This window comes from Sorex fumeus, unplaced genomic scaffold, assembly GCF_029834395.1.
Source record: "Sorex fumeus unplaced genomic scaffold, SorFum_2.1 ptg000086l, whole genome shotgun sequence".
NCBI lineage: Eukaryota > Metazoa > Chordata > Mammalia > Eulipotyphla > Soricidae > Sorex > Sorex fumeus.
Genome location: NW_026606143.1, coordinates 32,632,794 through 32,704,882, shown reverse-complemented (window position 1 = coordinate 32,704,882; position 72,089 = coordinate 32,632,794). Strand labels below are relative to the sequence as shown.

General features: G+C 41.4%; 1 protein-coding gene across 1 annotated transcript; it reads left to right on the top strand.

Moving 5' to 3' along the window:
- Positions 1 to 26,100: 26,100 nt before the first annotated feature.
- LOC130039285 (protein FAM13C-like) lies at positions 26,101 to 27,651 on the top strand. Its single transcript, XM_056131131.1, has one exon. It carries the CDS (start codon positions 26,101 to 26,103, stop codon positions 27,649 to 27,651), a length of 1,551 nt encoding a protein of 516 aa, XP_055987106.1.
- Positions 27,652 to 72,089: the final 44,438 nt, after the last annotated feature.

Sequence of the window (72,089 nt, the reverse complement as noted above, 5' to 3'; positions counted from 1 at the left end):
TGGAAGACCTCTCAGAGGGGCCAGCATGCCAGTTTGAAGTTGGCAAGATCAAAAAATTCAAATATACAATTTTTGCCCACTTAAGAGCTAAATTATTTATACGACAAAGTATCTGACAGTTTGAGATTAAAATTCTACTTCTAGTCCTGATACAGTTTCAATCAGCAAATGTGGTTTAAATCTGTCTCTAGGCGGGCTTCCCAATGTTTAACTGCCCAGATTTAGACTCACCTACTCACCCTACATCCTGGGACTAGGACAGACCTTGTCCAATGCTTCTGGAGCATCAAAAGAGGATGGTAGATCCCCATGGACAGCTTGCACCACAGAAAGAGAGATTTACACCTCATATCTATGGTATAAGTAATGTGAGATAAATGTATATGTGTGCATAAGAGAATTTTAATCTATGGAGGTGGTTAGTTAGCAGTTAAAACATTGAAACAGGAATCCACATTCCAGAGAGCTTTAAGCGTTACAGATATTGTCTTCTAAGTTTATACCCAGTGAGTTTGTTAATAATTATGAGAAAAAACATTTTCGTTGACAAAATCATATATATGTACATATATATAAATGACAGCCTAGAAAGATTATACTGACCGAAATGCCTTGCACATATGAGACCTAAGACTATTCCAAGTGTTCCAAGTGGAACTGTCTGATATCTTTTTTTATTTTTAATTCCCTTGCCCGTCTCTTTGTTTCTGTTTTTATGACCAGGGGTCACCCAAAGCGTGTTTATGGTGCTCATATGACTCATGTGGGGATCACACATCAGGTCATGGTGTTTGTGCATTCAATTGTAGTGCTTACTGGGGTTTGCAGTTCTTTAGTAGTGTGGCTTGTGCATGTTTTCACTGGAAAGGGGCCAGAGGTCCTCACACTCTTAGCTGAGTCACACAGTTCCTGATTATAGTGCTCAAGGTGGATCACTGGTGCTCACCAGAAATCACACTTCATGATCAGGGTGCTTGTCGTATCCTTGGGGAGTCAAACCCCTTTGTGGGGCTTATTCATACTTCACGGTGGTGCAGCTGGAAATTATTTGCAGTGCTGGGAACCATAGCAGAGCTTCCAGGATTACATTTAGTGCCTGTGGTCATGAACTTGCAAGTTCATCTGAGCTGCTTAGCTAGTCCACCAGGTCCCTGTTTGATAACTTTGAAAAAGTGCACCGAGTCCAAAGCATCGTTGGTACTGTGCCTGCCATGTCATGTAGAACTCAGTTGAGGATTCCACTGTAGGATTTCTCCTTCCACCAGCAGAATCTTGTTTTGAACCCGTCTGAGATTGAACCTTTCTTCTGAGGTGACTGTTGAATTGCATAAGAGAACGAGATTTCCACAAGTTCACAAGAGTGTAATGCATGACTTTTTTGTGCTTATTTGTTGATAAACGTATATTTCAGTTATTTCCTTTAAGCCTTGCTTTTATTGTAACAGACAAACCAAATTGTGGGGTTGGGGAAGTATATTTCACCCTTCTACTTTATTAGAGGTTACCAAAATGAGCCAATAGAATCATCAGTAAATAATGGCCAGATTGGTTTGGGTGTATTCAGGGGTAGAGATAGCAGGAGTGTTACACTATAGTTGTTCCTTCACATAGAAACAAGCCAGTGTTTCAAACAACAGGAATAGATTTATGAAACTGCCATTTTAGAGTATTCAAGACATAACAAATTATTCAATATACCTGGCATATAAAGGTCAACAGATGGATACTATGGGATTTTTTTTTCATATTAGAAAAAAATCACTTTATTGGCCCTGTGGATCATGAAGTGTGAGAGGAGAGGGAAGGCAGGAAGGTTGGGATGCCGAAGTAAGTAAATTTAAAGAATTTATAATGACATGGCCTAAACTAAAGGAGTAAAAGTGAGAAGTGAGATGGCAAAGGAGGAAAGAAAACAAATGATATTTAGAAAGGAAAACGGGCAAGATCTAGTATTTTGGTGGAAGAGTATAGAATATATATAGTGGATTGGAGTGTCGTGGTTTGTTTCTATTACAAAATTTTACAGACTTATAAACAACTCAGAAATATTTTTCTCACAGTTTGACAGACTGGAAGTCCAAGCAAGGCTCTGTCAGATCGGTATCTGATGAGGACTGTTTCCTGGTTCATAGACAGATATTTCACCATGTCCTCACAAAGTGAAGAAATAAGAAAGCTCTTTTGAATATTTTGTATAAGGGTACTAATCCCTTTTGTTAGGGCTTTACCTTCATAATCTCATCAACTCACAAAGTCTCCACCTCCAAATATCCTTTATTTCATTGTATACATTTGGAGGGGAACCGTCTGCTATAGGGATGGAGCTGAGTGTCCATTTTTTGTTTTGTTTCAATTTTTTATTGAATCATTGTGAGATAAACCCTTATAAAGCTCTTCATGATCGGGTTTCAGTCATATAATGTTCCAGGATCCATCCATCCATCCCTCCACCAATGTACATTTCCCAGCACCAGTGTTCCCAGTTTCCCTTCCATCACCCCCCCCATCCCATCCCCCTGCCTCTATGGCAGATGCTTTCTCTCTATCTCTCTTTCTTTCTCTTCTTTTGGACATTGTGTTTTGCAATACAGATACTAAAAGTTTATCAGGTAAATCCCTTTATTTACTTACTTTACTTACTTATCACACTGTACAAGAACCTTCAGTTCTTGTACAGAGTGATCATTTCCAGCTATTATTGTTATACTTATTGTCATACCTTCTCTATCTTTTAAAGTATACAAGTAGGTACAATTCATAGAAAGGCATTCAATATACAGATATTTATTGAGCTACTAGTTTATAACTAAAAATATATAGTAGAAGCCATATTGTGTTTTAGATGACTGCTACAAATACAAACTTCCAAGGGTAAAATCCTGCATACTATGTAGATGGAACCCAAGAACCAGAAGTTCCTGAATATGTTAGGTAGATATTAACCTCCACTTAGGGAGTGTCTGGTATTGGTCTTTTGTAATAAATGCCTGCTGAATAAATCTAGAGGAAATATCATACATTTGTGTGCTAGCTTTCCACTGCCGTGTAGCAAATTACCCCAAAAACTAGCATCTAAAGACAACATACAGTTCTTCTCTTACTTTATGTGAGTGAAGGAAGAATCAGGAAAACTTGGCTGGGTGGTTCAGACTCAACTGTTAGCTGAGATTACCAGTGTCTGAGACTTGACAAGCCCAGAGGTGTTCCTTGAATACTCATGAGTCTTTTGCTCTGACCATCCTCATCATGTGGGCCTCACTATAGGGCTTCTCACAGGCTGCAAGTGAATTTGCCCAAGAGATGATAATGGAAGGAATGATGACAAGATTATGATGGGGGTGGGGGTGGGAGATGCCATACTTTCTTTCATAATCAAGCTTCAGGTCACTATCTCTGCTTGCTTTACTCAGTTCTTTCAAAACAGGTCACTACTAATTTCAGCTACCACTCTAGGAAAGACAATACAGGGGAATCACTGGGGACCATCCTGGAGGGTACCACTCTGAATTGTTAACTGACTTCAAACAGGAGCCTCCAAGTAAATGCTCAGAAGGGTTCTTAACTGTAAAAGCGGTTATAAATTATTCATCAATCTTTCTCTCATAGTTTTGCAAACTTAGTAACACCTCTGTGCTCTTCAGATGCACAGGGCCCTCTGGCAGGTAAATGACAGTAATAAGCAGCTGTTCTATACCGCAAGAACTCCAGTTTAAGTTTAGGTGAATTGCTTTGAGGCAGTTTTTCTTCACTTTGAAGCATAAAATTGTTCCTCTATTAGAATGCAAGTAAAATTTGTTTCTCCAGTTCATACCTTTACTGACTCACCAAAGCTGGGTATCAGGTTGAGCATATCCCCCCCAAAAAACATGAATTTTCCTTGTCCACTTTTTAAAAGACCCTTGTTCTAAGACAGCCTGTGTGCCGTAAAGCAAGCAGAGAGAAACTGCCATTAAAATTTTCAAGTGAAAGTGACCAGTGTTTTCCAAGCCAAAATATGTGGGTTTGCTTCAGGGAGGGAAAAATGCATGCACACGTGTGCATACACGCACACATTTCTAAAACACACACTTTGTCATTAAAAATAATAAAGAAAAACTAAATGCCTTGCCTACTAATGCTTTGCCTAATCCCAGGCAGTGATTTTGGCAAAAGTGATCTTAGGTGAGAATTTCCAATTGGGAAGTCTATATGGTCAGTTGATGAGTTCAAGCTATGGGCTCTTTGTCTATTTTTAGTCTATTATTTCTGCAGCTTTAGCCAGTGCCTGTGCAGCTTCATTCCATGGGCTGGCTTTCATCATGCCAATTCCAGATAAAACCTCAGAATAATAATTAAATGCCCATGGGGTGCACATATGGAAAAAGGGAAAATAACGTGTCTCCTCTTACAAAGAGGGTATTTGAGTAAAATGATCCCAATAGAGATGAATCAGACAATGAATTGTGTCCATTTGTTATCATACAAAGAAAGACAGCTCAAAAGAAATTTTCCCAATTATGCTGTGGGTGTGAACATTTTCGCATAGCTGAAAATTTCCCCAAAACAGTTTTGCATGGTTGCTGCCAAGCCTGGTCCAGATGTTTTACATCAGTCTTCAGAGATGGCATCTTTGCTGGCACACGCTCTGTGTTTGCTCTAGCTGAATTTTCCCAAACTCGATCTCCAAGACCAAATGCATCTTAGTCCTTGAGTCCTGTACCACCTTGGAAGGCTCTGCATTGCTGAGGACATTAGCTATAAAAAATGCTTTTAAATTGTGTTTGTGTAATAATTAGATTAAGTTTGTCTATTGAAGTCTGTCTCTAGTTGGCATTTTAGATTTCAAGTAACAAACTCACACTTGGTTTTTCTGCTCAGATGTTTGGCCACATAGGCTCCAGGGTCTATTAAGCTTTTACTTCAAGGCTAGATTGGTGGCTAGGACCACGTTCATCAACACCAACGGATCTTTGTGAAAAGGTGCTTTATATGAGGCATTCCTTCCTTTGTTCCTTTGTTCCTTTGTTCCTTCCTTCCTTCCTTCCTTCCTTCCTTCCTTCCTTCTTTCCTTCCTTCCTTCCTTCCTTCCTTCCTTCACCACACTCAGTGGTACTCATAGCTTATTCTTGGGTCTGTGCTCAGTGATCACTGATTGTGGGACTCTGGGGACCATATGTGGTGCTGAGGATTGAACCTGGGTCAGCCACATGCAAGGCAAGTGTCCTACCTGCTATACTATCGCTCTGCCCCTACTTTCTCCTTTTCTTTACCAACTCTTTTCTCTCAAATGTTTAGCCATTTATGATGTTGTATACTGTTTGAGACACACTAGTCCAGTGTATCTCAAAGCTTAACATGCATACAAATCTCAAAATTCTGATTCAAGCAGGTCTGAGACGAGGCCAGAGATTCTGCATTTCTAATGTGTATCTCAATTATGCTGATGGTTTTAATTTCAGATCTACTGTGAGTCTCAAGGACTAAGAACTCACAAAAGAATACTAAAAGGCAAAAAATTTCTTTGCTTTAGTAGAAAACAACTATTCCTCTTAGGTGACCTGCCTCAGGGATGAGTAAAAACAGTTTTTCACTTCAGTTTTTCACTCTCCCTCTTTCTCTTTGTCGCAGAGCAAAGAAACTCTTGAATTTCCCTCTGGCTTAATTGGTTTGGTCAAGAAAATAATGTTTGTGCCACTTGAAATCAGTGTGCACATTTCTTGTTTCTCATGATTGTAGTAAGTAATGGAAATTGGATGGACATTTTTAGCCATTGTCTTTTCTCTTTAGAATGTCAGCACATTAGCTGTGGTTTATTTGCTTTGTTGGAAATGACCTCCAAGGCTGCTCAGGAAACACTCTACAGGCTACTTTAAGATAATTAATCATATTGAATTAGTGATTGGTTTTTAAAAGCCTTTCTAATGCCAGTACATTCTCAAGGACTTTCGGTGTCATTTTATCTCTCTCATCTCACTCGCTCTTAATTGGCCCATGTCCTACAGACTCCAGAATGCTTCCCAAACTCATTGACTAATACTAATAGTTAGAAGTAGTATGATAGACTAACACTATTTCTTTTTCCTTATATGTCTTTTGGTGTGGGAATGCATCCAGCAGTGCTCCTGGAAGTTTCTGAGGGATGTTGCAGTGTTGAGATCCATATGGGACTTGAATTCAGGGCTCCAGCATGCAGACATGTACTACAGCCCGCTGAGATATCTCCTCAGCCTGAAAGCCTCTTTTCTTTAGGGATAATCCACCAAGCTCAAAGAAGTAACTTGGCTTCAAGAAATGGGTTGGGGCATCATTTGTTATGAGGACCAGCGGACTAAAGAATTTTAGTTACCCAATTTGCCACCCACTTGAAAGTTTCAGATAATTCTGGAGCACTGACCACACTCGATTTGACATGTACTACTGAATTGCACAGAAATGTCCCTTTAAGTTCTTTCTTGCCACTTCAAAAGCGTGGTGTCAGCAGGGAGGGAAAACTAAGTGATTCCCACTGAGTATCTCTCTTAGATTAGATTTATTTGCCAAGCTCTTGTAAAACAAATGCACTGGAGGGAAATAATGCAATTTCACAATTTTTAAGATACATTAATGTCTTAGCAGGTCTACAACATTTAGGTTGTTACTCTAATAAGGGAGATCTGTAGGAAAATGTCCTTATTTCCTGGTTGACTATTTCCTCTTACTTTCATGACACAAAAAGTAGGAAATACCCTTCTACTAGATAGAGAAACATCAGGCATCACATGAACTGAGTTTAGACAATGTGTCTGTATTATGATTTGACTCTAGTGATAAAAATGCTTTGGATAGTTGAATGCACTGCATCAAAAAAACCCACATATGAAAGTAGATGGAAGCAAGCCACATGAATATACTAAAATTCGGGATTTTGCTGTTGTTGTTGTTTAGATTTTGTTTGGGGCTACAATCAGCAGTGCTTCAGGGCTTACTCCTGGCTCTGCACTCAGGGGTCATACCTGGAAGTGCTTGGGGGTGCCGGGGATTAAACCCATTTACAAGACAAATGCCCTGCCTGCTGGACTGTATCTTCAGCACCATCCATTCTGGGATTTTATTTTTAGTTTCTGATTTTCAAAGGCCCTATGTGGTGCAGGTAAACCAGTATTCAAACATGTATTTGATCTGCTGCCCTGAACTAGGTGCTGTGAGAACTTCAAAGATGTTGTCAAATTTTCTACTTTTGAAGGTTTGACAATCTCCACTGGAGACAGAAAGTGTGTACAATTCACTGTTGCATGGCCAGAAGTCTTAAGTACAGAATCAGAGAGCCATAAGAGTTTTTGAAAGGCCATCATAATAAGTGTTAACTCAGGTGTCCCTATTTTAGAAGTCAGGTTTATATCTTAAAAAGCTCAGGAACTCTGGTTTGTTCCCTCAAAGACCAAAATGTGTGTGTGTGTGTGTGTGTGTGTGTGTGTGTGTGTGTGTGTGTGTGTAGTGCAGTACTGGAGATCAAGACCAGGGTCCTACACATGCAAGGCATACACTCTACCAGAGAGCCATACCTTGGCCCCAGTCCAGTCTAAAGCTATTTTTCTTTTCCCACCAATTCAACCGATATCGATCAAGATCATATTATGCATGCAAAAAATTGTGACATATTTATTCTGGCCACAATCATACCACAAGACCAGAATCCTTCAGACCTTTACTAAAATGAGTAAGTTAGAGTAAAATTGTTTCACCCTTCAAATAAGCAAACTGTCATGTGGGCCCATTTTTTGGTGGGGGTGGGGAGGACTTTGCTTTATGGACCACATTTGGAGGTGCTCAGGGTTGACTCCTGGCTCTACGCTCAGGGATCACTCCTGGGGGGGCTTGACATATGATCCATATGGGGTGCTGAGTGATCAAAAAGCAAGGAAAGCACCTATCAGCTGTGCTATTGCTCTGGCCAATTTTAAGATGTATGCTTTATTTTAGAAACAGGCATCTAGACATCTGTGGAGAAATCCCACATTTTCTTATCAATGTGTACCCAAAGATAAAATAGTTTCTTTACCTTTTATAGTAAAAGTAGAAAGCTCGCTGCCTGTTTGAGAGTTCCAGTGTTGTTCCACTGATATTCATTTTTATATTTTTTTAGTATTTTTTAGTATTTATTATTTAGTATTATCAAAGAAAATAGAATCAGGTCGCAATCAGACTCTCTTTCAGGAGCACTGTAGCAACATCCTAATTTGCTGGATTCTGTAGGTAAAATCACAGCAGCTGAACAGAGAAGCCAGTTTATGTTTAACTGTAGTACACTCAACCTTTGACATGTGGCCTGTTTGGAAACCAAGGAATGTTCACTTACACCCAAGATCTCCTAAACATCCTGACCTCTCAGAAAAAATGTTGGGGCTATCTTGAGGCAAATAATTCGGAAAATTCAAAATAGAAGTTGTTGGTGAACATCTCCAAACCCTTGACATTTCAGCCCCATTGGTCAGGGGAGATTATGCTTTTTTCCCAAGGAAACCATCTTTCCCTTGAAATTGCTTTGGAGGTAACATTTTTTCCTTGCCATTCAAAAAATATCTTTACTTGCCATAAAAGAAAGTGGGAAAAATACAGCAACTTTGAAGCCAAGCACATAAAAGCCTTAAATGCACTGTATACAGGCCCCATTTGGGAGGGGGTTCAAATCCAGCCATCCTCAGGTATGGCTCTGCACTCAGGAATTACTCCTGGTGGTGCTCAGGAAACCATATGGGATGCCGGGGATCGAACCTAGGTCGGCCATGTGCAAGGGAAACGCCCTACCCATTGTACTATCTTTCTGGCTCTAGCCCCCATTTTTCTGCTGTAGTTCATCCTGAAAATACGTGATGCTGAAAATGACTTTTGCGTTTCTTTTCTAGACGGCTCCCACCTGATCACTGGTGACCAAAATCTATTAGATGGACTTGAATTTGCTGGTTGGATTAAAGCTAGATAAAGGAAGAGATCTTTTTTACTATTTCCCCAGAAATGTCCTTAATCTGGGAAACAGATGCTCCCTCCTTTCAGCTTGGTGATCAGTAATTACAGTATGACGAGTCAGATTCTTCCATCCGATTCAAATTCATTTTCCACACAGTTGGAAGTGGGAAGCTGTTAAAGGAAAGGCTTTGAATCTTAAATTTTATGGGGCCTGAGAGGTACTTTGCACACGGCTAACCTTGGGTTTGATTCTCGCTACCACCTATGGTCTCCCAAGCCCATAAGGAATGATTTCTGAGTGCAGAGCCAGAAGTAAGTCTGAACACAGCCAAGTGTGTTCCCAAAACAAAAGCAATAAACAAATTATAAGCAAGAGGTGAAAGAAGATTGGAAAGGGAGGAAGGAGTCCATCAACTGTTTTCTTTATTTCTCTCAGCTCTCAAAAATCATCCTTCCATGTAATTCATTCACTAAAGCACTTCATGCTTTTCATTATCTCATGTACAGAGATTTAAAAATAATAGAAAATCCACTTACGAAGTGGAAAATGAAAGACAACTCTGACTTAAGTGGTTACACTACTGTCATCGTATCACTGTTGTTCATGTACCTAAAACACCAAGAAAGGGCAGTTTATCATCTATCCATTAGGGGCAAATGTACTAAATTTAAAACAGAGATAAAACAGAGCTTCCCCATTCTTCACAATGACTGTGTCTCTTGATTGGCTTTTCGTTCTTTTTTTCCTTCCCGACATTATTGTTGTCATGACCAAAGTCACCTCACACTTGGTTGTGCATGCATGTGCTTTGGTCACAGTCCCCCAGAGAGCCATACACTTGCTTTCCGTGGCACCGGGAATCACAAAAGGCAGTGTCACCGACATCTTATGTTGAACTAGGGGTTGAACTCATGTAATCATTCCTGTGAGGCAGGCATTCTACTGCTGAGCAATGTCCAGGCTCTGAAATTGCTTTTCTTTAATCTGACAATATGTATGTAAGTTTGTAGACTTTGGGTATTTGAGTAAATGGAGGAAAATAGATATTTTGTTATCAAACTAAAATTTTTTTGAGCTGGAGTCATAGTACAGCGGGTAGGGTGCTTGCCTTGTATGCAGCCAAGCTGGATTTCATCCCCAGAATTTCACATTGTCCCCTGAGCACAGCCAGGAGTAATTCTTGAGTGCACAGCCAGGAGTAACCCTTAAGCACCACCAGGTATGGCCCCAAACAAATAAATAAATAAATAGACCTTTGTTTGTTTGTTTGGGGACCTTATCAGGCTTACTCAGGGCTTATACTCTTGGCTTTGTGCTCACGGCTCACGCCTGGCAGGGCTCAGGGGCCATATGCTGTGCTGGGGTGAACCCGGGGTTTGACGCATTCAGAGCAAATGCCTCTCCCTCCCTATTATGTCTCTGGTCTTAAAATAGAATTCTTAATGAGGAATACTGTTGCTATTGCTCAAACTGTGTTTGGGAAAAAAGGCACTGAAATTTCATTACAGTAGCAGCCTAGCTGAAAATTGAAACAACTTAATTACAAGTTTAATAATAGTAAAAATCATGGGATAAATGCTTTAGCTATGTTTCTCAGTGAATGATCTGGTACCTCACCTTCTTTGTGGCTGGAGAGATAAAGCACTTGCCTTGCACGTAGCTAATCCCAGCTCGATCCACAGCACCACATAATCGTGCCCTGAGCATTGCCAGACATGATCCCTGAGCATAGAGCCAGGAGTAAGCCCTGAACACTGCCAGGAGTGACCCCCAAAGAAAAACCAAACAAATGAAAACCCTGTTCTTTTCTACAACAGACACCTTCACCAAAAATGTGTAGGATCTCTTTCTGTATTTAATTTTATACAAAAGTTTTAGTATGCAAAAAAGTGGAGATTCTTAGATCCTACACCCAGAGAGTGCAAGTCATTAAGTCGGGGAGTTGCCTGGGAATCTGCATTTAACCAACACCACCAGTTGTTTGTGATGTGGATGCTCCAGGGAGCATTCCCAAAAAGGGCCATTTGATAGCTTGTCTGGAGATGATGAGCATGCCACCTGGCCACTGTTGCCACCCTCTGAGGGACTACCTGTTTACTCAGTTGTGAAATCCAAATGAAATAAGGGGCTCTGATCCTACCAGCATTATAAATCGGAGAAGTGCTTATGCCACTCTGAGTCAGTGCTCATAAATGACATCTACACATTAAAAAGGTGTTGAAAGGGTAAAGATGAGGGGTGGTATTTAGACCAAGATCTGGATATTTTGACAATTCAGTATATAGTCTGTGTAGCTATTGCTTGTGTTTGTATTTCTAAATCAACTGAGATATGTGGATGCAGGCAAGATTTGACAAACTTTTAGAGCATTCTAAACAGCCTCAGAGTAGTTTGTCTCTTATCACAAATACCAGAAGCTGCTGCACCAGACATTGGATTTTACCCCCTGTATGAGTGCTAGACCATGTCTTGAAAGGAAGAACAGACACTAATGAGTCATAACACAGAGCCTATGGTATCTCCTATTTCCTTCCTCCCTCTTTACCCGTACACACACTGTGGAAGGGAAGGAAAGTAGAGTGAAATATTTTATTTGCTCACAGTTCCTTCCTCTATTCCTCACACCCTGTCCCAGTTCACATATGTCCATGTTCAAATACAAGGATTATCCCCTGACTTTTTTTTCTTTCCTAGAGTTTACACCCATTAACAGGTGGCAACAGTAGATCAACAATATTAAAACAATAATCACCTCCCTCTTTTATGAAGCCTTTATCATTCATTCGGTGCACTTTCATTAATAGAAAAAGTGTCCAATTATTAATTGGGGTAGTAACTTATTTGTATTTAGTTCTGCTCTAGATGTAAACATAGGCTAAGCTTGGAAATTATTGAACTTTAGAAACACAGAAAGTCTTAAAATATACTAGAATATTATAAAGTTGTAGGTACGAGAAAAAGTGTATCAGATGGAAAACAGTTGAGCCACTGTTTGGCCCATTTCTTTACTGAAGCAGAAACACTGCACAGAAACGATCTAGCAACCTCCCTGAGACACCGTGGCGCAGATATGCCTTTATAGAGCATAGTCAATGTCATCACTGTCAACTCTCAGAAGGCAGGATCTTCAGTCTTCCCAGTTCTGGCTGCACATTAGAAGATTGGGGGACTTAAGAAAAAAGAAACATCTCCATTACTAAACAAACTTCATTACATTTTTCTGTTCATGTGTTCTACCACCAGTCCATATTCTCTGGGGTATCTGTGTTTTAAAGCTTCCCCAGGAGATTCTGATAGGTAGCCAGTTATGCTAGAAACTGGGACACAGAAAGTGTAAAATATTAAAAGCCATTTTTTAAAAAAAATTCAAAAACCCAAACTCCTAAGCAGAAAAGATACTAGTGGTGACCAGAAGTAAGGGATAGTGGGAGGGTATGTTATGTGTGTGAAATAATTGAAGAAGATGGTCTGATGGGTTAAAAGATGGGTTAAAAATGCCCTGGGGCTCTGGTATATGGCCAAATCTGTGAAAGATAATAAGAGAATAGGGCTAAAATGTTCTCATTACACACACAAAATCTCATTGTGGTAATAATTTCACAATATAAACAGACATCAATCATTAATATGAAGCTGTATGTCTATGTTTCTCAATTTTTTAAGTGTGCAAACAAAAGAAAATAAAACCAGTTAAGATCAATGGTCCACCTGCACCTGGGAATTTGGAGTGAGGTTCAGCTTTGTTTGTCTTTGACCTTACTCTCCATTGACTCTCCTTTCATTGTTTCTTTTCTATCATTTCTCTTTTCTCCATTGACTATCTACTGAACCCTTATCCGTTTACTGAAATCTGTACCTATGTCAAGTGCAAAAGTAGTGTTTCTCAAGGCTATACTTGTAAGGAATTTACTAACACTCAGGTCCCACTGTAATCTGCAATAGCAAGAGTTGCCATTGTCTTCACCAGCAACAGAATTAAATTTAAAAGGCGAAGATTTATTTACATTGATGGGCCATGGTTCACACTCTCCTGTAAAGACTTGAAGCCCATACATTCTAGTTTAATTTGTGTGTTCACATTCCTAAGACATCAACCCTTAGCTTGATTTGCATACCCAGGGAAGGAGATTGCATATGCTAATTTGCTCCTGTATTTGAGACCTCTTATGGCACTTCTCTGATTGCCTCCCCAGGTTATCTGGAACTCTTTCTATTTCTTTTATGCTCAATTTCCTTACTGCACTGGTGGGAATCAATTTCAATATACTTGAAAAAGCTATCATCTAACTTGTTCATGGAGTACTTTCTGTGCACCAGGCACTATTCATAGCATCCTGTATGCATTAATTCATTTAATCTTTCACCCGTAAGAAGTAGGTGATTTTGATTCCCGTTTTACAGATGAAAAGATTAAGGCACAGAAAAGTTATTTATGGTTCCCACGGTCACACATTTGTTAACTGGTGGAAGTACCAATTGTTACAACTACAAAATTGTTTGGCAGTATCTGCTAAAACTGATTGTGGGCTTACCCCACCATTGAGCCAATGGTGGAGTATATAGTAATAAAAAGGTATACTTATGTTGATGAAAAGACATGAACTGGAATGTTTATACAACACTACTCTTAGTAACACTTAGCTGGAAGCTACCCAAATTTCCATCAACAGGAAAATAAATACAATTGTGCAATAATGAGCACAAACCATCCATAGTATGCAAAGCAATAAGGATTGATCTCACAACCATAATGCCAAATGAAGGACAAAGGAGCACATGCTGTATGATGGTGTTTATGTAGAGGTTAAAGGTGGGCCCAAAGCATCAGCTGCTAAGGGTTAGGCTCTTGGTTACCCTTAAGGTTAGGAGTTACTATCTGGAGAAGTATTTGGGAGAAGAGGCTCCGCGGTACAGATAAAGTTCTCTTTTTTTCTGATGCTGGGACTCAAACTCAGCATGCAAGGCACATGCTGTGGCACAGAGTCACGCACCTGGCTCCCCCAGTTCTCTTTCTTGGTCTTGATACTAACTGCAAACATACGTTTAAGTTCTGAAGAGTTCGTGAGCTGTATGCTTGGTTTAGTTACACTTTTCTGTTTACTCTAGGTCAATAAGAACTTTGATCCATGATTCAATGCTATAAAACACTCGTTCAAGTTAGGAAATGTCAGTAAATATTTTTGGGTAAACTATGCAGAGTTCAGAAAACATCGTTCAGGAAATCAGAGAGTTAGTTCCTGATATTTCTTCTTCCCTGCTTTTCCACTTATTGGGGCTGCCATCCGGCTGACTGAGTTCATGATAGCAGAAAGAAATTAGGGAATCAGTCAAGCAGGAGGGGAAAGACTGGTGTGCCCATCTTTGTCTCCAGAAGGAAGTCAGAGATGACTGTCTGATTCATGAGATCTGTCTCAGGGGGCAGTTGATAGGAAGCATCAGAACACAGTGTCCTTGGTTTGCTGGTCTCTGTGATCCTGAAGCACTCGCTTACAGACATGTGGAGAGTAGGTGAGTGCAGGCAGTGCAGCTTGTTTTGCAAAAACCTTCAAGAATGAGGAAGTTGAGATTCGGGATGAGAAGCAATTGCCCATGACATTCTGCTGGAGAGCAGTGCCTCCTAAGACAAGAAGAAATGGGATGGAGTGGAGAGAGACTTAACCTTAACCTAAGAGCTCTCCCTCCTTCTACTCACCTATAGGATCAACTAATGAGCCTCTCTTGTATTTATTTTTTGAGAAGTGAAGTTCAGCCTACAATGCCCCTTTCATTCCATCTCTTAACTTTGAGAAAGACATCTCTAACTGATATACAAGCACTGCTTTGGTTTGCTTAAGAAGCATATCCCTGAAAACCTTCCATCCATCATTCCTGATGCCTTCCACCAGATTCTTTCGAGTAAGTTCCATAGAGAAGAACTTCTGAATTTGGATCATTTAAACAATCACAATATTAATTTCTGTGTAGGGCAAGACTAAGGATTGATTTCACATCCAAAGGACTGGTTAGCCAGTTGATAATTTGTTGCTATGAAGTCAGTACCTCTAGTATCTTTCCTGACCTCTGCACATGACACAGTTATTTACACTTAAATATGAGATGACTTTGACAAACACTTAGAGTTCTACTGATTATTCTCAGAAGGGAAATCACATTTAGAGAAACCAGGTTGATTTAATTACTGAATTTACTCATCAATCATTTGGTGGATTTGCTTCCAGCAGTTTCCAGTTGTATTGGAACCTCAAGCTCTTTCCAAAATCAGATTTCTTTCTCTATCATCTTTCCTGTCCATCTTTCTCTCTGTGTTTTAGGCTCACCAACATCCACCCAAAGTCTTTCTTTTCTGCAAGGACTTAGTGAGACTGAAATTGAGGCATTTAATGACTTCAGTGGAGGCAGTAATTGCAAAGATTTCTCCATGGTTTGGTCTGGACATTCATATTTGTAAAAGGACTCTGACTTCCTTTAGGGCTACTGTCTGGGACATTGTTCAGTACCTTGGCCTAATGGTTTGAGTTGCTCTCAGTTTGGTTATGAAAATAGTCACCAACTTCCAAAACCTTTTGAGTGTCCTTAGGTCAGCAGGGTTGTGACTTCTGGATGCTGTGACCACCTCAGACTAGACTTACTGAGGAATTCAGAGGGACATGAGGGGTTCTCATGAAGCAAATATCCCAGTTCAGCTGCAAACCAGGAATGAGTGTCAGCAGAATTATCTAACAGACTAAAGATGCCTGCAGTCTTAGGCCCATTTGAGTTGAATGTAGGTGTTTTTCGTTTGAGGGCAACAGATGGAAGGAAAGACTCCTGGATGGGGGGCAGTCCATGTGTGGGGGTCTGCCTTGTGCCTAATTGGATGATGGTTAAGTCCCTACAAAGATGGGGGTGGTTCTATGGCCGAAGGTGCTTCATTCATCAGAATTCACTCATAAATCATTTCATGAATTTGCCAATCCTGCGGTAACTTGCCAGGCTCTCTGAGAGGGGTGGAGGAATCGAACTCGGGTCGGCCAAGTACAAGGCAAATGCCCTACCCGCTGTGCTTTCGTTCCAGCCCAACTAGGGCATAATCTTTTTCAAATTGAAATAACCTTAGTTTAAAAGAGTGAATATGTTTTAGGGGTGGAGTTTCAACCCTCTTCAAGGTGTCTGTAACCACTCTACTGTATTCCATTGAGCCCCCTGTACCACTTCTCCCCCCATCACCTCCCGCTCTGCTCACTTCACTTCTATAGTTTAAATGCAAGGGTTTATTTCCCCTGGCTTTGTTCCCTCATGTTGTTTCTCTGTATCCCACCTATGAGTGAGATCATCTGTTATTTTTTTGCCCTTATGATTTATTCCTCTTAGCATGACCCCCTGATAGACAGAGGGGTGGATACAGAAGGTGATAAGGAGTTGTTTCTCTTTCAGGAATCAGATTCTCTGTAAACATGGTGCAAAGCACTGAACCCATAGTTAACCTTCCCAGATCAGGATTTGCTTTGATGTAAACAACCTGCATGGCCCTTGAACATTGACTTTTGAACCCAGCATTAGAGCTAACATTGTGCCATTACTATATTTCCCCTCTATCTTGACAGTAGCTCCATGTTTGTCTAAATATTAGCTTTGTCCCGAAGACAAAGCAGCTATGGTTTGGGAAAGTTAGGGTTACATGCATAATGATGAGGGCATTGCCTCCACAATTTTCAGTGCAATATAAGTAATGCTTGTAGGCAATGACAGGCTGTGTCATTGATGAAAGACACCCCTGATAGAAGAGTATTTCAGAAAAACAGCAACCATGGTCATTTTGCAGAATAATCTGAAAATTCTTCATTTCAGTACCATATTCATATCACAAAAATTCCAAGAAAATAATATCGTTAGACTCAAATGACGTTTACAAAGCAGGAAATATGTTTGTTCTTTAGTAACAATACTCAGATATGCTCTGTGCACTGTGATGTTGTGCTGTATAAATGAGGTAAATTCTCTTTCTGTCAAGTTCATTGTTGTTTTCTTTTTTTTTTTTTTTTTTTGGTTCATAGGCTATACCTGTATTACTTAAAACTTTCTCTTGGCTCTGTGTTCAGAGATCACTCCTGATCATGCTTGGGTGCTTCCAGGGATTAAACTGGGGTCAGCTTCAGCGAGGCAAACACCTTAACTTCTGTATACTATATCTCCAACCCAAGTTCATTATCCTTGAAAGCTTGGACAATTAACTGTCACATGCATGGAAAAGAGTCCACCAGTAGATAAACAACGTTGAGTTTATAATTTTCAACAATTTATTCTACTTGGAACTTGAGAAATACTTTTTAAATGATGCCTTTGATGATGACAGAACGTGGTGGTTGAGATCCATGCTAGGGGCACTGCCCCAGGCTGGGTAGGGTGGGAGGACCATCCACACATATGAACACAGAAGTAGATAGAAGGAAAGTCAACAGTCTTGAGGGTCCCAGCTTAGAACAGAGATCAGCGGATGTGTTGGTGACTTTGAGGTGTCAAACTTTCTTTCTTTCTATTTTAAGTGCTGGAGTTGAACCTACAGCCTCACCATGCCACATTCTACTTCTTAGGCACATTCCTCAGTCACCAGGTTGTCAGAAATGTTCTATTACTCAATGAAGTCAAAACCCAAAGCTCAGGGAGTAGACACTCTGATGAAGGTGTGGAGTTAGAACATTCTATGAATGAAACCCAACTATGAACAATTCTGTAAATCATGGTTCCTCAGGTAAAAACATTCCTTTAAAGAAACACCTTTACTATCATTGGTGCACTACAGGTTTGAAAAAAAAATCAACACAAAGATCCCCATTTCAAGGGTATCTGAAAAGGATTAATTGGAATCTAGAAAATTCTGCTTGAAGTCTTTCATTCATTGGATGACTTCTTCCCTTCTTGGCAGGTTAAGTTTGGGGCCCAAATTTAGAATTAGGGTGTGCTGACTTCCAGAGTTCCTCTGTAAAAGACACAGCTCCTGTTGAAATATTGTATAACTGAAACCCATCATGAACAACTTTGTAATTGTGTATCTCATGGTGATTCAATTAAAAAAACAACACACAAATTAATATTTTTAAAAAAAGATTGATTCAAAAGAAAAAAAAGACACAATTCTTATCTTCTAGTAGTTTATTTTTCTATTAAGGAAGAAGCTGGAAAAGGGGCTGGAGTGATAGCACAGCAGGTAGGGCGTTTGCCTTGCACATGGCCGATCCAGGTTCGATTCCCAGCATCCCATATGGTCCCTTGAGCACCGCCAGGGATAATTCCTGAGTGCAGAGCCAGGAGTGACCCCTGTGCATTGCCGGGTGTGACCCAAAAACAAACAAAAAAGCTGGAAAAAAGCACTTTGTCGAAATTCCAGAGCAGACAAATTGTATAAAGAAAGTTGAGGTGTGTTGGACTCCATTATTTTCAGCTTTGGCTACCAGCAAAGGAGCCAGGCACTGAGAAAACCTGGTTAGTGTTACCAGGTTAAGTTTGAGAACTTTGAGGGCGGGAGACTACAGCATCATGGCTTTTGTGGGTATCTGTTTAGTGATCTGCAGATGGCCTTGTGCTCAGAGCACAAGGCTGTGACCTTTCACTGTTGTGGCAGTGAGATTCTTGGCAATATTATCTCTCAATTTGTGTTACCCAAAGGAAGTCCTATGAGACAGCAGGTTTGAGTGAGGGAATGGAGTCTGGCCCACTTGGAGTCTATCTTCCTGCCCCCTGTCCAATGGGTTCTGGACCACCCTCTCTCCATCTTCTGGAGCTCCAGCCCTGCCTGGCCTCCCCTCTCTGTCCTATGGCTACTGCCATTATCTACCCTGGCAGTGTCCAGGCAGTGTTGGAGGGAAGAGGTGCAGGACTTTGGGTTGGATGGGATAGGAGAATGGTAAGATGGGAGAGACCTGTGTTCTGCTTGGCACAGATGCAAGGAATGTGCAGGTGGAGTATGGGACTGGACACGGGCCCCAGAGTCTCAGTGATATGTGGCAGGAGATCCTGCCACCCAGGCTAACAGCCAGCACCATGGCAGGTTCGACAGGCAATTTGGAAAGTAGGAGCTTATAGCCTACCCCAATCCAGATATGAAAGTGTAGTTCGCTGAGGGTAAGCCATCCACATCAGATTGGGACAGTCGACCAAGGGAAGGGGGGTTGACTTCCTGGCTGAGGTCAGAGCACTGAGCGTGGGCATAGTGATAGGAAGGGCGGAAGGGACCCTGGCAGACGGTGTGCACATGCATCCTATCACAGAATGGGGTTCCTACTTGTCTGCATAGGATTTGGGTAATATTAAATAGGAATTTAAAATCCCGTAAGAAAGTGAGAGTGCAGCAAAGATTTCATATTTTCATACCTTTAATAGTATTCTTTGCCTGCTTCTGGAACCAGAGATCCCACATTTTTATTTTTCACTAGGCTCAGTAAATTCCATGGCTTCTCTTACTGCTCTTTGAAACAGTTACAAGGAAAGGAAAGGGAGCCATGTTCACCATCCAGCCACAGGTGGGTCTTTGAGTGAAATGGCACCCTCATCTGAATGGCTGCTACACACATAAGTGGGACCCGCCAGTCTACCATTCTTAGAGGCTTTTCTCTGTGTTCCATTGCCTGTGGTCCACATGTTGATGCCTGCTGGTAGAACTGAGAGCTAGAATTTGGAGTCATGCGTGCTGCTGGTCTTGATCCAAAAGCTTGCTATTCTAAATCCCATCATTTTGTGGTGGAACCAGAGGGCTCTCTTCAGGTTCCTCTTCTTATCTTTCTGCATGCACTTCTGTTGGATCCTTTTAAGAGAGCTCGAGCACCCTGTGAGCATTCTGACACAGACAAAACTTTCTCATTTTAAGAGCTTTTGTCCCAAGGGTGAATGACGCCCTAGGCTCCACTCCATAGCCAAGTTTGGAGTAGTCTTCAGTGGAAGCTGAAAGAGGAAACACATTTATTACACAATAGACCCTTTAAAAAAATTTTGGGTCACACCCAGCAGTGCTTAGGGCTTTCTCCTGGCTTTGTACTCAGGGGTCACTCCTGGGGAAGTTGGGGGTGGGGGTGCAGGTGGGGGTGAAGGGGTGGGAGTGTGGGGTGCTTGGAGGACCATATATGATGCCAGAGATTAAAGTAGGATCATCATCTTGCAAAGCAAGTGCCCTACCCACTGTAGTATTTCACCAGCTCTATAGTAGACATTTATTAGATATTCTCCCCATCCAGTATTAAAATGAAAGTTTACTAATTAATCAATTCAAGTTTACTAATTAATTCAAGTTTACTAATTAAAGTTTACTAATTAATTTATCAATTCAAACCCAAACACGCATTTCAGTGGAGAACTCTGAGTAGAACCTGATGATGTCAGGCAATGGAAGAAAAATAAAAAGCTTTTCTCCTTTGAATAACTGGCAGCATTTTTCATTCCAATTTTCATAAACAAAGCAAAGCAAAACAAAAAAGTCCAAATGAATTTCAGGTTCAGGATTCATGAGTAGCTCAGGAAAGAAATGTTGGGTTATCTCAGCTGTGCTGAACATTTTCTTCGGTTACTCCCATCAATGACTGAGCTCATCAACTTTGGAAGGCACCCTAGTATGCGTCATTAAACTGCTTGAAACTATTGATGTCAGAACATAGAATTCTTTCCCCTTACATTTTCATTGCTCATTAATAGATTGAAAGCCCACCCGAAGAGGGTCAGAATCTATGGACCATGAAGAACGTGGTGCTGGACTGTTGCCTGGTTGCACCACGCACTGCCCAATATGGCCAATGCTTGGCCACCAGTATGCATTATCAGGAGACGACCAGAAACCCACCAATAATGCATCTGGAGTGGTTGCTAAGTTTAGAGGCATCCATTAGTGGACGCTTGTTTTGAGTTAAATGGAAGTTTGTTATTTGGAAATTTTGTTTTAAATTATTAATTTGTGTTGAAAGAAGAAATGCTTGGGGTTTTAAGTCAGGTCAGCTTTGGTTCACAAAGTCTTTCTGCTTATTTTAAGATGAGGAATGGGATCTTGTCAGGAAGAGAATTGACTAACTCACGGGTTACTTTACTTTGTAAAGTAGTACACGGTGACCCATTTTAAGCGGCTTTGGTTTAGTTAAGTCTACAGCCTAGTCAATATTTTAACTCTCTCTTTTTAGACTTTGTCCATAATTCTGGGAAATGAGCATCAACCCCCATTTCCAGCAGCATCTGACTGTTTACAACCCTTGCTTGGTATCTTACTTATATTTTTTAATTTTCCTTTAAAATTGTCTCACCTGGGGCTGGAGAGATAGCACAGCAGGTAGGGCATTTGCTTTGCACGCAGCCAACATGGCCGACACAGGTTCAATTCCCAGCACCCCATATGGTCCCCTGAGCACCGCCAGGAGCAATTCCTGAGTGCATGAGCCAGGAGTAACCCCTGAGCATCGCCGGATGTGACCCAAAAAGCAAAAATAAATAAATAAAATAAAATAAAATTGTCTCACCATTCCTTCCCTTTTTGTTATTATGGTGATGGGAGACTGCACATACTAGATTGCAGTACTCACTGGAGATCTCACACCTTAGTTATGATGTTCAACCATGTATGGTTATGGTGCACTGTAATTGTATGTTTTGTTATGGTGACAGGATCCCAAATAGCAAAGATGCTGGGATCACACTCAGCATGTGGGGTAGTGCCCGGGATTGAACTCATAGCCTCAGTTCTGCAAGCGGGTGCTGAGTCACTGACCAATCCCTCAGGCCCAGTACCTTAATGCTAACAGTGATAACTTTTATTTCTTTAATGCTCACTATGACCCAAGAACAATATTAAATCTTTTCAATATGCTGTCTTATCATTACCACCATCTTATGAGCTAAATATCATTATCCCCATTGGATAAATCAGCAAACAACCAGTTGTTTTATGTATTTATTTGTTTGTTCAGTACCCATACTCTTTGAATATTAACTTTTTGTTCACCCCTTCTTTAAGACCAAGCATAGGAGCTACCACGAAGACGGTGATCAATGAATGTTTGCTGAATAAACAGGTAGATATTTAATCAGTTAGAAAGTACATGGTCTTGTCTCTGTTCAAGGAAATGTTGTAAGGATATTATACATACTAAATTAATTTACCTTTTAAGCTTGCTATTTATCTGAGTTGACTCTGTTTCTTGGGGACAGATTGGAGCTGGTCTCCAACAAAATGTCTGACCATAAAGGCAGGTTTATTACATGAAGTTTTAATTGTTGAAACCACACTGCTGAAGGAAATTCCTTTTATAAGAAGCAACTTGAGGGACCATGGATCCTAATTAGGGTAGACAACAGTTGCCTTATTTGTCACTTCCTATGTTTAAACAGACATTATTATGGCCAAATTAAATTACTTTTATTCTCTCACATGAAAATTTCTATTACTGTTGAGATTTATGTTCTTTTCTTTCCTTTTTTTTTCTTTTTGGGTCACACCCACCGATGCACAGGGGTTACTCCTGGCACTGCACTCAGGGATAACTCCTGGCGGTATTCAGGGGACCATATGGGATGCTGGGAATTGAACCCGGGTCGGCCACGTGCAAGGCAAATGCCCTACCCCTGTACTATCACTCCAGCCCCCTCTTTTCTTCCCTTGAACTTTATTTTGTCAATATCCTTTGCTTTGGGCCAGAGCTACTTAGAAAAATGTAAAATAGAGAACATTTTTGAAATGAAGTTGAATAACGAGTTGTAAATACTGTGGACCATTGGGCTTCAAAAGATGCTGTTTTCTCCAATTTTCTCTCCATGATTACTCTAGCAACTTCTTGGCCTGATCGATCTGGAAAATTCTTATTCTTAGAGAAATTTCTCTCCTGGCAAGATACATTCTGCTTCATCACATATCAGGTATGTTCAAAATGTGTCAAAAAATGTAACACTTGAGGTGAGTTGCTTAGTGAAAAATCAATTTACTTCTCTCACAATGTGTTTTGTTAGGATATTCAAACACAGTATTTTATTGAGTTGAAGTTAGATGTCCATTTCCCACTTCCAAAGTATGATCTCAGAGAAAATCTAAGGACATTGTTAGTTTGTGATCTCTACTTTGAGACATTGCAAGGAACTTGAAAGTTTGAATTCAAGGACTATGTTATTGGAAGATTACTTCAAACCTGTTTCTCTTTCTCTAATAAGAAATTTTCAAAATTATATTAATATATCATTGTCGAAAGAGCCTTTAAATTCAGCTAAGACCAAGCATCTTAAAAGACAGGATTATAAGAGGAAAAACATATGGCACACATTCCGGCCATCTATTGCTGTGTAACAAATTTCCCTCAAATTTAGGGGATTACCCAAACGATTTTATTTTCCTCACCATTTTGTGGGACAAGATTTCAGGTATACTGAGGTGAGCTGATTCTCCGTAGGGTCTCTCACATGATTATTGTCACATATTTATTATTCCTGTAGTCAACAGAACTTCAGCTGGGCTGTCTATTCATCATAGTTCACTTGCAATATTCTGACTTTGGCTTCACATTTGAGTGGTGCTACTCACTGTTGCTGCACCTGACCTCTCTCTGTGATCTAGGCTTCTCACAGCATAGTGACTAAAGTGAAGGAATTGGGGAGGAAGTTTTATAAAAAGAATTAGGTGGGAGCCAGAGCAATAGAGTCACTCCCACCATATTCTATTGCTTCTAAGGATGGCCAGCCAAGATTCTAGACAGCAGAATGGGAGAATTATATCCTATTCATTTATGGGACAACGATTAAAGAATTTGTGATCATCTTTTATATGTGTGTAGGGTGGGGTGGGGGAGGTGGAACACACCTGGTAGAAGTCAGTGAACTATGTGTTGCCGGGATAAAACTGGATGCTCCTGCCCTTTGAGCCACCTCTCCAACATCTATGGTCACTTTTCAAAAGTTCCACAACAAGGATAGCAATTAAATATCTCCAATTTTATTGCCCGAGTAGCTAGTAGAGGGGTTTAGGTACTTGTGTTGCATGTAGCTGACTCCAGTTTGATCCCCAGAACTGCATGCGGTCTCTTGAGCACCACGATGAGTGGTTCCTGATCACAGAGCCAGGAGTAAACCCTGATCACAGCCAGATGTGACCCCAAAACAAAACAAAAAGGACTTACAAATGTTAAAGGCAGCATATTGTGAGAACTGGTCTATAGAACTGAGCTTTCTAGGGACCGAATAGATTGTGCAATGAGGAGGGCACTTGCCAAGCACACAGCTGACCCCAGTTAGATCCCTCAGACCCTATTTGGTCCCCCCAAGCCTGTTAGGAGTGAACCCTAGCACAGAATCAGGAGTAATTCCTGAGCATGAGTGTGTCCAAAAACAAAACCCATAAAGAACTGAGATTTCCAAGAGTGGGCAATGAGTTTGAGGGAGTAGGAGTGGTGGAGGGAAGTGTACATTGGTGAGGTGTACTGTGTGTATGAAACCTTGTCATTAGCAATATTAAAAATCATGGCGCTATGCATGCTGAAAGTAGACTATAGACCGAACATGATTGCCACTCAATGCCTCTTTTGCAAACCACTGCACCACAAAGGAGAGAGAACAAATGGGAATGCCCTGCCACAGAGGCGGGGTGGGATGGGGGGGATGGGGGTTGGTAGGGATACTGGGATCATGGTGGTGTATAATGGGCACTGGTGGAGGGATGGGTACTCAATCATTGAATAACTGAAACCCAAGCACAAAAATTTATGTCTACAACTGTACCTCATGGAGTTTCACTAATAAAAATTTTTTTTAAAAACACGGTGCCTCAAATAAAATATAAGCAAAAATAATTGTTTTATGATCTACTATAAAAAAGATTTATAAATGAATAAATGAACGGGAGAGTGAATGATACATACTGAATCATGCCTGAAAGACATGTGTTCCACGGGACAGATAGACTGCTCCATAGCTGGAAGCCTGCCTCATGAGTAAAGGGGAGAAGGCAGCTGGAATAGAGAAGGGATCACTAAGAAAAAGATGGCTGGAGGAACTGGTCGGGAGGGAGATGTGTGCAGAAAGTAGATAAAGGACCAAACATGATAACCTCTCAGGGTCTGTATTGCAAACCATAATGCCCCAAAGTAGAAAGAGATTATGGGGAATCATGTCTGCCATAGAGGCAGGGGGAGGGTGAGAAAGGGGGGTATACCGGGGATATTGGTGGTAGGGAATGTGCACTGGTGAAGGGATGGGTGTTTGATCATTGTGTGATTGTAACCTAAACATGAAAGCTTGTAACTATCTCATGATGATTCAATATTTTTTTTAAAAAAGATAATGTGCTCCAAATTCCCTACTTCTATATTAGTAATAAATTTATTTTTACTCTTTACTATTATTTTCAGAATTTATTCTGGAATATTCTCCAGTCGAAAATTAAGGCATAATTTTTCCACAAGGAAAGGCCTTCTTATGTTTCTTCCCATTGGATAAAAGTAAGACGAATTGTTTGTGAGACAAAACTGGCATCTACCCAACTGGCAAGTATCCACCTCCCCAAATATCTTCTCCACCTATTTCCATGCCTGAAATCACTCAAGAAAAATGTTTGGGTTTTTTTCTACTGGGTGATAAGGAATTTTGATCAATATAAATCATCCATGATTTCTTCAGAATAGGATTTGCACATGATCAAAGGGTGCAGTTAGGAAAATGGTTCTGGCAGTGGTAAGTTGGATATGTTGGGTGGCGCTGGGGTTGGGTGGTGGGGCACTGGGTAGAAACAGGGTCGCAAGGAACATCCAAATGCAATTCAGGTGAAAGTTGCAGGCAGCTCTGAAGGAGTAAGTGTGAGGAAGCGGTAGAATAGCAAATTAATGGCAAGAAGAGTGTCTTGTTCAGTATATGAGTTATATGCATGAACACTTTGGGACAAAGATTTTGCGAATTATTTGGCCAAAAAAAGTAAGTTAGCCCTTACTGTGGCTGATGGAATCTCTTTAATACTTTCTAGTAAACTGCTAAACAAAACAAAACAAAACATCTGTTGTCCTCATTCTAGGAATTCCCAAAGAACAGAATCTAAGACAAGCTGCGTAACTACCATCTAATCCCAAATTGATATTCCTATATCGCTTACTTCAACAGAGTCTGAATTTCAAGTTCACCAGAAACAGCATCCTTCGTTCCTGTCTTCTCCACTACCAACACTGCTAGTGGACTGGTCTTTCTCAGAACTTTAGGAAAAAATGTCTGAAACAATCCCTCCTGAGCAGCTGCAGCTCTGTGAGCAGGCAGAGGACACCATGCTGAGTTCCAACGTGGGCAACACCGGGTCCCACGTGACCGGGTCCATCCTTAAACCCGAGGCTGAAAGGAGCCCTGGAGAAAGTCGGGAGACAGAGCAGGTGTTATTCAGCCAGATGGAGTGTGACACGGGAGCAGAGATGCCAGCTCCGGAGGAGCCACACAGCTACATCTTTGGTGGCCAAGAAGCAAGAATAGACCAGAGGGCCTTCAAGTGGCCCCTGGATGAGTTTGAAACTCAGAAAAGCTTACATGAAGAAGAAGCTGCTTGGGGGTTTGGAGTCAAGGAGCCAGCCCTGACAACCACCCTGAGTATGCTTGCTGGAGGGGCCTCCGCTGGTGACTCCGCTCCCGCTGCTAAGGAGAGTCAGGAGAAAGCCGGCAGCATGCTGAGCGATCTCTGTCCTCTCGAGAAAAGCAGGCTGCTGAGTCACATCAGCGGTGGTGACATGCCACTGCTGTCACCGCAATGCTTCACTTTCAGCCAAAGCCAGAGATTCGAATCAGACCCTGAATCAGCCCCCTCTCCACCGAGTGCTCAGCAGTTTAGAATGGCCCCCATTTTTTCACGGCACAGTAGTGGCGATAGCAAGGAACCACGCACCATCACCCAACTCACCAAGTACATCCAGAGCCTGAAGCGGAAAATTCAGAGATTCGAACAACAGTTTGAACAAGAGAAGAAATACCGGCCTTCACATAGTGACAAGACTGCTAATCCTCAAGTTCTGAAATGGATGAATGATTTGGCTAAAGCTTGCAAAAGGCTGAAAGAACTAAAGCTGAAGATGTTTGAAGAACAAGGGAGTGCTTCCAAAGCCCGACCCAGGAGCCTGTACTGGGAGCCACCCAAAGGGCCTAGAGAGAAAGAGAAGCTGGAAACCGCAGGCGCTGAGTTGGGTTCCTTCAGAGAGGAGACTCCAGAAGCTTCATGCCTGCAGAAGAAAGAGAAGCCCCTACGGGAGGCCATTAAAGTAGCTTGGCAAAGCAGGATGCCAGTGGCATCTCATAGCCCATACAGAATGAGCAAGCCAACGTTTCCAAGGCTGTCCTCCATTGCAACAATTCAGGAAGAAGGGGACTCTGAGGACAGTTACCCACAGGGAAGCCAGCAGTATTCTTTGCCGGATCAGATATCTCATCTCACGGTTGGTGATAGCCCAGTCCCCTCTAAAGACAGTGAGCCTTTCAGGGTCTTGCCACTGGAGGAAAATAGGGAAGTGAAACCACCTACCATCTCCATGTCCAGTTTACATGAAGCCCCCCTGCCTGTCCTTCTTGAGCAGTTCAGAGAAGCTAAGGCTGACAAGAGGAGACTCCAGAGAACCATAAGGGAATTTGATGATCAATTTTATAAGAAAACAGGAAGAAATCCGCAAAAGGAAGATAGAAGACCAATCGCAGATGAATACTCTGAATACAAGAACCTAAAAGCCAAGCTGAAACTATTAGAAGCCCTCATCAGCAAGCAAGATAAGGACCAAGGATTCTGAGGTTCTAGAATGTTTGTAATTCACTCTAGATAACCCCAAGCTTATTTTCCTCTGCCATTCAGTTAAGTAGTTTCAACATATGGGCAACTCACGTATTTTAGTGGGAGTATTAGTTGTTTTTAAGAAGGGATGGCCGTGTAACTATAAATGAGGAGGAGGCATTAAAGGGAGGATAAATAAAACTTGTAATTGCCAGTGGGCAGTCAGCCCCTTCTCTGTCATGGGGAAAAGTAAAAAAATTGTTTCAACTCACGTGAATGGGTTATTTATACAAATTGTTTCAAATAGATATTTCAGAAAATATCTTATCAAAGATAAGTAACCCGTAACATCCACTTTTTCAATAGCCTGCTTGTTAGGGAAGTGGTTATGGCAAGGAACCACAGACCATCACCCAACTTAATTCCCCAACGTTATTTATATTACTGTATGGAGAAAAGGCATGGTTCTTTAAATTGTTGTTATTAAGGCAATGTGTTCTCTTTGTAATTTTTCCAATGTATGAGTTTTAAAAGTAAGAGGAGGAAAACTCTGGTTCTTTATGTAGGAAGGTACATAGCTAGTAAGAAATTATGTAGTAAGGTACATAGCTAGTAAGAAATAAAGGGGTGAAAAAACTCTCTACTTTATCCCTAAATCTGTTAGGTTGATTCCAGTGCCCTGACATATACTAGAATATGTCAATGCAATTTTAAAAATTTCTATATAAAAATAGCACACTATTTTTCTGTTATTTGAAAATTCACGTTCTTACCAAAGTCCATTCTGATAATGTGGACTTCGTCTATAATTGACAGATATTTGTGTTAAAATATTTGTACTAAAATTTGATAGACACTTGTCTGTAGAGTATAAGCTAATGTGATGGCAGGCATGATTGATATTGGTTTGTTTACTATAACTAAGATTACATTATTTTTGTATTTACTGTAAGATTATATAACGACTTTTGTACCTTCAACATATTGAAATATTACCTGCTTTTCAATTTTGTATATATGGTTTTGTTTCATTTTGTAAAAATTAGTAAAAGATTGGCATTTTCTCTCCTACCAGCCATACTTGTACTTTTATTTCTCTATAATGTTTAAGGAGGATGTTGAAGAAATTCACATGTTCATATAGTTTGAATAGAAATAATGTCAATTTCAATTTTTTATACTTTTACCTGTATTTGTATTTTATTTTATAACTTTTATGAGGCAAAACATTGCCCTTGATAGATCTGTTTCTATTAATAGTATACACACAACTAATTGAGACTTACACCTTTGATAAGAGAAATTGTTTCATGGCGTGTCTATAATTACTATTAAAATGTTACTACATATCCTGTAAATAATATATTAGTTTATTTTGGTTTGAGAAGGGGATGTTCATAACCAGTGGTGCTAAGGAAGACCATGCAGGGAACTGAAACCAGAGCTCCTGCATGCAAAGCACTCTCTTTGGTCCTTCAAGACCTTTCCCCAGACCACTTGAATAAATGTTTTATTGAACAATACTAGTAATTTTTATCTATTGCTTTAAAAATGTATCCAGTTGCCTGGGGTCCTTGGGATAGCTCAAGAGCAAAAAGTGACTTTTTTACAAGCATGATGAGTTCACTCCCATTGTGGCCCATATGTACTGAGCAAAGCCCCAGTGGCTGTTCTGTCTGCTCCTTCCGGTGTTGCAACAGATGAAGCAGTCTTCCAACACACAGTTTGGCTTGTGTGAACACTGAAGCTGAAGCTTGCGAGCACTGAGACCAGGAGTGTGATCTTCCACAAGCCCATGTGCAAGCACTGCACCACAGCCCACCGTATGTATGGTTATTGCAACAACAAAAAGGAAGGCAAGAAAATCAAAGTAGCTGCACCAATTTTTTTAAAAGAAAAAGTTTAAATAGTCTTTACAGTACTGTCCATTAGAACAACAAAGCTCAAACCCAAAATGCAATTTTAAGCTTTTTAGTGGGCACACTAAAAATGTGAAAAGAAAGAAGCTGAAATTTAACAATTTACGTAACCCAATGTATTCAAAAGATCATTTTGACATGTAATTGATATAAAATGTATCAAGGAAATCTTTTACATATTTTTCATAATGAGTCTTTGAAATCACATAGATGTATCCAGTAGATGTACACTATGGCCCTTTCAGTGCCTGATTTCAGGTAGCTGATGGTGGCCAATGCAACTGCACATCTCTGTGACCTCAAGAATGATCGGCTTTCGATGGATCAAGATTTAGGATCTTCTTATTAGGTCTTGTTGATTGAACATGGGTCAGTTCTCATGAGTTTGATAAAAATTATGGGGAGATGCAAACATTGTTTTCCACTCCCAGTGGAGTTGGAGATTGCTCTGGGCCCTGTCTTGGAGACCACTCAGCGCCAGCATGGAACCTGGGGCTCACATATGCATAGCAAGTGTGCCAGTCCTTTGAGCCATCTCCCTGGCATAAGATGCAAAATTAGAGCATTCTGTTATTTGTCATTCTATCAAAGTTATGTTTCTGAGCTCAACCTCCCATTCTCTCGTAACGATTTGATAAATCCCAGAGCAGTGTCTACACATAAGGTATAAGTTGCATCTTGAAAGCATGGGCAAACCTTAAAGGAATAAATTAGCTCCCATCATCATCTGAAGTCCAGAGACCACAGCTCGGCAATATTCTTGGTACTTATTGCTTGAGGTAACACCTTCAAATCAATAGTTCTTTTCTATTTTTAATGTCCTTTTGCCATTAATGTGTACTTATGTCCATTTTTCTTGCTCAGAAAAGGATTTTCAACAGAGGCCTGAGTGTTTTCCTCCACCAGAGGAAGAGAGGTATTTCATTTGGAGTGTGTTAAGTCACACTCCAAAAGGAGATACATTACTAATTTGAGAATGATATCAAGATAGGCAGTGATCCTCTGTTTTACACTAAAAAGGAAGTGATTCTCAGATTGTCACATTAAAAATAAAATAGGTAAAAACTTGTCTTTTTAGAAATTATGGTTTAAAAAAGCCCAACATGAAGTCTACCCTTTGAACCATGTCTCAGTATGTAGTTCTTAGTGTTAAATGTATTCACACTGTTGTACAACCTTGTGTGTTTCATTCCCCACCCCCCAACCTACACTTTATTTGCCTCACCTTAGACAAGTAGCCTCTCATCCTGTGTAGACAGATGAGTTTGCAATCTCAGACCTCAGAAATGGTTGGACACAGAGTTTGGAGTTAGGTCATGGGCCAGTTGGGAACGGGGAGGAGTTAATTCCCCCGACATTCCCTTGGGAAAGAAACCTACAAGCTGTCCTCTTGTTATGAGGTTACAGGATTGGGTGTTCTCTTTTGGACATTACTGCTTCAGTTTCAGAACACTGTGTACAAAGGGAAAGATGGTCCATGGTGGCCCTCATATATGTCACGTGACTCTTGGTCAGCTTGCACCCTGTTGCTTTGAGCCATCACTAGATGTATACGACTCATCTGATGGGGATGAACCAAAATGCACACACCTTACTTCCAGAACTCAGATCCTTGGGGAAGGTCTCCCAAGAAATGCTCAGGAAGTCCTTTACCCCTCCCAAAGATTCTAGGTCCATGGGGCTGGGGTTTCAATATAAGCATCCAAAGAGGCAATGCTGCTTAGACCACCCAAGCAATGATCAGGGTTCTGCAGGCCATACCTAGGGCATTTTCAGGACTTCACTCAGTGATGCTCAGGACCACATAGTTCTGGGGATTAAAGCAGGGTCAAATGTGTTCAAGATAAGTGCCTTAACACCTAGAATACCACATTGGCCCCTTTGACCTTTCCAATTTTTTCTTATTCCTTCTTTCCCTTTTCCTTTTCTTCATTGTTGACTTGCTGTCATAATGACGGCCTGTGCACATGCCTGATTCTGGTGTTTCACACATTTAGCTGCAGTGCTTGCCATGGTTGCCAGTGTGTACGCTCAGGGCCACAATGCTTGCCAAGGTTCACACTCTTGTAGTTGCTGTGTTTGCACACATGTTCGAATGAACACTCAGTTGAGGTACACAAGTAACGGTTGTGACAGTCAATGAGGGGCCTGGGACGGGGAGAGGGGAGGGGGGTCACTGCTGTGCTCACACAAGGGTTCCCCAGAGAACAATTCCTCACCGTGATGCTCAACATCGTTTTAGGTGCAAGCATGAAATGGACTCTCATTCCCTTTGTGGTGTTATTTTGATGCACTTGCCTACAGTGCAGCAGGAAATTGTGACTTCCAGAATCTCAGACAACAGGGCTGCCAGGACCACACTTAGTGCATGTGGGACATCAGAGATTTTAATTCACGACTGCCCTCTTGCAAGCAGGGACTCAGTCTCTGGGCTATCCCTCTGGGCTCCAGACCTTTCCTTTAAACCACATGTTCATATTGCCTGATCACATTGACCTAACACATATTTTTAGACATTGCTATTAATGAATCTGAATTCTAATAGACTTCCACATTAAACAGTGACTCTGTGACTCTCCTAAAAAGTGTTCACTGCTTCAAACCTTATTGGTCAACAAAGTAAGAGTATGTTCCTGGTTTTACACACCAAATTGTCAGATTCCAGTTGTTAACCTATAAGGATTTTGGTTAGCACCTTTTGTCCTCAGTGTAGCAATATCTGAATTATTTCTTCATTTTCTAGACACATTCTATCACTACTGTTTTGTTTGTTTGTTTTTAAGTGTAAACAATGAACTACTGGTGGTTTGTGCTCAGATTCACCAATTGTTTACGATTACGTCGTTATGTTATTATATTTGCTATATCTCTTTCTCTCTCTCCTCCTGGAGATGTGCTTGCTTTGTTGCTGTCAAATTTCTGTAACATAGCATTAGCCAATTAAAAGTGAACGATTTACAGACAATACCAAATATATTATTTCGGTTGTGTTTTGGGACAGGGATTGGAGCTTGGGATGGAAACATCCCAAATATGGTGGTGGGAAGGTGTAATGGTGGTGGGATTGGTGTTTGAATATTAAATGCAATAAATATTGTGAAATACCTTATGAAATAACATTTTTAAAAATAAAAAATAAAAGTGAATGATTTAATGGCATTTAGCACAGATACAGTATTGTATAATCACCATTTGAATCAAGTTCCCAACATTATTGACCTTGAACTGCCTGTTCTGAAAGCAATTACCTCTCCCGTCCCCCACCCAGCCTCAGGCAACCACCAGCCTGCTTTCTGCCTCTAAGGATTTGCCTATTTTGGATATTTCATATGAATGGAGTTCCATAATATCTGTTCTTTTTGTTGCTGGCTTCTTAGTAAAATACACCTCTTTGAAAAGTGAATGGGTGTTTGTTCCAATACATATGTGTTTACATCCCAGCTTTCTTAATAGTTTAAAAATGGTCTGAAAGAAGAAAATATGTATAGAGAACCACAATACCTGGCTATCCATTCTAGATACATCACTTAATCTCTCTTGCCCCTCAGTGTCTTCATATACAGAATATTTGGACATAACCCAAACCCTAAGAGCCATTATAATGAAAATTGTATGATTTACTCCCCCGGACAACCCTGCTGACACTTTTTCTAAATCTATTCTTTCTGAGAGGTACTTTTCTCTGTGGTTTATTGAAATAAAATTGATACCAATGAACCACTGCAGGTATGACCTAGGGGTTACAAAATGTAACTTGGGTGGGTTTACAATTCAAATGGAGTTATGAGATAGAAACGCAAGGCACAATAGGGATGTTCACAAGCAGAGGACAAATCTTGTGAGGAGAGATTAAACATTCAACATTAAACCTTACATCTCCCCTGTATGAAACCTGCTACAAATAACAAAAATAAAAAATAACAGCTTGGACCCACTCTTTCCATGAGCCTGTGTTCTTTGATTTGCCACTCTGAGGGTCAACTGCTACATAGTGCTTTTGGAAAGCAAGTGACACGTCAATATCAAAGATTTACAGAGCTGTTTTACCAAAGCATTCTGTCTGTGGTTTAAATGATAATGACCTTAATTTCATACATTTTCTCCTTTAATTACCATGGCTTACAATACTGTCAATGATAGGGTCTCATGCATACAACATTTCAATCTCACACCCTCCATTAGAATGTCCCCTTCTCCCTACCACTGTCTCATTCTGCCCCATTCAGACTCCCCTCTCCTCCATACCCCCCCAATGGTAAGCTCAGTTCTGTTGATCAATTCACAGATTCTGTGGCTTTGGGCCATTTCTTATTCCCTTATTAGGTTTCTTTATATCCCAAATATGAAGGACATCATTCTCTATTTTGTCTCTTTCTGATTAACTTCATTCAGTACATCCCTCCAGATCCATCCAGGTAGCAGCAAATTGCATAATTTCATTTTTTTCTTATAACCGAGTAGTATTCCACTTTGTCTATATGCTACAGTTTTTCTTTTTTATCCAGTCATCTGTTCTTGGACATTTGGGTTATTTTCAGATTTGGGCCATTGTGAATAATTCTGCATGAACATAGGAGCATAAATGTCTCTTTGGAATTGAGTTTTTGGGTACTTGGAGAAAGATGTCAAGAAGTGGAGTTTCTGGGTCATATGGAAACTCAGTTCTTAGCATTTTGGGTAGTGTCCATATTGATTCCAAAGAGGTCGAACCAGTTGACGTTCCTACCAGCAGTGGATGAACAACTGGTTCTTTGGGTTCTTTGTGGTGTGTGCCAGTCTCATTACTGTGAGATGATCTCATTGTTGTTCTCATTTGCATTTTCCTGATGGTGATAGCAATAATTTTTTCAGGTGCCTGTTGGCTATATGTATGTCTCTTTGAGGAAGTGGCTTTTAATCTCTCCTCCCCATTATTTGATGAGGTTGTTTTTCTGTTAATAAGATTTACAAGTGCTTTATATGTCTTTAGCCTTTGAGTGTGACTAATTGTTTTTTTTTACTTTTTCTATTGAATCACCATGATACAGACCATTCCAAAGCTATTCATGACCAGGTTTCCATCACACAGGGTTCCAACACCCATCTCTCCACCGTCGTACATTTCCCAGCACCAGTGTCCTCAGTTTCCTCCCAAAGAAACTCAAGCCCCCCCTCCCCAGCCCTATGCCAGCCTGCCTCTATGACAGGCACTTTTCTCCCATCCCCCTCCTTCCCTTTCTCCCTCCCTCCCCCTTCTCTCTCCTCCCTCCCTCCTTTTGGGTATTGTGGTTTGCAATACAGATACTGAAAGCTTATCATGTATATCCCTTTACCTACTTTCAATACTCACTTGTTGTCCAGCGTGATCATTTCCAACTATTATTGGAGTGTGACTAATCTTAAAGGCAGCAATCAATCACCCTTCCTCCTATCCCATTTTCTGCTTTTCAGAGACAACCACTTCCAAATTGTGTGCATGTTTCTTCTGATATTTAATTATCTCTGTATAAATGGCATTGCTTGCTTTTTAATCTTAGAGTTATCTATTGGTTAGAACTATTGAAAAACAGGATTTCACTATCTCAAACAGTTTCCTAAACATACTTTTTCTTCCTCTTACCTCCAATATATGTATAATATTAAGTTAAATATTGTTTGATCTAACTACTGTTTATAGTGTTAATAAACAAAGATTACATTTTATACACTTTGTTTTATTTCCAGTTACTAGCCACCTATTCATTTGCTTTTTAAGTTGTCCTCTAATATGTTTATTCCCCATTCCCTAAGCTCTCTTTAAAAGCTTTGCAATTTTGTTCAGTGTGGTTGAATGCATTAAGAAGAGCATTGCGTCCATTCTTCTCTGGGATCGATCACTGCAATCTATATTATTGGTTCCTTAGACCCGAAACAGGGCTTCCCAGGGCCCTCCTTCATCTACTCCAATCTGTTGAAATACTTGTCTGGATTTTGCATCTTCCTCATAATTTCTCCCTTTTCAGTGGAATACATCCTGCAGAATATTCTTTTTTTGGGGGGAAACTTAAGAAACAAAAATTTCTCTTATTGAACACAGATCTTAAAAACAAAAACAAAAAACTTTTACCCTCTTGGAGAGCCCAGCAAGCTACCAAGAGTATCAGCCCGCATGGCAGAGCCTCGCATGCTACCGTGACGTATTCAATATGCTAAAAACAGTAACAACAAGTCTCATAATGGAGATGTTACTGGTGCCTGCTTGAGCAAATCGATGAACAACAGGAGGACAGTGCCACAGTGCTACAGTGCTACTATTTTTATTGAGTCATTGTGAATGACAAAGTTATTCATGATAAACTTCCAAGCATACAATGTTTCAACACCGATTCCTTCACCAGTGACCACTTCCCTCCACTAATGCAGTGTCCCCAAGTTTCCCTCCCATCCCGCTGCCTGCCACTGTGAAATTGCTCAAATGTTGTAAAAACAATGAACATGAGATCTTAATCTTAATGTAGTTGTGGTTTTATTTAAGAAATATGTCTCTACCCCAAAATCATATAGCTATTTAGATATCTTTCATATTGTCCCATAAAAGATTTTAGATATTGTCTTTTACTTTTAACTTTTTAATCCATCCAAACTTTATTTTAGTTGTTTTTCCCATGTGGAAAACATCTGGATCTGGTATGTTTTTGTGGAAAAGCCTACCTGATGATTTAACTCATTTAATAATTATAAGGCTACTCAGGTTTTCTATTTCTTTTTAGTTTGTTTTTGTTTTGGGACTCCACCCAATGATGCTCAGGGATTACTCCTTGCTCTGCACTCAGGAATTACTCCTGACGGCTATCGGGAGACCATCTGGCATGCCAAGGATTGAACCCTGGTTGACTGAGTATGGGGTAAATGCCCTACCCACTGTAGTATTTCTCTGGCCCAAGTTTTCTATTTGTTCTTTTTAAAAAATTATTATTTATTTATTGAATCACCGTGAGCACAGTTACAAAGCTTTCAGGTTTAAGTCTCAGTCACACAATGATCAAACACCCATCCCTTCACCAGTGCACATTTTCCACCAACAAGAACCCCAATATACCCCCATCTTCCCCTCCCCCTGCCTTTGAGGCAGATAATTTCCACTTAACTCTCTCTCTACTTTGATTACATTCTTTATTTTGACAAAAGATGCACCATTATTATTTGGAATTTCCCCCTAACAATGAGACCTGCTGAAAATGCATCTTTAAATAATTTGTTTTCTATTGCTGGTTATGAAGAGCATATGACGTCGTGGCCACTCAACTTTGGATTTCTGATATTTTACTAATTAAGTCTGGAGGGATTTCTGGCAAAAGCCCCTTGGTTCCAAATTTGGTCTGTATGCCTCTGGGGCCATGGCCATGCCGGAGAGCTGCCCGTGGTGGGAAACTGGTGGTCTCGGCAGGGCAGAAAGGACAGGCCAGTTCCACCCCCATCCCATGAGGCCGAAGTTGCCCCATCATCTCCAGCTCATACCTGGCTGTCCAATACTCTCTGAGGCGGCAGCCACCATGCCGCTGGTCAGGGGGGAGAAAGGCGAAGGGACAAACACCCTTCCCCACCTGGTAGGGCATGGCACCGTACCTTAATGCATAGCCCAGTCACATTTCTGCCGAAAGCCGCTGGGTTCCGAATTGGGTCTGTGTGCCTCTGGGGCCATGGCCATGCCGGAGAGCCACTCGTGGTGGTGGTGGTGGGGGAACTGGTGGTCTCAGTGGGGCAGGAAGCTATTTGAATAAGGTTTAGTGAAATAATATTTCTAGGATTTTTGACTTGTTCACGCACACTAAGAAATTTTATCCTAAGGGCCAGAGAGCTTAATGGAATGGGAGTCTATAATTTGCATGCAGAAAGCCCAGGTTTGGTCCCCAGCACTGTATATTCCATCAAACCTTGTCAGAAGCAACCCCTTAAGCACAGAGTCAGGAATAGCAACACCACTAGGTGTGTCTCACCCCCTTCCCCAGAAAACAAAAAAAAATTGCAATCTTAAAATAATTTGTAAAGAAAAATAATTTATAGCATCCTCTTACTACCTATTAAAACCATATGGCATCTATGCTTACATTTCTGACAAAAAATGATCGAGATGAGTTTTCCTCAAGAAGGTTTACTCCATGATAAAATCAACTAGTATGGTTCTCCTAACAGCAAAAAGAGAGAGAATAAAAGATGACAATATCTGCTGATGTAGAAAAGCATTTGCTAAAGACATTAGAGAATGTCAGATATAAAAATAAATTATGAAAGTACTTAGCAAATGAAGAACAGAAGAAAATTTCTTTGACACGATATAGATATAGAATATTTCTAAAATGTACATGGTTAACTTGTCGATGCAATAAGGGAAGAGAGAAACAACAGTAGAGAGATTAGAAAGAAGCCAAGTCTGTTGTGCAGAGATAACATTATGGCCTACACAATAAACTTTTTAAAAATCTAGAGTTAGAGAATTTAGCAGATTTTTTAAACATCAACCTAGACAAAACAATTGCATTTAATGCAATAGCAATCAACAGAAAACAAAACAATCAGAGGTTCTAAGAGTATAACACACGTAAAAGAATATAGACAAAAGATGACTGGAGAGACAGTATAGCGGTAGGACACTTGTCTTGCACGTGTCTGACCTGGATTCGATCCCTGACATCTCAAGCCTCACCAGGGGTAATCTCTGAGCACAGAGCCAGGACTAAGCCCTGAGCACAGTCTTGTGTGGCCCCTCCACAAACAATTCCAAAATGACCAAAACTATGTCAAACCTTTAATAAGGAAGTACAACTCCTACATTGTAAATATACCAGGGAGGTAAAAAAAAATTGGGGAGGAAACACCATATTTAAGGTGAAGTAAATTCAATCTTGTCAAGATGTTGATACTGTAGCAATGAAAATCCCAAACAGCGTTTTGTATGAAATTTTACAAACTGGAGAAAATGAGAATTGATGATCAGAGGGGTAAGACCAGCAAAGACATTGGTAATAAATGACAACCAAGAGGAGGAACTGTCTGCGCCCTTGCCAAAGGCTATTTGCAGCCTGTAGTGTGTGGATGGGCTAGAGCAATAGCACAGCAGGTAGGACGTTTGCCTTGCACACAGCTGAGCCGGGTTCGATTCCTCCGCCCCTCCCAGAGAGCCCGGCAAGCTACCGAGAGTATCCCACCCGCATGGCAGAGCCTGACAAGCTCCCTGTGACGTATTCGATATGCCAAAAACAGTAACAAGTCTCATAATGGAGACATTACTGGTGCCCTCTTGAGCAAATTGATGAACAATGGGAGGACAGTGCTACAGTGCTATAGTGCTACAGTGTGTGGACAGGGTGGAGCACACCAATGGCATAAGCCAGAGAAGCCAGAAGGCAGCCCTCTGGAAGAATCACCCTGATGGGACCTCTTCGGCCTGTCCAGCGCTGTCACATGAACAAGAGGTGCAATAACATTGTGTCCCAGCCATTTTATGATTTTGGATGTATTTTGTAAAAAGCACTTAGCCTTTTCTAATATAACTTCTATTGCCTTAGTGACCACCCTGTGAATTTTGATCGATTCAAAAATAACATCAGAATTTAAATTAAGACCTTTGCGTTCCTGTTGAAAATCACAGGAACATTATGAGGACTTCGACTGTTATCACCATCTGACAGATTTCATGCCTAATGAAAACTTCTAACTGTATAACCTTAATCGTTTCTGTATCCGTGCTGGTTTGGATTATCCCACATACTTAATGCTTTATATGCTCATTTTCTCTGCTTCTCTCTCCATTCTTTGATCCAAGATTGCTTTTTCCTTTCCACAGTGTATTCTACACGAATTTTCTTATGAAACTGTTATTGATGTCAAAGCCTCAGTAGCTGGAAATTTATTTTCCTTAGCCTTTTTGTTGCAGGGAAAGGAAGAGAAATAGTAACTCCATTTTAAAAGAACACATGTAAGCAAATGTAACACCATTAGGGAAAAAAAAGTGACACTGAGATGAACACAAGCAAAGTCTTCATAAGCAGAGGGAGAGGGAGGCTTGTCAGTGGGATCTTCAGCCTCGGCACAAGGCAGAGAGTCGGTGAGGAGGCATGACCTCACCCTCAGATCCCTCTGGGACAAGCCAGTGGCCTAGAGTGGCTTGCAGCAAAAGAGCACTGGCTGCATCATGTGACCCAGCCCTCCAAGAGCGCTGAAGGACTGGCGCCACTGTTGCTCCAGCGGGAAGGATACAGAAATGGAGTTTCCTGCCAAACTCTGAAGGGCCTTTAGCACTGTGTGCCATTTGCTTCTCTAATTCACTTGCACGGGGTGGCGGGGGGGCGGGCGGTAAGATTTCAGGCACTGAACCATGGCTGACAAGAGCTAGTGGGTCAAGTCTAGAGATATGAGACATCGTTTTCATGAACCTCTGCATAGACTATCAGCTTTGCCTTTTTGTGGTACTACTGCCACCTAGCTTTAACCAGACAGGGACCCAAAAACAATGTCCTGTAGGCGTGTAGAAAGCTCATGCCTCAGCCAGGGGCCCGAAGAGCCCAACACAGAAAAGAAAGTCACCTTTTTCTGACCCGGACAGACTAACTCACCTCCACTCTCAAGACATGGCTGGTCATTTCCATGCCCAAACCTGGCCACCAATCCACCTTGATTATATTACAAAATAATGTCTTTTTTGTCATCTAAGGCCTATTGCGTTTTTAGTGAAAGCTGGGAGGTTTCTTTTGTTTTTTTTTCCCCAAATATTGATGAACCCACATTTCACAGGGTTGAAGTGTTAAAATGCCAGATTATGTCCACTTAAGTAGACAGTGAATTATTACTTCTTGGGCAATACTACTTTCTGTTAAGTATCATACAAGTCTGGGGCCAAAGTGATAGGAAAGTGAATAGGTGTTTGCCTTGCACGGAGCTAACGTGGGTTCAATCCCTGGCACCCTAAGCCTGCCAGGAATGATCCCTGAGTATAGAGTCAAAAGTAAGCCCCAAGAACTGTCATGTGTGGCCCCAAAACAACAATAACAACAAAAACCTAATCATGCAAGTCACATATGTGACTTGAAAGCTTCTAGTCCCCACATTGTTACAAAATGAGAAGCAAGTAAAATCAATTTTAATTAGACCATTTATAGTATTTAAAATAAAAGGCCCTCCCGTTGATCGTCGATTTGCTCGAGCGGGCCCAGTAACGTCTCCATTGGAGACTTTGTTGTTACTGTGTCTGGCATATCGAATACTCTCAGTAGCTTGCCGGGCTCTCCGAGAGGGGCGGAGGAATCGAACTCGGGTCGGCCATGTTGGCCGCGTGTAAGGCGAACGCCCTACCGCTGTGCTAGTGCATATTTAATTTTAATGTTTTACTGCCTATAGCTTAATGGACTATTTTCTTAACCATAAATTTTCACTTAAACTATATAACATATTTTACTTAAATATGAAAATATTACCACATCAGTATGTGAGCAGAGAATCACTGCAATGTTTTAGCATTCTTTTTAATTTGCCTTAAAATACCTTGTGTGTTTCCAGGAATGGCTGAGATTAGTACCAGGAATTTTGCTCCATGACTGGAAGGCCAGCCACACGTTCTAGGTGAAAAGGAAGCTCAGATAGAGAAGAGAGCACCAAATAAAGGGTGTTGGGAGGACCCTCCCAGGGTGGGAGAAGCATGCTAAAAGTAGTATATAGACCACACATGATTGCCACTCAATGCCTCTCTTGCAAAACACAGTACCCAAAAGAAGAGAGAAAGAACAAGGGGGAATACCCTGCCACAGAGGCAGGATGGGACGGGAGGGGGAATGAGGGTTGGGGGGGGGATGCTGGGACCCGTGGTGATGGATGACGGGCACTGGTGGAGGGATGGGCACTTGATCATTGTATAACTGAAACCCAAGCACAAAATTTGTAAGCCTATAACTGTACCTCATGGTGTTTCACTAATAAAAAAAGAAAAAAAATACCTTGTGTGTTTCATACTGAGGGTACAACTCAGTGTGGGCCACAAAGTGCTCAGTAAGTACACAACTGTGTTTCTCTTTGAGGGGCAGTAAAACTGCACAGGAAACCATAGAAATCTATGCTTAATAGTATCAGGGTGGAGACAGTGGAGGGATTGCTAACATTAAAAAGTACCTACCTTCAAATCTAAGGCTGCAAGTTCGATCCCTGGTGCTGCCCATGTGCCAAATAAGACCCAGGAAGCTCTGTTGTGTGAGGCTCTCAGCACCACAACCAAGCGTGTAATCTTTGGCTCAGTGCATGCAAACACACGGTAGCCAGGAGGACACCCCTCAATGAGCACTACAACCAGAATGTGTGTGAACACCATAATTGAAAGAGTTCAATCCCTGTGAGTGTGTCTGCAAGCAAGCACTACAACCAGATGTGCAACCCTGGGCAAACACACCCAAGTGTTTGTGTGAGGCCACATCATCAACAACGAAGGGAAAGTGAAACAGGGGGATATAAAGGAAAAATAAATCAAAGTAGCCCAGGTGATTCTAACCAAGCAAGTCTGGAAAACGTTTCTCTAAGGACCATTTAAGGTTCTAAACAGAGAGCTTCTGAGCCATTTGGATGGCCTCATAAATGCTCACGGAATGTTGGACTGGACCGGACCTTTTACAGATGAGAAAACAGAAGTTCCTGGTTTGCCAAGGTCACATGGTCTGCTGGAGTCAGAGCTGAAACTCCAGCCAGGTCTCCAGATGTTCCTTTTTTATTCTTTCCACTGCATTCAAGTGTGTGCTTCATGCTGTTTGAGTTAGGTGGGAAATAGCTGTCGGAGTGAGAGACTGCCGATTTGGGTGTGCCTCCCACGCCACTTGGTTTTGAGTACAAAGTAGCACTTATTGAGCACCGACCGCATGCTTGCCACCATACAGTGGACTCTGGCTGCCTTCCATTTTGCCCCTCATGCTGGGCCTGTAAATATTCTACCCATTGTAAAGATAAGAGTGATAATGTAGTCAGGGTTGCGCATAAGAAGTCAACTATCTGGCTCTTAAGCTGTGCTCTTCCGGCCTGCAGTGCACACGGCCAGAACCCAGCCAGTTCCTGTCTGAGGCAGAGGCCAGAGGTCTACACCATATCCAGGTGCTGCAAAGAAACAGTCACTGCCGGATGCTCAGGACTGCTCCAGCACAGTCCCCCGTGCGTCCCGCCTCCTGCCATGCAAACGGTCTACTAGTTCTCCCAGACATGCTGACGAAGATGAAAAAAGTCATCCCGCTTTTTGTGTCAACCCAGTATAAATCCCCACTGGGGAAGTTGCCCGCCACTTCTCTGACTGGAAAAGTGAATCAGAGGAGCATGGCAAGGGCGCTAATACCCTTGGATTTGACTTGACAAAGCGTTGGGGGTTGGACACATCTAGTACTGACATCCCTTTGGCAGCAGGTGAGGAATTTCAGGACAATAAAATGCCCACATTCTGATTTATAGCTGGGAACTCAGGAAAGTGGATGCGTGTGCAAGGAGTTGGTAAAAGGATTAGAACGCAAAATAAGCAAGGCTATTTGGCCACTTTATAAATGCATGGGGAGCTAAAAGCAAGCAGGTTTCTCCCCCCTTTTCACTGAGACTCCCAAGTGTTTTAGAAATGGTTAAACTCAGGTTCAGATTTGCAATAATTGATCATTGAATTGAGCCTTCTAAGGGAAGGAAAATTGAGAACAGAGCACACACAACCCAAATGGGCACACGCTGCGTCACTGAGAAAGGACAGTGACCCCGAGCAATCTGCGTGGAAGCTTCACAGCCTCCACTGAGCCCGGCAACCAAGGCGCGCTGCAACAATCAAACCACAGGAGAGGCGGGGCTGGGAAAAGATCATGCACCTCCTTGGATGGGATGAACTCCTGTCAATCCTGGTCTGGGACTGACCACTCATCTTTAACCTTCAAGACGGCCCTGCTGCATCGCATGAGCCTCACCAGGACTTGATAGTTTAAGTTCTTGACCCTAGCGAATCAGAGTACAGCATTCCGGGAGGGCATTCGGCTTTAACTGGTCCTCCAGATGCCTCCCACACTTTCTGGCTGCAGTTCTTGACTCCTGGCACTTGTACTTGTAGTGTAGGAACTGGAAATGGCAGGGATGGGGTGGGGGGGAGAAGGGGGACAGCAGTGGCCAAACCCTACCTATAAGCCATTTGACTGAATAAATCAGGAGTGGAGCCAAGTGTAGACATCTTGACTATGGTTGTTAGGGAGCCTTCCCAGAAGCTCTCAGGAGCTACTCAGTGAGGTGCTAGGGGTCACTTCCACTGGCGCTTGGGGTCATGTAGTGCTATGGCACAAATCCAGGATTTCCACATGCTCCAGTCTTCTGAACAATCTCTCCAGAAAGTAAAGACCTCTCTGATCCACACAATGGAGCAGTTGGTCAGGGCGGGGGGCATGGTTTGAGTGGGAAGATTGTTGGGATCCTTGGAAGAGTGAGGTGTACACTGATTGTGGTTGTGGTGTTCGACTTCTGTACACGAGAAACCATTATTAATAGTATTGTAAACCTCAGAATCTCAATCAACAACAAAATGTAAGGCAATATCCTCCCTGGGTGATTCTAGTGTGCGGCCCAGGGGAAGAAGAACTGCTTTAAAGAACAGCATCACAGATCCCAGGCCCAGCTCTGACCTCACTGGCAGTGACCTCAGACGTATCACATGGTAGCTTCCGAGCTCCTCCATCTCTCACAGACTCTGAAAAGCCACTGGCCACTAATCTGTAAGTCATGGCCCAGCTTTAGTTTGTGAGCACTAGCTGGTGCTAAAACTAAGTTGTTCCCTAATGTTTCCACCTGAGGTCCTACCTAGAGCTGAGAACACTGGCCAGGTTACCAAGGGCACCAAGGGTGGGACCCAGGACAACCCTCTCACAACTTCTAGTAGTGAAAGGCTGATACTGGAAACTGACATCACCAAGAAGCTGATGAGAAGGCTTGAGCTCAGCTGGAAAGGCCCTCGTCTACTGTCGGGAGTGATGACGCAAGAGGAAAAATGACTGTGGTATGCTTTGCCTTGCCTCTCCATGGATGGCTCCATCCAAACCCTAACAAAGCAGAATTTGTATGCACATTAAAATTGGCGAGGTGATATTTGGAGCTTGTAAGAAATTTTTCAGGTTGGGACAAAACTAAGTCTCTCCTCCTCCACCCCCAACAATCTCTCCTAAAAGTCATATGTTAAGTACCTCCTAGTGTGACTGTATTTGGAAAAAGGTCCTTTGAAAAGTAGTTAAGGTTAAATGAAGTCATGATGGAGTCCCTAATCCAATAGTTTTAGAATCCTTGAGAATAGGAAGGGAGTGCTCATGCGGACACAGGGAGAAGGCATCTGTCTACTAGACCAGGAAGCAGACCTCAGAGAATAGTCAACCCTACCACCAGCTCAGCTTTGGACTTCAGCCACCAATACTGTGGGAAAGAAATTTCTGTTGTTGAAGGCACTGAGAGTGATATTTTGTTATAGCAGCTCTGGCAGATTTATGCAGAGTCTATCTATACACTGTATACATAAGCATAGAATATTCTGGAAGGATAAACAAGCGTAGTTACCTTTCACGAGAGAGTTTAAGTGCCTAAGATGGATGGAAGAGTCACTTTACATTACATAACCTTGTGATCTGTTTGTGCATGTTACTTTGTATTTGTACTGTTTTTGTTATTTTTTTTTTTCAGGGATCACAACCAGCAGTGCCAGGAGATCATACTTGACCATACAAGACCTTGCTCTACCGGGTCTTGGGGGTTGGATGGTGTTGGTTGGGAACCTGGGGACACTGGTGCTGGGAAATGTACACTGGTGTAGAGATGGGTGTTAAAACACTGTATAACTGAAACCTAACCATAAACAGTTTTGTAAGGGCCTATCTCATAGTGATTCAATTAAAAAAGTTAAAAAAAGAAAAGAAAATTCATTATTTATAGATGAATGTCTGAATTCCTCAAACCACCATGCCACTGGGCACTATTGCAACATGGCTATGATCTAAGTGGGTGAGAAATTTAGCAGCAAAGAAACTAAGAGGAGAGAGAATAAACAGACATTTCTAAGAAGAGGATATACAAAGGACCAGCAAGCATGGTATAAGTGTTCAATACTATCAGGTAAACGCAAATCAAAATGACAATGAGATATCACTATTCACTGGTGAGAACAGCAAGTATAAAATGTTCGAAACAGCCAATGTTGGCCAGGATGCAATGAAAAATTGCCCTCATTCAATGTTCGTGGTGATACTGTATGGTTCAGTCTGTATGGAAAGAAGTATGGGGATTTCTCAAAATAAAAAGAAAGAATACAGCTTTCATACAGCTTTAATTCAACTTTGTGGCATTCGCCCTGAAACAAAAACACATTACTTCAAAAAGATATATACATTCCTACATTCATGGCAGTGCTTAGTACAATAGCCAGATTAGGCAAACAGCTAAAATAGCCAATGACTGCTGAAAGGATAAAGAAATTCACTCACACACACAGACACAGACACACTCAATCAAGTACCACATGGCCATAGGAAAAGATGAAATCATGCAGTTTGCTACAATGTGGATGAAACCCAAGGGCAGGTATCACCTGATCTCACTCAATGGTCTACAAAGACAGTGAAATGCAAGGTCTCAAATGTTGACTTAGCCCTGGATTACAGACTGAAAATGCCAAGTAACAAGGGCAGGTGGGCGGGGGGAGTGAAAGAACTGAAAGGAAACTGGTGGAGGATCTTAGTCACTTTGTTGGGGGTGGGATGAGGTGACTTTGTACATCAAAATTACATGTGAACTGTATTGTAAAATAAAATACCTTGCTCTACCACTTGAGCCACATTCTTCCCCTGCAGTATGTTTTTCACTTGGTTGGGGTTGGGGGAGGTTGGGCCACACTAGACAGTGCTTGGGGGCTATTCCCGGTTCTGAGCTAAGGAGTAACCCCTGGCAGTGCTCAGGGAATCTTGTGTGGTGCTGAGGATTTTGTCTTTCTAAGCTAGTTTCAATCACTATGTTGTTTCTGGGGCCAGAGCAATAGTTCAGAGGGTAGAGTATTTGCCTTGCATGTGGCAGACCTGGGTTCAATCTCCAGTATCCCATGTGGTTCCCCAAGCACCACTAGGAGTAATTCCTAAGAGTAGAGAAAGAAAAGAAGGATGGAAGGAAAGAAAGACCAAGGATGTGGCTAAATAAGAAAAATGCAAGTAGATATTGAACTAGATCACCATGTGCTCAAACTGACTCCATCATATGCACAGAGCACTGTGGGACTTCCAAGGAGGGACATTCACCTCAGCCAAAGAAAAAAGCTCAGGCCAAAAAGGGCCTTCTTAAAGAAGAAACCAAGTCTCTGCTGAGTCCTAAAGGAAAAGTGGAAATGGAGCAGGCTGAGGGAGGGAAAAGGAATAGCAGGTCGAGGAGAAAGGAGGTACCAGCAGGAGCCCTAGTGGAGCCATATTTCTTTTTCTTTCTTTTTTTTTTGCTGTGTTTTCCACATTTCTTTTCTTTTTTTATTGAATCACTGTGAGATAGTTACAAGTTTTTATGTTTGGGTTACAACCACACAATGATCAAACACCTATCCCTCCACCAGTGCACATTCCCCACCACCAATATCCCCAGTATAACCCCCCTCCCTCTCTCCCCCTGCCTCCATGGCAGAAAATATTTCCCATAATCTCTCTCTACTTTGGGGCATTATGGTTTGCAATACAGACACTGAGATGTTATCATGTTTGTTCCTTTATCTACTTTCTGCACACATCTCCTATCACTACCGGTTCCTCAAGCCATCATTTTCTTAGTGATCCCTTCTCTATTCCAGCTGCCTTCTCCCCTTTGCTCATGAGGCAGGTTTCCAGCTATGGAGCAATCTTCCTGTCCCGTGTATCTACTATCCTTAGGTGTCAGCCTCATGTTATGTTGTTTTATACTAGTGGAGCCATATTTCAATCTTGCATCCAGAGAGAGGTGGGAAGGTTGTGGGACAGTCAGAGATTTAGAGGCTATTTCAGTGACAGTGCCCTGTTCTTGTATCACTTGGCTTTATCCAACGGGCAATGGAAAGCCAGGCATGCATCCTAAGAAGGCCAGATATGTGGCTTTTCCAGACATCCAGGTAGAGAGGGTGGTGGGTTCCAGGAAAATTGGCAGGTGGCAGCGACAGATGAAAGAGGAAAATACTACAAGGACTTAACGCAGAAAACCAGCCGCTTGGAGCAGAAAAGCGAATGGACTATGTGTTAAACCGTGCCATCATGCCTGCCCGGAGGGGAAAGGGTGTTGCTCCATTTGCCCTCTCCTCTCTGGAAAGAAAGATGGCGGCCGCACGGGAGCCTTGTGGACAGCAGGTTTGAGCCGGGGGTCGGAGGCAGCAGGGACCTCATGGGAAGGGGGGCGTTCCGGTCCATCCTTCACGCCCTACCAAGGTCACCAGTTGCCCCCCATGAGCGGCTCTCCGGCATGGCCACGACTCCAGAGCACAGAAACCAATCTCTTAACTATCTAGCTTTTAATAGAAATACTTCCAGGGCTAATAAGTAAAATAACAGAAATCCAAAACTGCGCGGCCGCTATTGCGGCCGCGTGACATCATTTAATTCTTAAACCCAGCTGTAGAAAGCAAATCATTTCACAACGCTTTTTCAGCATGTCTGATTTGGGGGGGGGGTCGTAAACTCTAAACAATAATGGTGCAACTTTTATCGAAACAATGAATCTAGTCAAAGTAGATAGAGTGTTAACTAGAACTCATCTGCCTCACAGGAATTGGGAGGGGTGGGAGGTGGGGTTCTATTGGGGTTCACGGTTAAAAATAAGTATTGATAAAGGGAAATGTGTTTGATATTTACATGACTGAGACCTAAACCTGAAAGCTCTGTAACTTTTCCCACAGTGATTCAATAAATAAATAAATTATAAAAAAAAAAAGAGGAAAATACTCTGAGAGTGAAAAAAACAGCAGTGATCAAGGAACAACAGGTGGGGGTGGGAGGCGCTGGAGCCTTGGAGATGGGTTCTCTGAGGAGCTGAGCACTGGAAACTACTGAGGGTAAGAGCAGGCTGGCTCCAAGAGGAAGATGGGTTCAGGTCAAGTCGGGAGGTGTGGAGGCATGAGGTGATATACCTTGAGTGAAATCCTTCTCCATTTGCCCCATTGAAGAAAGCAGCTGTTGTTGATCTCATTTCAGAATTGTTTTCTTTTTCTTTCTTTCCAAATAAAGGGGTTAAAATGAAGGTGTGGACAGACAAAAGAATGCAATCTAGTTTTCCAGAAAAAGGATGGGGCATGAATCTCAGATCGAAGTCAGATAAGGAGGACCTGACTAGGAGGGAAGGGCACCTTCTGAGCTGGGGCTGCGTTCTCTGGACAACCTCATCCACCATCTTTGTAACTCAGAGCTTGTCTTTATGTTATGCACCCAAATCTCTACAAAACTCTTTGTGCAGACACTCTGACCCAAGCCCAGCTGTTCAATGACTTACTCAGGGGCAGAGGTGAATTAATCATCTTCTTAGAACACAAGTGGAATTCCTAGAATAAAAGAGCAGCAAGGAACATCATGAACAGAATTGCCTCATGCTCTTGGGACAATCTCTTCACCACCAAGGTCACTTGAGAAAAGAAACCCAAGTTCAAGTCCAGAAAACGAAATGGGAGGGATGAGCGAGAATAGCAGAGCTTCCAAGTGGCTTGCTGGTGGCCTTACACTGCTAGCGACACTTCTCCGGGATGGACAAAGTCGAGTGAGGTGGTCAGCATCTTTCCTGCTGTTTTATTCCTCAGGCCTTCAGTCAGCTGTTTGAAGAGCCAAACCTTTCTACTAAAGGATTTCTTTCCCAGGGGCCTCACCCAATATGCACAAAGGAATCACCTGGGAGCTCTAAATGGGTATGATGCCTATGCCAGGGAGCATCTGATGTCATTGATCTGGGCTGCAGCCTGGGTATCAAGAGTTTTTAAGTCTCCCCAGATGATTTTAACATGCAGTCGGCATTGAGTACATTCAAGCTACTGTGAAGAGTTAAATTTTATACAAGTAGACATGCCTTCACATCTTGATGTTAAGTGGATGTAACTGGAGTTGCGTGATTGAAAACATTTGAATTCAGGCCAAAGGAGAAGGAAAATGTCTGTTTTCCCCCACAGATAGATGCTTATACCATGCCTGCTAGAATTCTCCAGACAGTTGGACCATTTAAAGTCAGCATGATAAAAGGCACATGAGAAAATGCTCCACATCATTAACCATCAGGGAGATGCAGATCAAAACCACAGTGAGATATCATTTCACACCACAGAGACTGGCCCACATCCACAAGGACAAAAGCAACTGCTGCTGGCGTGGATGTGGCGAGAAAGGGACCCTCCTTCACTGCTGGTGGGAATGCCGGCTGGTTCAGCCCTTTTGGAAAACAGTATGGACGATTCTCAAAAAATTAGAAATTGTGCTCCCTTTGATCCAGCAATACCACTCCTGGGAATATATCCCAGAGAGGCAAAAAAGTATAGTCGAAGTAACATCTGCACTTGTTTGTTCATTGCAGCTCTGTTTAAAATAGCCAGAATCTGGAAAAAACCTGAGTGCCCAAGAACAGATGACTGGTTAAAGAAACTTTGGTACATTTACACAATGGAGTACTATTTAGCTGTTAGAAAAGATGAAGTCATGAAATTTACATACAAGTGGTACTACATGGAAATTATCATGTTAAGCGAAATGACTCAAAAAGAAAGGGATAGACATAGAAAGATTGCATTCATCTGGCGAACATAACGCAACAAAAGAGGAGACTAACACCCAAGAATGGCCGAGATAAGTACCAGGAGGTTCACTCCATGGCTTGGAGGCCAGCCACACATGCTAGGGGAAAAGGCAGCTCAGATAGAGAAGGGAGCACCAAATAAAGGGTGTTGGGAGGATCCTCCCAGGTGGGAGAAGCATGCTGAAAGTAGACTATAGACCAAACATGGTTACCACCCATTGCCTCTTTTGCAAACCACAACACCCAATAGGAGAGAGAGAACAAAAGGGAATGCCCTGCCACAGAGGCAGGGTGGGATGGGGGGTGGGAGGGATACTGGGATCCGTGGTGGTGGGAAATGGGCACTGGTGGAGGGATGGGTATTTGATCATTGCATCATTGAAACCCGAGCACAAAAATTTGTAAGTCTACAACTGTACCTCATGATGTCTCACTAATAAAAATTTTTAAAAAATGAAGCCAGCATGAACCCCAAAGTTAACATGTTAGGATGTTAACTAGGGTTTGGCACATGTAAACTTATCATTTGCAATTTCCTTTATCAGCTGAGCTGAAGTTGTACTAGATTTCACACAGGAACATTCCATGTGATCAGACCTAGCACATATGGAGAACCAGCATTGCTTGGACATGATTCTCAGTCCTGGACTTCTTCAAACGCATTTACCCCCCCCCACAATTCCATTTTACCAATGGGGGTGCAGACACACAGAGAAGATAATTCAGTCAACAGCCTAGAAGTGGAAGAATATTCAAATCCAGAACCACACAGACTGCATCACCTCCTGGATCTTCTGGACTCCAAGGCAGAGATGTTGGAATTTGAGCATGGGGAAGGAATTAACCCGAAATAATTTGTATGTACTGGGTGCCCAAACAGCCCTTGCAGCTGAAAACCCCCACACTCCAAAATCACTGCTCCGATGAGCATCGTCCAGAAATTAATCTAATAAAAAAAACTCAGGTAAGCGGGTTTTGTGACTGAAATCTCCAGGCTTTCAGAGTCAGGGATGGGTTACCTCTCCCCATATCCTGGTACTTCTGAACTCCCTGGCAGTCACTCATATGCCCCAAAGCTTCCAGCCAGTTAAAAATTTAACTCCAGCTATATCACTTCATTGACAATTTTGTGGCTGGGTGATATCTCAAACTCTATAACACTGATAAACCAGGAGTAGCACACCAGATTGGATGGGATGTAATGTACAAAGCAACCAATCTCGAGGAACAAAATATAAACTCAATCTGTTAAAATAAATAAATACATAAAAATAATATATTAATAAAAAGGAGGGTGGAAACTGTTTAGCATACCTTAAGACAATGTGCAATTAATATTTATTATTTATGGAAATTTTCAGTTTTGTAATAATTACCCAATAGTTTTTTATCTATGCTATTTGGTTAAATGAGGAATTTCATTCCTATTCAAGTAATATAGAAGTGGGGCTGGAGTGATAGCACAGCAGGTAGGGCATTTGCCTTGCACACAGCTGACCCGGATTCGATTCCCAGCATCTCATATGGTCCCCCGAGCACTTCTAGGAGTAATTCCTGAGTGCATGAGCCAGGATTATCCCCTGTGTATCTCCGGGTGTAACCCAAAAATGAAAAAAAAACAATATAGCGGCTAAAGTGAATTTGGAGGTGGGAGGGAGGGTTCCAAATGCTCTATAGAAAATGTGATTTTCATTAAATTTTCTAAATAAATAAATAAATAAACAAAAGATCCCGTTTTAAAAATTAAAAGAATTGGTACTAGGGGTTCTGGCAGGCACCAGACAGCCAGAGCAGGGACTACAGAGATGAACCAGACATCTAGTTCCAGGAGCTCAAGAGTTTGCAAGGAAGGAGGCAAGTGCATGAAGAACCCTGCTGAGAAAAGTGGGTGGGTGGGTGGGGGGGGGAAGTGCCTTAAGAGAAGTAAAGGGGGATCAAAGAGAGATGTCTCTAATGCAAAGGCAGCATCAGAAAGCAATTCTTCCCACAGAGGAGAAGTGGAAATAGAGGCTGGGTTCCAGTTTTGGGGAGCAGAGTTGTGCCACCAACTGTCTCCTTAATTCACCTAGTGGAGTGAGCTCCCACAGAGAAAACTATACTGAGCTCTGGAGGAAGGTCTGAAGCTCAACTTTGTCTTCTCTTGTTTCTTTGTTGCCTGTTACTGTGGCTGGCCCTGCCCTGTCTGTGTCTGCCCCTCAAAATCCCAAGCAAGTATGGAGACAAGCCACTTTTTTCTTTTTTGCTTTTTGGGGTAAACTGGGGTATGCTGTCATTTTTAAGAACTTCGATCAAGATAGTGCAGCCATAAAGCAAAATTTTAAAAAGAGAACTCTGATCAATATTAAGAAAGAATAAAGTAAACATAGTTATGTTTAAATAATACATTAGTATGGCAGTACTCAAATTTCCAAGTACCAGGTTTCTGAACCTATATCACAACAGATAGAACCATATAAGCCACAAAATCTCCTTATCTCAGGAGACAAACTACTCTACATGCAAAGGGCTAGTGTAAATAACATCTTCTCTAGTTTTATGTCCTTATTATTTTATCTATTCCCAATGATTTCCTCTGACTTGCAGCCAGCAACTGGCCAGTAACTAACCACCTTCCTTCCCTCCTCCTTCCTTCCTTCTCTTCCTCTATTCTCCCTTCGCTTTCTCCTTCCTTCCATCTTCCCCACCTTCCTTCCTCTCCCTTTCCCTCCTGCACTCCTTTTTCCCTTCCTTTTTTCCTTCCTCCCACCCCTACCTTTTCTCTCCCTTTTCTCCCTTCCCTCCTTCCTTCATTTTGCCACTCCATCTTCTCCATTTCCTCCCTTCTCCCCCTTCCTCCTTCCATTCCCTTCCTCCTCTCTTCATTACTTTCATTCTTCCTTCCTTTCCTCTGTCTTTTCTCTCCTTCCTTCCTCCCTCTCTTCCTGTCTCCCATCATGCAATTTTTCCTCTACCTACCCACCAATTCACCCCACATTGAATAAATGCTATGTGATAGTCACTCTGCTAAACTTTAACTCAGGAACAGCTTTCTGTGCACCCTCACCACCAGAAATAAATCAGGCCCTATCCCAATGTGCTTATCTCAGTATAGATAATGATAATGAGTGTAGTATAGTATAGATAATGATTCAAGATTCTCCACTCCTTTCTCTGCAAGCACTCTAACTATACATCTCAATAGAATAGGAAAAGTCTTTCCCGCGCTGACTGAACTGCAGCTTGACAGAGACTTATCTCAGCCAATAAAATGTCAGCATGTGACATAGGCAAAAGCTCTCCATGTGCTTACTTTGTGATTTGTGCCCTGTCATTCCCATTATCCTCCATGGAAAAGGTACCCTCAGTAGACATGACTCATCTACAATCCCTAGCTAAGCCTAGAAGCACCATAGCTGGTCTGCAGAACATGGAGCAAGAATTTTTTTAAAGATGTTTTCTTAGAAAACCACTGAGAATTGGGAATTGCTTCTTTTCAGCAATAACTGCCCATACCTCCAGAGAAGAACCAGACCAGGCAAATAATAGGGCCCCCCCACAAAGGCCCATAGCATTTTTTCCACCATTAAATTACTAAACTTGTTACTTTTGTGGAACATATGTCACAATCCATGAATCCTTTGAGTTTTAGTGTCACCTGTAAACTCGGGATGCTATATAAGTATTAAATGGGTGTAATATATAAGCACTGTAGCACTGTCCTCCCATTGTTCATCAATTTGCTCGAGCAGGCCCAGTAATGCCTCCATCATGAGATTTGTTGTTACTGTGTTTGGCACATTGAATACGTCACGGGTAGCTTGCCAGACTTTGCCGTGTGGGCGAGTTACTCTCGGTAGCTTGCCCGGCTCTCTGAGAGGGGCGGAGGAATCGAACTAGGGTCGACCGGGTCAGCCGCGTGCAAGGCAAGTGCCCTACCCGCTGTGCTATCACTGCTGCTCAAGATGAGTATATAAATAGAGTCTGGACATAGTGAGATACTCAGTACATTGAAACAGCTATTAAGATGATCCAGGAAGATGATTCTGCTGCAGCATAGGAAAAAAGAAAGCCAAAATAACTCTTATTCAGAGCTTACTATATAGCACACACTGTTCCTAGTTTTTGATATTTATTACCTTAAATTTCACAATACCCACCACCCTTAGAAAGGTAGATCTTACCATTCAATCACATAGGTGAACAAAATGAAGCACAATAAGATTAAGTAACATTGCTAGGAAGCTATAAACAAGACTCTTGGCTCCAAAGCCCTTGCTCTTAATCAACAGAACCTCCTAGAACGGAGGCCTTTTAGAAGGGTAGCTGAGGTGTTCACATGAGCCCAGAGGTGATCTGGATTAGATGAGTGCCCAGAGGTATGCAAATAAGAAAGCTAATGAAAGAAATAATGCAGAGAATGCAATCTATCCAACAAACCTGGGTACTGACTATGAACTATGAAGAGGCAGAGTTCACTTTGTATGATTTCTGCAAATCATGAGAAGATAATAGAAACTTCTCAATCTCAGTTTTTTTGCATTTTGATCATGAATAAAAAAAGAAAGTTCTTAATCACAGTAACTTTACATTTGAAAATATTGCCTTATGCTGGGGAAGTTTGGAGATTTTTGAGAAACTTGAATCAGTGTATGCAGTAGATGGAGACTGATTTTGGACTGCTATTATTGAATGATGAGAAGGCAAGTGAACTTCCATTTGGCCTTCTTTTTCCCACCCAGAAATTCTACTCTTCTGTAATTATGCCAAAGGCATCCATGTTAGCAAATGTCTTTTATGTCCAAGTCTGAAGTCAATGAAAATGAACAACATGCACATCTGACTCCAATAGTGAGTGTCAGCCTGAAAGTTAATCACAATTCTCTATATCTTATGAAGAATAACACTCACACTCAAAAGACCACTCCTTTGGTGATTTCAAGAAACCTTTCTTATATTATGACTTCAAATATATCTACTTGGAAATTGCTATTCATCACACTGAGACATGTTTTTACTATTCAATTTATGTAGTTTTCCACTTGAAAAAAATATTTCTCTGGGGTTAGGATGGGGATAAAATAAAATTTTCTGATATTCAGCAGACCTCTTGATATATTGTCCATATAAATAAAAATAAGGTGTTTTCGCCACACACCCACATATCCAACCAGAAATCAACTTCTCCCGGATAAGTATTACCCACCTGCCCCCCCCTTCCTCTCCATTATTGAAGGCAAGATCCGCTTCAACTGTGGGCTTGGAACCACATTACTGAACATGGTAGTGGCAGAACATAGGTTGTTTGATTTTTTTTTAAATTTAAGGCACCATGATTTAGAGAGTTGTTCACAATACAGCTTCATATACACAGTATTCCAACACCAATCCCTCCAAGCAGTATGTGACTGTCCTTTCACCAATGTCTCTAGGTTCCCTCTCATGCCCTGTTCTGCCTTCTTGGAAAGCACATTTTTAAAAAAATTTATTAGTGAAACACCATGAGGTACAGTTGTAGACTTATAAATTGTTGTGCTTGGGTTTCAATTATACAGTGATCGAGTACCCATCCCTCCACCAGTGCCCATTCTCCACCACCACTGATCCCAGTATCCCTCCCATCCCCCATCCCCCCTCCCACCCTGCCTCTGTAGCAGGGCATTTCCTTTTGTTCTCTCTCTCCTTTTGGGTGCTGATGAAAGCACATTTTTCAGTTCAGCTTTTGTCCTTTGGTCTCCTACTTACAGTGTTGTTGACTTCTAAGTACAGCTCACCTCTACACCACCGTTGTGCTAAAGTCCTTGACTCCTGCATCTGCTACCACCTGCCCTCCTCTTCTTACTTTCCCCACTTGATTTCTTTCCTTCCTGGTCTTTCTCATTTCTATAATCTAGTATCTAGGAAAATCTATGTACACCCCCATTTGATGCCTTACATTCCCTGTACTATTTTCTATACATCACAGGTGAGACCATCCACTATTTGTCCTCCTTCTGTCTTCATTAACATAATATCCTCCAGTTCCATCCAAGGTACAACAAATGGCATAATTTCTTCATTTCTTGAAGCTAAATAGCATTCCATTGTGTACACATACCACACCTTCATAATCTGCTCATCAGTTGTTGAACACCTGGGTTGATTCCATATCCTAGCTATTGTGCTAAGTGCTACAATGAATAATGGTGTGCATGTGTCCTTTTGTTTGAATGTTTTTGTGTCATGGGGGTAGATACAAAAAATTGGAATTACTGGCTGGAGTGATAGCACAGCGGGTAGGGCGTTTGCCTTGCACGCAGCCAACATGGCCGACCCGAGTTCGATTCCTCCGCCCCTCTCGGAGAGCCTGGCAAGCTACCGAGAGTATTCGATATGCCAGACACAGTAACAACAAAGTCTCCAATGGAGACGTTACTGGGCCCGCTCGAGCAAATCGATGATCAACGGGAGGGCCTTTACCTTACCTTACCTTACTGGTTTATATGGCTGCTCTATTCTTACTTCCCTAAGAATTCTCCAGGGGCGGGAGAAAAAAAAAACAAAAGAATTCTCCATACTATTTTCTATAGGGATTAAACCAGAAAACATTCCCACCAGCAATGGACAAGTGTTTCCTTTTCACCATATTCCCGCCAACACAGATTGTTTCCAATTTTGTTTCTGTCTTTTGTAATGTGCCATTTTCTTTGGTGTGAGATGATATGTTATTGCATTCTTGATTTGAACCTCCCTGATAATATGCTATGATGAGTACCTATTGGCCATCCATCTGTCTTTTTTAAAGAAATGTCTGTTCAGTTTCTCTCTTCATTTTTATATGGTTTTTAGCTTTTTGTTGTTGTTGATCTTTGTTATTACTTCACATATTTTGGATATAGGATATATATTAAAATATATTTCTGATCTATTTTTCCACCTCCAAAAATTAGTTTAATACCTGGGACTGGGCTGGGGTAGCATGATTATTTTTTTCTCATTGAAATCCATTGGAACATCTTTTATTTGACAACTTTCACTTAACAGAAAAGCTCTTAGGATAAAATGAAAAATGCTTTATTTTAATCATGAGTAGAGAAGTCATTCCGTGTTTGATAATAAATGGACTTAGGTATCAGTAAAAGTCACAGAAGGAAGGAGTTTTAAGATGGAGAAAGAAGTATGGGCTACTAACTAAGAAATAGTACACAAGTGGCCTTTTCTTTTATTTCCACTCAGTCTCTGAGTAGCATTTAGGGAGATGTTTTTTCATTTAGGCTTTTGCAAACTGAGATTATTGGATTTAGAGATCAATAATATTTGGTTTGTATAAAAAGTCTCCTTTTGAATTGTTAAAATAGCTAATCCCTGCTTCATGAATCAAGCTAGACCTTGTGACAGGATTGTGTGGTTAAAGATCAGTGTTGTGGGGGATGGTATGGGGGGCTGGGAGGTATATTGGGATCTTTGGTTGGAGAATGGGCACTGGTAGAGGGATGGGTACTCGATCACTGAATGACTGAAACACAAGCATGAAAGTTTGTAAGTCTGTAACTGTACCCCACGGTGATTCACTAATAAAAAAGTAAAAAATAAAAAAAAACAGATCAGTATTGTGGGCCGGAGCAATAGTACAACAGGTAGGGCATTTGTCTTGTGCGCAACTGACCTGAGTTCACTCCCCAACATCCCATATGGTCCCCTGTGCACCACTGGGAGTGATTCCTGAGTGCAGAGCCAGGAGTAACCCCTGAGCATCAGAAGGTGTAACCCAAAAAGCCAAAAAAAAAAAATCAGTGTTTAAAAGTGAATGTATGATATCATCATTGCTTGATGCTGCACAGTATTCTATTGTGTATGTTTACTATACCTTCATTATCTGTCTTGGACACCTAGATAGATTCCATATCCTCACTATTGTGCTAAGTGATACAATGAACAATGATGTGCATGTGTCCTTTGGTATGAATGTTTTTGTGTATTGGGGTAAATGGAAAGAAGTGGACTTGCAGGGTCATATGGCAGCTCTTTACTTACTTTTCTGAGAAATCACCATACTCCTTTTAATAGAGGATAAAACCAGATATGAAATGAATTGAAAAGCAAACTCATTTCCTATTGTACAAGTCAACAGCAAAGCTACTGTTTTCATATAATCACCAAGTAAAGGATGCAAGAGAAAGACAAAACCATTTTAACCTATGCAAGGCAGAAAACATTAGAAAAGTTCCCTGGATCCTTTAATTGCTTTATTTATACCTGGAGAGGAAAACCCTTATCAGATAAGGAATGCACTATTTGCCCTGTGGGGATAGTGAAAACAGTTCTTAAACTCACTAAAAATGCAAGCTGTACATGTATCTTGAGTTAACATTTTCAGGTGAATGAAGATTAGAAGTGGCAAGAAATGCATAGAGAATGATACTGATAACATATGGTTCTAAACCATTTCCTTGGTAATGTGTAGAGAGAAAGACACTGATAACGTAAGGTTCTAAACCATTTATTTGGTTTTAATTAGTAAGACATCTCAGATTTCCTCATAATCATAGTTACTCAAGAGTTGAATTGCAGTGTCCATCCAGATTGCAAACATGTTAACAGCAAACAAGTTAATAATACAAAATGGAATAATACAAAGTTGTAAGAGAAAATAGGATACTTTCATGGCATTGTTATTCCTAAAAAGACTACTCGAGTTTCTTGAAGTTGTCCGAATCCAGCAGTTTCATAAGCAGTTCCATGTTTACACTGAGTTTAGGTAACTGTTACAATTAAAAAGAGGCCACAAAATATGATTACTTAATGGTCTGTTGGTAGACTTTTAACCCAAACCAATTTCAACAAACAAAAAGTTTTTTTAAGGAACCTTCACTGTTCAATCTTGATTGTCTTTCAACAACAAGTTATTGGGAAATCATTTAGGATAGTGCTTATTATGAAAACACTGTTATTAAGATTATTTCATAGCCTACATTGCTGAGCTCTCATTTATTATATCTTAGAAGTAAACAACTGAGGGAAAATATACTAAAGATGAAAGATTAAACCAATTGGGACCAGGGATTTGGCTCAAAAGTTGGAGTAGATACTTTGATCCATGGGGGTTGGGTCCTAGCACCACATGTTCCCTCAAGCACCTCTGGGTGTGGCCCACAATGGATTCTAACTCCCTCCACCCCAAAAAACTAAAAGAAATCAATGTACAGTTCAGTGATAATCCTAAAAAACAAGCCTTCAGTGTCACAAATTGTTTTGGAATTTTACTCTATAGAATTACTTAAAGTACCAAAGTGAGTACTGTTCTGTGTTCATAAAAGAAACCAAGTGTCAAGACATAAAACACAAAGAGATTCAACACAAAAAAAGCACCAAACCACTCTGTCAACTTAAACATCTATGGAAGATGAAAGTTGGCCAATTGAGAAATTATTCTGAACTGGATATCTATATATTTTGCATTCCAAGTATATTAGCAACCTTGTCAATCCAGTAAGTCACTTGGAAGTTCACGGCTTTATTTCTATATTCTCTCTGTGACTTCCACTCTGGCCATTGGCTCTGCTTGTCCTTTTCACCTCACCAGTGATGAAGATGGACCAGAAAAAGGAAAGGGGGGCGGGGAGTTTAGACACATCTTTGAGTGGCTTCAAGGGGTGACTGAAAGATGTGCCTCAAGAGAAGTTGGTATGAGATGGATATTGCTTGGGTACTTCATGTGGGACCCACATTTCTGTGTTCTCACTCTCTTCTTATGGACATCTGGCTCTACTTGTGTCAGTTGCATCTTTCATCCACAGAGCAGAGATAAAGATGAGGCCTGAAGAGTTTCATGTGGAATCTGCCAGCATTTGTAATTCCTGTGTACCTGCCATAAATCTCTCTAGCCACTATGGATAATCCAACTGAGATATATGAGAGTATGTCACACTCTATCAGGGCCATGTAAACCAAGTTGCACTACAGTGTTTGCATTGGGTGCTTTCTCCAAGAGTTCATAGCTTGGAGAAATCTTTAAGATCATTTGATTTCGGTGTCCCCTTTCATTTTTTTTAAATTTTTTTTATTAGTGAAACACCATGAGGTACAGTTGTAGATTTACAATTTTTTGTGCTTGGGTTTGATTATACAATGATCAGATACCCATCCCTCCACCAGTGCCCATTTTCCACCACCATTGATAATATCCCCCCACTCCCATCCCCCCATCCCCCCCTTCCTCTGTGGCAGGGCAATCCCCTGTGTTCTCTCTCTCCTTTTGGGTGTTGTGGTCTGCAAAAGAGGCATTGAGTGGCAAACATGTTCAGTCCATAGTCCACTTTCGACATGCATCTCCCCTCCTGGGAGGGTCCTCCAAACACCTTTTATTTGGTGTTCCCTTCTCTGTCTGAGCTGCCCTTTCCTCTAGAATGCCCGACTGGCCACTAAGCTATGGAGTAATCCTCCTGGTGCTGATCTCAGCTATTCTTGGGTATTAATCTCATATTTTGTTACTTTATATCCCCCAGATGAATGCAATCTTTCTATGTCTATCCCTCTCTTTCTGACTCATTTCGCTTAGCATGATACTTTCCATGTTGTACCACTTGTATGTAAATTTCATGACTTCATCTTTTCTAAGAGCTACATAGTACTCCATTGTGTAGATGTACCAAAGTTTCTTTAACCAGTCATCTGTTCTTGGGCATTCAGGTTTCTTCCAGTTTCTGGCTATTGTGAAGAGTGCTGCAATGAACAAACAAGTGCAGATGTCTCGGTGTCCCCTTTCTAGGCAGCAACTATTTGGATCTCAAGTTCATTGGTTAAATTAGCACCCTGGACTTTATGGATTGGATTGGGGTTCTCAGAGCTGTCCTCTCTTTCTGTGCATCAGTGTCTTTTAGCTAATAATTCCCTTGAAATACTTTTTTTGTTTCCAGCCTCATTAAACATTCCATCAGCCCATAACCCATTCCTCCCCTGATTGATATATAGGAGTTGAGAGAGGAGACGGAGAGATTTTCCTTCCCTGCTTCCAGAGAATCAAAAATGGGCCAGACATTTGACATGAACCCATATGAAAACAGCTAGATGGAAAGCATAAACTGTGGCACTGAAATGGATTAATAATGTACCTAGTTATTTGGGCAGTGACCATCCATCACAATGCTCTGTAGGTTCTGTTGAGAATGATGTTCTTATTTTACTTGTGTTTCTTTGAGAAGCACTGGGTAGGTCATATAGAAGCCCTTTAAACCACTTAAGGTTGTATTTATAAGAGCCTGTCATCCAATTAGCAATGTAACATTTGTTTCCATAGTCTAAGATTTTGATAGTCTCCTGCTTTAATTCTTTCTGAAGTTCTTATGCACTTATGATATTTTAATCCAGACGACTGTCTTGGGGAAGAGATTACAGGGGTCTAAAAATAGAAGAGACAAGTACAAAAGAGTAAGTTACAATTCAACTCAGAAGTAGGCCCTATGGAGCCAGAGAGATGGTTCAAAGGGCTAATCACATGTTTTGCATGTAGGAGGCATGAGTTTGATTCCCAGTACTGCATGGTCTGCATTGCCAGGAGTGACCCCTGAGCACCATCAAGTGTGACCCCAAAAAGAAACAAAACAAAAATTATGTCTTGTAATACTCCCTTAAAGTCAGGATAAAGTTGTAACAAGTTTGTCTCACTGTTTCTTTTTTGATTTTCTTGTCCAGCTGCTCCCCCACTGGAGCGATAGCACAGCGGCTAGGGCGTTTGCCTTGCACGCGGCCAACCAGCCCAACCCAGGTTCGATTCCTCCACCCCTGTTGGAGAGCCTGGCAAGCTACCGAGTGTATCTCACCCGCGTGGCAAAGCCTGGCAAGCTACCCCTGACGTATTTGATATGCCAAACACAATAACAACAAGTCTCACAATGGAGACATTACTGAGCCCTCTCCAGCAAATCAATGAACAATGGGAGGACAGTGCTACAGTACTGCTCCCCTCTAAGAGATTATCTTTTTTTCCATTTGATTTACCTCCTTTCATTCAGTCACATGGTCACATGAGAAGACATGGGTTCTTCCTGCTTCAGGCAATAAATACTTTCAGAAACTGTAGTTATAAGATAATAGTTGCACCAAGATTCAGAATTCCTTAAAATATATAACATGTATATTATGTGATTAATGTCTTCACTCTAACTTAGCTATGAGACTACACCATTCCTCATTGCTCTGAAACCACCTGAGGAGGGAGATGGATGGACATTCAGTGGTCACATCCAGGCAAGAATCATTGTTCTGGCAGCATCCATTCTTCTCTAAGCATTCCACAATTAGAAATTTGAGGTTATATGATATGCTTTATGCTCCCAAACGGTGTGACAGGAGAAATGATTTTGAACTTGCAGCATCAGCAGAACCAAAATGTGATGTATTTGACTCATGTCAATAAATGAATAACCTGTTCTTGTTGTACAGAGAACAGAAATTGAAGTCAAACACCCTTTATCGTCGAAAATAGGATCTCAAATATTCTATAGTCTTCATTTAAATTATAAGGAGGTTTAGCCAACATGGCCAACACAAGTTCGATTCCAGGCATCCCATATGGTCCCCCGAGCACCGCCAGGAGCAATTCCTGAGTGCATGAGCCAGGAGTAACCCCTGAGCATCTCCGGGTGTGACCCAAAAAGCAAAAATAAATAAATAAATAAATAAATAAATAAATAAATTGTAAGGAGGCTTGAAGCTATTACTCTATGTCCCAATATGCTGTTTAATATGGCACTGAAGAAGCGATGCAAGTTGTCAATGGAAAAGAAAACTTTTCATTCAGCTCACTGGATGTTAAACCCTCTTGACTTTCCTCTTACTTCACTGAATCCTCTTTCTTGGTCACCCTTCTCGTTCTTTTTCAACTCCCCAAACTCTGCAGGTTGAAGGACTCCAGTTCTCTATCATCCACTCTCCAGTTACCCTCACTCCCCGGGGGAGCTCATCCAATTCATAGCTTTAAATACCATCTGTGTAGGACTTCATCTCCCCCTCATTCCAGTTTTACATATCCATCCATCTGTGCTTACTTAGCATCTCAGTTTGGACATCTAAGAGGCACCTCAAACTTAACATGTCCCCAAATGTACTGTTATTCTTCCCCTTAAACCTGCTCTTCATGCAATCTTTCCCAGTTCAGTAATTAAGAACTTCTAAATTTTCAGAAACATGGGCATCATTCTTGACTCATCTCTTTCTCTTCTCTTTACATGGCATCAGCAGTTTCTGTTGGCTCAGCTTTCAAAATACCACTGAGATCTGAACATCAGTGCTTAGACCCTGGACCAAGCTGACATCAAATCACAACTGCATCTACTAGAGCAAACCCTTAACACTGGAAGGGTTCTGTTAAAACAGAAGCCATATCACATCCCTAGTTCGGCTCAGAGGTTTCTAAGAACAGAAGATAGAAGATAGAAGGTTTCTTCTATCTTAGAACAAAAGACAAGGTCCTCCAAATGTTGTCTGTGATCTACTTCCTTACCTTCCTTTTTATTTTTATATCTCTAAGACTCAAAACACTCCATTCCAGAGTACTCACTAGCTTCCTTTTCTTTCTCAAATATTCCAGGCACAATCCCACCTCAGAGCTTTTGCAGCTGCCTTCTTTTTTTCTGCTATAGGAATATTCTACCCCCAGTTATCTGTACTCCAATTTTTCCTATCTTTACTTGAGTGTCATTTCACTGAATCCTCCTTTGATTTCCGTACTTAAATCTTCTTATCTTAGCTTTCTCCATTATCACTACTGTTGGGGGAAGGGATTTTTGTTTGTTCTGCCATACTGGAGATCAAATCCACAAACTCATACTTGCAAGACAAGTGCTCTAGCAGTTAGTCAAACCCCGTACCCTACCATGTTTTAAAGGCATATTTGTTTATTCTATTAGGGTATTGTCAACCGGTTATCAGTGAAGAACCCAGAATGCTTTGGCTTGAGGGATTTAAATAAACAGTCTAAGTCACTAAGGTATCTCTGCTCTGGTCATTCAGAGATCTGGGGAATTTCCACTGTGTTGCTCTGCCAGCACCTAGGTCAAAATTGCATAGTTGAAGCTGGGTTTGCACCAGGTCCTGGTTCCAGGTGGCAGAAAGGGGGGAGATAAGATGAAAGAAGCACAAGGAACTTCTAAAAGTTCAATCTAGGAAGAAGCATAAGTCACTGCGACACATGGATCATCAGTGAGAACTTAGTTACATGACAACATGTAACTGGAAGGGAGCCTGAAAAATATAGTTTTGTGAAACATCCATTTTCCTAGGAAGAAGGAGAAAATAGATTTGGGGTGGGTAACCATCCCAATATATTTATTATGCCTATTTTCTCCCTATTAGAATAGGCATTCCATGAAGGTCTGTTATTATTCATGTTGGCAGCCTGGGTACCCACAATAGCTCCTGACACATGAAAAGAGTTCAATAAATATTTGTTGAGTAGAGGAAGGAACTGGCCACCATGAAGGTTTTCCTCTTGGGCTTTACAGCAGTAAACAGGTCTCCCCTAAAGTAACCAGGCATTGACCTTTTATTTATTTATTTTTAAATTTTTTATTAGTGAGACACCATGAGGTACAGTTGTAGACTTAAAATTTTTGTGCTTGGGTTTCAATTATACAATGATCAAATACCCATCCCTCCACCAGTGCCCATTTTCCACCACCACAGGTCCCGGTGTCCCTCCCACCCCGCATCCCCCCATCCCACCCTGCCTCTGTGGCAGGTCATTTGCTTTTGTTCTCTCTCTCCTTTTGGGTGTTGTGGCTTGCAAAAGAGGCATTGAGTGGCAATCATGTTTGGTCCATGGCTTGGAGGCCAGCCACACATGCTAGGGGAAAAGGGAGCTCAGATATAGAAGGGATCACCAAATAAAGGGTGTTGGAATGATCCTCCCAGGATGGGAAAAGCATGCTGAAAGGCTTTAGACTTTTAGGATTTTAGACCTTTTAGACTTTATCACAAGAGAGCTCCTTAGATGCCTTCTTTCAGGAAAAGCAGAGCCCAAGCTTTCTCTTACTGCACTTACCAGTGTACCTAAACAGTTTCAAATTCTACATCCACTGTCACACAAAAGCAGTCCCACAAAGGGGCCACTACATGTCGAAAGAAGACCTCAGTCATGGGAAGAGGGCCCTTGACCTCTGACCTATAGTGAATCAGTCATTTCTATTTTCTCTAACATGACAATATGTATTGGACATACAGCACTCTGCCCCTCAGTACGGGGAAAAGGATAAAAAACAAAAAGAGCCTGAAGAATGACCAGAGATAACCTCTCATAGTGTGTGAACTTGAGCTTCTGTTTTTTCTCAATCCCGTATCCCTCCTCCTCAGCTCACCTTCCCAGACAGAGCACACACTCACACACACTTTTCCTCCAAGTGTTCAAAATGCAGATTTTCGAAACTCCCTGAGTAACCCAGAGCTCCTTGCAACAACCTTATAGGGCCAGTCACATTTTACCAAAAGTTTCCTAGTGCAAACAGATGCCTCTGATGTAAGGGTTGGCTCTGCCAGGCCTCGACACTGCAGCAGAGCCACAGAGCCCAGAAAACAAGTATCCCTTCTTTAGGAGAAAAAAAAATGTCCCAACATGTTAACCAATCCAGGGATGGAAATAGGGGACTACAAGTTTGGTTCTTCTTGACAAAAGTATTTATTTATCTAAAGTTTGTATTAACATTCTCGAAGGGTGTTGTTTTAGCAAATTAATTCAAACTCAAAGATTTCAACTCCAGAGTGTGAAGCTGGCTAAAGTCATTTGAAAAAAACAATACCGAGGTGTTTGGGGGATTTTTTTTTGTTTTGCTTTTCTCATCTCTGAGGGAAAAGACTGAAACTCCAGACCCTCCGAGTGACTTTTATAAACTTTCCCTAAAAATATGTTGCTAGGTCACAATATGCTGATGAGTTGTGGTGCAGAATCTGTTTTAGTAAGAAACCCAATTGCACATTTGTTTTTGCAAATTATTGAGATATTTATCTATGGGGAAGTTCAAAGTCTTCTTTGCAGATCTTTTGGAAAATGGTAAACACTTTAAAACTTTTTAAAGAAACTGACATTTTAATTCATATGCTGATCTTGTGAGTATTCTGGGAACTTGAAGAAAAATATTAGAGAGGAAAGCAGGAATAAATAGAAATTTAACACAGTGATTTCTTAAGAAAGGGGAAATTAAAAAGCACACATGCATAGACACATACATATACACAAACAACTCAGTAGACCCATTACCTTTGGGTCATGTTGTTTCCATTTGCTTCCAAATTATTTTCAGCATGTTTTTACATTACGTTTGGTTACCTAATATGATTATCTAATATGTTTGGGGGGTCACAACTGGCTATGCTCTGGGCTTACTCCTGGCTCTGTGCTCAGGGATCACATTTGGCAGTTCTCAGAGATTATAAGTGGTGCTGGGGATTCAGTTGGTTGATAGTCTGCAAGTCAAGCTCCCGATCTTCTCTACTATCTGTCAAGTCCACTAATATGATTTTAAATCCATTCTTTCAGGTGTTTAAAAACACCATGAGATATCCTTGCATGATAATATTATTTCATGAATTTTCTCTTGATTTTTCAATTTCATGAAAACTTTGGCTAACACTAGTCAATATGGATGAAATCAAGGTAATCTGTGCTACGCAGACCCAGATCTATGTAAAAGCAGTTTTACATTGGTTTCTTGTTTAGTTAGAAATTGGTTAAAGATATTTGCAATTTTAAAAACACTATTTTCTATGTATATATATAGAGAGAGAAAGAGAGAGTGTCTCGTTCCTTATGGGAATTAACCAGACAAATCGCTCCACCAACTAAGAACAGCCATGCACCACCACCCATGGAATCGAGAAAGAGCTATTGAACAGAGCCTGGCAGAGCCTGGCAAGCTCCCCGTGGCGTATTCGATATGCCAAAAACAGTAACAATAATGGGTCTCATTCCCCTGACCCTGAAAGAGCCTCCAATCTGGCATCGTTGGGAAGGACGAGTAAGGAGAGTCTGCTAAAATCTCAGGGCTGGGACAAATGGAGACGTTACTGGTGCCCGCTCGAGCAAATGGATGAACAACAGGATGACAGTGATACAGTGATATTTTTCTCACCTAGAAATAAAATTGACATTACCCTTCTGAATTTGAATTTTCTTTTTACATATGACAGTTTATTTGGGAGAATGATAATGATTGTATGTAGCCATCAGTGGGAAAACCAAGGTCACCTGATTTTGAAACCATAAAAACAATCAACCACGCAATGTCCAGAATGAACTAATCTACATAGATTGAAAGACATCGGAATGGTTGTTTAGAGTACAGGATGGAAGGACGGGCACAAGGGATCACGGGGAATGAGGGCTAATGAATCAGAGTTTCTTTGGGGCGGGGGGGGGGAATGCAATGTTCTAAAATTAGATTGTTCTGATGGCTGCAGAACTCTGGATATAAAAACAAAACACAAACACTGTCTACCCGTTGTTCATGGATTTGCTTGAGCGGGCCCGGTAACGTCTCCATTTTGAGACTTATTGTTACTGTGTTTGGCATATAAATAAGACACGGGTAGCTTGCCAGGCTTTGCCGTGCAGGCGAGATACTCTCGGTAGCTTGCCAGGCTCCCGAGAGGGACGGAGGAATCCAACCTGGCTCGGCCAGGCTGACTGTGCACAAGGCAAATGCCCTACTGCTGTGCTATCACTCCAGCCCAGAACTCTGAATATACTTTTAAAAATTTCATTGAGGTACCTAGAGTGAGGAGGAGATTCAAAAGACTGGAGCACATGCTTTGCATGCTGATGCTCCAGGTTCCATCACTGGCATTGTGTGTTGCCCTGAGCACTGTGAGAGTACTCCCCAGTTGAATTGCACCCATTAAAGTGTATGTTATCATCCTCAATGGGGGAAAACTGAGAGCCTTCTCCCTAAGGTCAGGGACGAGACAAGGATGCCCACTCTCTCCACTACTGTTCAATATAGTACTAGAAGTACTTGCAATAGAGATTAGGCAAGAAAAAGATATTAAGGGCAACCAGGTAGGGAAAGAAGAAATTAAGCTCTCACTATTCACAGATGATATGATACTATACTTAGATAACCTTAAAACCTCTACCAAGAAATTCCTAGAAACAATAGGCTTGTATAGTAAAGTGGCAGGCTATAAAATCAATACCCAAAAATCCATGGCTTTCCTATACGCAAATAGTGAAAGAAAAGAAAGTGAAGAAAACAATCCTATTCACAATTGTGACCCAGAAAATCAAGTACCTGGGAATCAGCTTAACTAAGGAAGTAAAGGACCTGTACAAAGAAAACTACAAAACGCTACTTCAGGAAATAAAAGAGGACAAGAGGAAACGGAAAAATATCCCCTGTTCATGGATGGGGAGAATCAACATTGTCAAAATGGCAATACATCCCAAAGCACTGTACAAATTCAATGTGATCCCTATAAGGATACCCATGACATTCTTCAAAGAAATGGAGCAAACACTCCTGAAATTTATATGGAACAATAAGCCCCCATGAATAGCTAAAGCAATTCTTGGGAAAAAGAAAATGGGAGGAATCAACCTACCTAACTTCAAGCTCTACTACAAAGCAGTGATAATTAAAACAGCATGGTACTGGAACAAAGGCAGAGCTGCAGACCAATGGAACAGAGTTGAATATACTGACATCTACTCCCAAGCATATGATCATCTAATCTTCGATAAGGGGGCAAGAAAAGTGAAATGGAGCAGGGAAAGCCTCTTTAATAAATTGTGCTGGCAAAACTGGACGGCTACATGCAAAAAAGTGGGCTCAGATCTCTGCCTAACGCCATGCACAAAAGTAAGATCGAAATGGATTTATGACCTCAACATCAGACCAGAATCCATAATGTTTATTGAAGACAAACTTGGCAAAACTCTCCATGATATTGAAGCTAATGGTATCTTCAAAGATGTCACGCCATTGGCCAAGCAAGTGAAAACAGAGATAGACAAATGGGACTATCTTAAACTAAGAAGTTTCTGCACCTCAAAAGAAACAGTGACCAAAATACAAAGACAGCCTACATAATGGAAAAGGATATTCACCAAATACACATCTGACAAGGGTTTGATATCAAGGATATACAAGGTACTGGTTGAACTCCACAAGAAGAAATCACCCAACCCCATCAAAAAATGGGGCGAGGAAATGAACAGAAACTTTCGCAAAGAAGAAATCCGAATGGCAAAAAGGCACATGAGAAAATGCTCTACATCACTAATCATCAGAGAGATGCAGATCAAAACAACAATGAGGTATCATTTCACACCACAGAGACTGGCCCACATCCACAAGAACAAAAGCAACCGGTGTTGGTGCGGATGTGGCGAGAAAGGGACCCTCCTTCACTGCTGGTGGGAATGCCGACTGGTTCAACCCTTTTGGAAAACAGTATGGACGATTATCAAAAAATTAGAATTTGATCTCCCATTTCACCCAGCAATAGCACTCCTGGGAATATATCCCAGAGAGGCAAAAAAGTATAATCGAAGTGACATCTGCAATTGTTTGTTCATTGCAGCACTCTTTACAACAGCCAGAATCTGGAAAAAACCTGAGTGCCTGAGAACAGACGACTGGTTAAAGAAACTTTGGTACATTTATACAATGGAGTACTATGTACCTGTTAGAAAAGGTGAAGTTATGAAATTTACATACAAGTGGTACTACATGGAAAGTATCATGTTAAGCGAAATGAGTCGGAAAGAACGGGATAGACACAGAATGATTGCATTCATCTGGGGAATATAAAGCAACAAAATGGGAGACTAACACCCAGGAATGGCTAAGATTAGTACCAGGAATTTTGCTCCATGACTTGGAGGCCAGCCACACGTGCTAGGGGAAAAGGCAGCTCAGATAGAGAAGAGAGCACCAAATAAAGGGTGTTGGGAGGATCCTCCCAGGGTGGGAGAAGCATGCTGAAAGTAGACTATAGACCAAACATGATTGCCACTCAATGCCTCTCTTGCAAAACACAGTACCCAAAAGAAGAGAGAGAGAACAAGGGGGAATGCCTTGCCACAGAGTCAGAGTGGGACGGGGGAGCTGGAGGGTGGGAGGGATACTGGGACCCGTGGTGGTGGAGGATGGGCACTGGTGGAGGTATGGGTACTTGATCATTGTATAACTGAAACTCAAGCACAAAAAATTATAAGTCTATAACTGTACCTCATGGTGTTTCACTAATAACAAAAAATAAAAAATAAAGTGTATGTTATGTAAAGCATTTCTCAATAAAAGTGGTTGGTACATTTACACAATGGAGTACTATGTAGCTGTTAGAAAAGATGAAGTTATGAAATTTACATACAAGTGGTACTACATGGAAAGTATCATGTTAAGCAAAATGAGTCAGAAAGAGCGGGATAGATACAGAAAGATTGCATTCATCTGGGGAACATAAAGCAACAAAAAGGGAGAGTAACACCCAGGAATGGCTGAGATTAGTACCAGGAATTTTGCTCCATGAATGGAAGGCCAGCCACAGGCTCTAGGTGAAAAGGAAGCTCAGATAGAGAAGAGAGTACCAAATGAAGGGTGTTGTGAGGGCCCTCCCAGGGTGGGAGAAGCATGCTAGAAGTAGTCGATAGACCAAACATGATTGCCACTCAAAGCCTCTCTTGCAAAACACAGTACCCAAAAGAAGAGAGAGAGAACAAGGGGGAATACCCTGCCACAGAGGCAGGATGGGACGGGGGGGGGGGATGAGGGTTGGGGGGGGATGCTGGGACCCGTGGGGATGGATGTCGGGCACTGGTGGAGGGATGGGCACTTGATCATTGTATAACTGAAACCCAAGCACAAAATTTGTAAGCCTATAACTGTACCTCATGGTTTTTCACTAATAAAAAAAGAAAAGAAAAAAAAAGGAGGGAAATTATAATTGCAATTAATAAGGAATGCTATTCTTTATAATAAATATTACTTAGTGAAACAAAAGGTATGCTATTCTAACAAAAGGTATACACATCAAGATAATAAGGACATTGCCTTAAAATAAATTTCAATAAAATTACCTTTATGAAAAAAGATATCTTATTTTCCTTGTTACTGCCATTTTACTACAGTCTGGTGGAAAACTGATCTCATGAAACCTGTTCTATAGAATTATTGGAAAAAAAAATAAAAATAAAAATGGTTGTTAGCAATGATGAACCATGACAGCTTAAAACAAAGGTTCAGGCTGTGGCGCTGACTCATTCACATGAACTCACCTTTCCCGCCTCTTCACTGCACCCCCTAACCCACAAGAGCAGGGGACATGCAGGCATCTACTAAGCTGGCCTGAACGGAAAGTACAGGCTATCTTCAGCAAGTGAAATTGAACATTTTAAAGAGGAAATTTGGATCATCATTGATTCCATTTGTGAGAAAATCATTGTTTTCCTGAGTCACCACAACACATTTCTTAAACACTGAAAGCAAACAGTCTGTGATTCCCCTCAAAGTGCAAGTGATAGCCCTGTCCATATGCCTTTGCTCACAACCCTGCATGAGCAAAGGACTGAGATGTTTCACTTCGGGGATGAGCAATAATATTTCAGAGAGTTTTAAAATGTTGGAGATATGCGCTTACATCGATGAGAATAGCTTGCTTGTAAGACGGGATTCATTCTACAAAGACTTCATAGGACTTTGGAGTATGCAAAGAAGAAAGCCAAGAAGGAAACTAAGGGCTTGGCAGTATTTGATCTGCATGAAACTGATGGGGTTTAAAGGAAGGGACGGTGACCGTGTCCCCCCAACTCCTTTGCTTCTCCTCAGGATCCTAATTCCAGAAGTGAAGGTTAGCA

Coding starts and splice junctions, on each gene's coding strand:
- LOC130039285 (XM_056131131.1), top strand. CDS start 26,101: ATGTCTGAAACAATCCCTCCTGAGCAGCTGCAGCTCTGTGAGCAGGCA.